The sequence below is a fragment of the Dromiciops gliroides genome, chromosome 3 (assembly GCF_019393635.1).
Source record: "Dromiciops gliroides isolate mDroGli1 chromosome 3, mDroGli1.pri, whole genome shotgun sequence".
In the NCBI taxonomy this organism is placed as follows: domain Eukaryota; kingdom Metazoa; phylum Chordata; class Mammalia; order Microbiotheria; family Microbiotheriidae; genus Dromiciops; species Dromiciops gliroides.
Window position 1 is genome coordinate 440,050,839 of NC_057863.1, and position 72,089 is coordinate 440,122,927.

The 72,089-nt window shown below is 37.2% G+C and overlaps 1 protein-coding gene and 1 non-coding gene across 2 annotated transcripts; both read left to right on the plus strand.

The window, feature by feature from the left end:
- The first annotated feature begins 3,780 nt into the window (after positions 1-3,780).
- SP3 (Sp3 transcription factor) lies at positions 3,781-52,521 on the plus strand. The gene is made up of 7 exons (XM_043994166.1): positions 3,781-4,039; positions 4,658-4,794; positions 5,266-5,379; positions 13,100-14,474; positions 47,009-47,201; positions 49,707-49,903; positions 50,752-52,521. The coding sequence occupies exons 1-7, from the start codon at positions 4,033-4,035 to the stop codon at positions 51,066-51,068; spliced, it is 2,340 nt and encodes a 779-aa protein (XP_043850101.1). The 5' UTR covers positions 3,781-4,032; the 3' UTR covers positions 51,069-52,521.
- LOC122752336 lies at positions 34,896-35,000 on the plus strand. The gene has a single exon (XR_006356094.1). It is a non-coding gene; the product is annotated as a U6 spliceosomal RNA (small nuclear RNA).
- Positions 52,522-72,089: the final 19,568 nt, after the last annotated feature.

Genomic DNA, 72,089 nt, shown 5'->3' on the forward strand with positions numbered 1-72,089 from the left:
CTCCACTGTGTTTTTTTCCCATTATCTTTTTTTGGGGGTGTGGGGGGGTTGAGGCAATTGAGGTTAAGTGACTTGCCCAGGGTCACACAGCTAGTGTTAAGTGTCTGAGGCCACATTTAAACTCAGGTCTTCCTGAATCCAGGGCTGGTGCTTTATCCACTGTGCCACCTAGCTGCCCCCCATTACCTTTTAATAGGCTGTCCCCCCATTTCTGGAATGCTCTTCTGCCTCACCTGGTCTCTTCTAAGACTTCATTTAAATATCATCTTATGCTAGATGCCTTTTCCTGTCTCTCTTCCCCCATCTACTGCTAATGAAAATTCTGAGATTACCTACCATTTACACTGCATGCATTTTGTATGTAGGTAGTTAATTGCATGCTGTCCCTCCATTTGAATATAAGCTCTTTGAGGGCAGGGAACCATGTTTTTGCCTTTATATCTTCTGACACATAGTAAGCAATTAATAATTGTTAACTCATTGAATGGGTGGCTGGTCACTGGGGGAGGCCCAAGGAGAGATGGAAAGAAGTTCAACTTTCTTCAGCATGGAAGTAGACTACTTGTGGGTGATAGCAATATTAATGGTAGTTAAGGTAGATTGGAGGTCATGGAAGTTGAGTAGACTAAAGCACCTGTAAGTTAAGATTTTTGAGGGAATATGTACATTGATATCCTCTGGAATAAGAGCTAGTTGGTTTGGAGAATACTGTGAGCCTGGCACTGAACTCCATAGGAAAGGAGGGAGAATAACTTCCTTTCTTAATAGACCCTTAGTGTACTGACTTGATGTTAGTAAGTGCCAGCTACCAGAGTTAAAAGAGTCTAGCCTATGCAAGCAAAGATGAAAGCTTGAATGATACTGGTTCTAGTGAGATCTAAGAGAAAGGTATAGATAGATATGTTATAGAAGAAGAATCAATACCTGACCATCAGTTAGATGTTTAGGATGGGGGTGGAGTTAAATGATGTCTTCTCCCTTGGTTAGGAGCTTGGTGACTGGGACGATGACATCATAATGAGAAATAATTAGGGGGAGGAAACTGATTTGGCAGGGACACAATTTCTGTTTTGGATAGGTTAAGTTTAAGGTATTAGCTAGCCAGTCAGGCAGAGATATGTGACTGAAGTTCTCAGGAGACTTGGTGGGTAAAGATATGGATTTAGGAGTCATGAATTGAGGTGATAATTGAGGCCATGAGAGTAGATGAGGTTAGTAAGCATCTAAAAAGACAACTAAGACTCAAGCCATTAGCATACATAGAAAAAGGATTGATCTTGGATAGTTTGATGAAAGAGTACCATCATTTTGTGACTATTTCTATTTGGGAAAAGGAAGATGAAGGTTATGCTAACATTCCAAGTCAGGAAGACTAAAGGGGAGCAAGCACGGGTGTTATCTCTGCAACTCTAATAGTAACTAGCACAGAGCTTCTCTTAATGTTAAATAACTCTCATGTCTTGTGCATTATAGCAATTTGTTATTGAGAAGTTGACACTAAGAAAACAAAGCAGTTTTGTTTTAAGCCATTTGCTAAGATTTGACCAGGGTTCTGGAATACTTAAGAAAAGGCTGTTTTCCCTCCCTAGATAATTCTCTTGATTTCCAAGGAAAATAAAGATATTCTATTTCAGCGATTTTCAAAGCATGGTATGAGGCCAGACCATGACATGAAAGTAGAGGGATCAGAGACTTAAGAGTTGGAAGAGACCATAGAGACACTCAAGTCCAACACCCTCATTTTACAGATGAGGAAACTGAGGCTGGGAGAGGTTAAGTAACTTGCCCCAACAATAAATGTTTGAGCCAGTAATTGAAGTCTGGTCTTCTTGAAATAGGCCCAGGCACCACCCATTGAGTTAGTCTATCAATACTAACATCCTGAACAATGAGCTCAGCCTGGAGGTCAGCTGTTGGGGCTGCATTAGAGAAACTGCATGGAAATGTCCAATTCGGGTGAACAAGCATTTATTGTCTATTATGTACCAAGCAAATGCCAGGCACCTGGGCTACAAAAACAACAAAAAAAGCCTCGTCTCCAAGTTTACATTATACTTGGTGGGAGGAGAAAAGGACAGCTTGTATTGAAATATGTAAATGCAGAATAATTTTGGGGAGGGCATCAAGTAACTGAAGGAATTGGTCTTTATGTATATATTGTTCATTTACTGTACCACCTGCATTTAGAGCACAACTATCTCTAGCTTCCACTGCATGAAAATAAAGCCAAAGGAGATAACCATTTGTACAATGACGAACTCCACCCAGGAACTCGTTTCAATTTATCATTTCTGTATGTTTATGGTTTTTCAGTATGCGAATCAACTTCCTGTCAGTTTCAGGTTTAATGTAACCAAATACCAAAAAGTTAAGACTCCCGTGGTGCTCTAGGCAGGTGCTTTAGCAGTGAGATGCAAATTCAGGAGGGTTCTTTCACCAGGCAAAGAACTACTCAGAGATTACTGAGTCCAGTGCTGGTGATTCTGGGGCTTCACCACCTGGGAAAGTTTTCTAGTGGCAGAATTTAGTTATGAGAGTTGGAGCAAGAAAGATTTAGTGCTTAAAAAAATACATAGCTGGTGTGTTATGGACATTTTCACCTCTTGCTCTGAACTGCTTTTTTGGCAACCAAATCTGGAAGTCAGTAGGCAGGGACATTTCTTCCAATTGGCAAACAAGTCCAGTACAAAGAACTCAAGTAATCTAAAACTAGCTCAATAAATGAAAAAAGAATCTACATTAAAGCATAAAATTAAAAATGCACCAAGAAAGAAAACTCTCTACTACTATACTTCACTATCTTAAAAATGTTGACTGTTGGAAGGTAAGCTTATTTTTAAAAAAGTATTTAGCTCAGCACCAAGAGGGCTTAAGAAACTTGGAAAAATGCAACTTCATGCAAAATAATAAAAACGTGCTTTGACTCTAGAATTCTCCCTCCCTTGTGCCATACAGTATATATGGATAGGCACGCATGGATAGCTCTCTGTGTGTGTGTATATATATATATATATATAGTCACATATATTTAAAGGGAGTAGCCCCCGGTGTTTTCGTTGTCTTAGGCACGCTCAAACTCTTCGCGCTTTGTTGTGTGTACAAATTGGGGATTCTTTGTGTTTCCCTCCGTGCCTCTGGTGAGAGGCGGCAAAGCCTGAAAAGGATGAGAAACCCAGCAGCTTTAATAGAAAAGGAGAGCAAGAGCGAGCTAGGGCGAGGAGAGCGAGGAAATCCTCCTCCAGCCTCGGAGGGGGTGTCTCCCCCAATACCAGCGCCCTCCCCCCGGGCTCGTGGGGCGGGTCTGGTTTGCTCAGCAGCAGCAGCGGCGGCGGCGGCGGCGACGACGGCGGCAGCAGCAGCCCCGGGGCTCAGCCACGGCCCCTTGGCAGCGGAGCAGCGGAGTCTCGGGCTGTACGAGGCCCAAGGGAGATCCAGCCGCCGCCAGGATGGAGGAATCGCCGAATGGGAGCCGAAGCCACAGGGGACGGATTTCCTCCTCAGCCCACCCCTCCTCCCTAACACTGGCGCCTGGCAGGGCCTGCACGGCTGGCTCCGAGCGCCAGCGAGGCGGGAGAGGCCTGGACGTCGGACTGGAGAGCAGCAGCCGGCAAGCGAGGCGGGCACAGTGGGGTAACGGGCGAGCAGAAGCCGCGCTCGGGAACCAACGCCGCCGCGGCCGCTCATTGTCTCTCCCCTTCCACCCGGGGGGCAAACAGGAAGCGAGGCGCCTGGGCGAGCGAGCGACAGGCTCCCCAACCAATTAGAACGTCCGGCGGGGAGCGTAGCGGCGAATGAACGGGGAGAAGAGGGGCGGGACTTCCGGGCGGGCTGTCACCCTCTTCCCCCCTTTCGGGCTAGAGGCTCCACCTTTTGTGTTTCCCGCACAGTCAATCAAAATAGGAAAAAAAATCCCCCGGACCGCTCCGGCCGTGTCCGCCGCCGCTTCCCGCATCCTCTCCCGCCGCCGCCGCCTCCGCTCCTCACCATGTGTAAGGCGGCGGGGAGTCCCGCCTGAGGTGCCCTAAACACACTATGACCGGTACGTAAAGCAGAGTGAGAGAGCACTCCCCGCAGCCAGTCCCAACCACCCCGGGGCCGCCGCCGCCGCCGCCGCCTCCGAGTGTGTGTGTGAGGCTGGGAAGTGTGAGTGTGTGCGGGGCGGGAGGGGGAGGCACAGCTTCCCTCCCTGCTTTCTCCTTCCCCCGGCCACCGTCCGCTCCTAAGAATCCCGTGGCCCCCCCCCTCCAACCCCCCCAAGCGCCGTCCCAAGCCTGGGCCCCGAGTCCCGCTGGGAGCGCATCCCCCCGGTGTGCGTGTGGGTGACCGACCGTGCGAGAGGAGAGAGCGCGAGTGAGAGCGGCGAGGAGGGAAAGGGGAGGAGAGGAGAGGAGAGGGGGCAGGGGCAGCGCGGGGAGGAGGAGGAGGAAAAGAGGAGGAGGAGGAGGGTTACAGGCAGCCGTGGCGGGCGGGGGGAAGAGGAGGAGGAGGGAGGGAGCGAGCGAGCCACCAGCCCGGGGGGTGGGGGGGAGGGAGAACAGGGAGGGGGAGGGGAGAGATTTTCAGTCTGGGCTTTCTATAGTAATTTCTTGCTCTCACCGCCCGGCCCCCTCCCCCCCTCCTTCCCCTCCCCCTCCCCCCTCCCCCGCGGCGCCTACAGCTCCCGAAAAGCCTGTGAAACAAGAGGAAATGGCTGCCTTAGACGTGGACAGCGGCGGCGGCGGCGGCAGCGGCGGCGGCCACGGCGAGTATCTGCAGCACGGAAACGGCGCGGCGGCGGCGGCGGCGGCGGCCCAGGTAAGGAAGGAGCTCCTCCGGCCCAAGCCCAAACTCCCCCTCGCACTCTTTTCTCCTCCCCTCGCCTCTTCCCTCCCCTCCTCCCTCCCTCCCTCCTTTCTTCTCCTCCCTCCTTCCCCTCCCCTCCCGTGCCCCCGCCCCCGCCCCCGAGGAGCTGGCCCGCCCGAGGCGCCGACGCGCCCAGGCCCCCTCCCGCGCCTTCCTCCCCCCTCCCCCAGCGCCTTCCCTCGCTCTCCCCTCCCCCTCCCCCTCCCCGCGGTGCCCTCCCCGGGGGGTTCCGGGCGGGCGGAAGGTAGAGGCCCGGGCGCGCAGCTCGCAGCTGGTGGGGTGTGTGTGCGCGCCGAGAGCGAGAGCGAGAGGGCGGGCGGCCGCTGGAGGGAAGGAGTCGCACTTCCTGTGTGAGCCGCGCTCGGCTGTAACCGCCACCCCCTCCCCTCCTTTCTCCTCTCTGAACCCGCCCATTGGGGGTAGGACACTCAGCCGTCACCGCTCGCTCTGCTGGCCGCTACCTGCAGCAAGATAGGGCCGCCATTGCCCGACGACGAGGAGGAGCCGGCCGCCGCCGGGAATCACCCCGCCGGGGCGGTAAGTCGGGCGCGCTCGGCCCTGCCCCTCCCCCTCCCCCAGCCCGCCCTCCCTCCCCGCCCCGGCCTGCCCGGGGACCCCCCCTCCCCCGCCCCGGCCCGCCCGCCGTCCCCGCGCCTTCGTCCGGAGAGAGGGAACCGGGGCAGGGAGGGCGGGCGGGGAGCCTCTCCCCGCGCCGAAATCCGGAGCCGGCCGCAGCTTCCCCTCCATTGTCACTGCGGCACCGCGTCGGGGAGGCCCCGCAAAATGAAGCCCGCCGAGGCGGGCGGGGAAGAGGACGCTCCAAAATGGATGTGGCTCCGGCGCGCCGCCGAGCCCGGCCTTTGTTGTGCGCCGGGGCTGGAGCGGGGAGCCTTGGCCGCCCGAGGCTCGATGGAGCCCACGTCTCCATTTGTAATGGTGGAAAAAGTTCAGGCTTCCTCTTTGTGAACGGGGAGACCTGGTCTGCTCTGCAGAAGCCGGGCAGCTCGCTGTTGGGCGATCGGAGCATTGTCCGGTCCCACCGTTTGCATACCTGCCCCATCGGTGACTATTCACGTGCGGACCGAGGGCCGCTAGCTTTGTTTTCAGAGATTCAGCGTAAATACCGACAACCACCAAGTAGTGTCTCTGAGAATTCTTACTTCTCTGCAAGTTAACGTATGCCTCCGATTTTGTCTGCCAAGCAAATCACATGTCCAGACCTGGCCTAGCGGTGGTCATTGTTTAGGATAATTAGGACTGCCACTTTGACAGACTGGGTTGGACTAGTGTAATGTTTTTATAGTATGGGGGTGTGCGTGTGTGTGTGTGTGTGTGAAAACTGGTGAGTTTAATATGCACATTACCTGGAAACAACTTTTGGAATATATAAGTTAATTGGATGCATTAATTGAACTTGAGGCATGTAGTATTTGAGTTATAGCCTTAGGATCAGGGTTGCTACTTTAGTAACTTTTCAGTATGTTCCACTTATTCAAATACTGGTGTCATCCAAAATCATTCTTTGGTTGTAGTGAGTGTGGCAGCCAACTTATTCCTATTTTTAAGATATTTTGATTACCCTTTTTGCCAATAAACACTTGTTATTTTCTTCCACATTTTTATTTAAGTGATCGCTGTAGATTTTCAAGTTGAGCTTAAGACTTCTGATTATTAAATAGTTTTTATTTTGTCAGTGTGCAAAGCTATACACTAGGGAGATTTGAGATACTTTGCCAAAGTGAAACAAAGGATTCCATTGTTCTTTAAAAAAACCACTTTATTTTAATGCACTAAAAATGAAGTTGAAGGATTTTTATTGGTGACAAGAGCAGTATTAGATAAGTTCTAGCTAAAAATGATGTGGAAGACATAGCTGTTGTTTGGTAAGTTAAATATTCAAAGTCTTTCTTGATTAATTTCTAAGTATCAATAAGTTTGTTCTGTTTTACCATTCCTCTCCAAATGGCACAAAAATGGGTCCAATGGCTAATAGGAGACTTGTAAAAGTAAAATTGTGAAGTAGATTCCTCTTTTACTCACTTAATTTTTATCTGTTTAAACTAGAACACAAATGTTTGGTTTTTTTTTGGCTGAAACTTAGCAAGCTTAGTATCAGTTCACAGATGGGAGGAATAGGAGGAAGTATGTGTAAACATAGATGTATGTCAGCCATACAAGTAAGAAGGGTGCCTGCCAGCCAGTTGTGACAGGGAAGTAGCTGAGTTACTACTTCTCTACTTTGTCTTTTAGCTCCTCCCTTGGGCTCCTTCATAAGTACTAAATCAAACTTCCCGCCAGGTGAACATAAGACAGAAAGAAAAAAGTAAGAGTTATTTTTGGGACATATGCATAACAGTTTTTATATTTTTCTAGTTCAGAAATGGATTTCAGGCCCTTTTGTCATAAAATAAGATGCTTTTGGTCCCATGGACAAATATGTTTTTCATTTACCACTTTCAGTGTCTAAGCACGTTAAAAATTAATGTCTGTTAGTATGAGAGATACCCCATATACCCATGTGCATAATTTAAGTTTATGTTAGATTTAGTATTTAACATTTTTTTGGGGGGGGGAAGGCAATCAAAAAAGCAGGTGGCTAAAGTGAAGCTTTGTTTCTGCAGTTTTATGGAAGTTCAGTATAACTGCGTCTCTTGGATCTTCTCCAAAGGGCTTTATTACTCATAAATTCTGTATAGGAGAATATTGATAGGATCATAGAGGTAGAACTAAAAAGGACCTTGGAAATCAATACTCTAGTCTATTCCCTCATTTTCTAGTTGATAAAATTGAGACCCACAGAGTAAGGCAAGTACTTGCCCAAGGCCACATAGTATGAGAACTTAGATTGTCTTACTCAGAATCCACTGCTCCATATAGAAGTGACCTAGAACATGACTGGATAAATCTCAAAGACACAGAAAAAATCTGGTGCACTTTTGTCTTTACTTTGGTAATTCATTTGAAGCCTTTATTAAAGGGTATAAATCAAAATGTTAAAAAGGTGCCCTATTCATAGCAGCATTAATTCACACAAATTGCATAAGTGTGAAATTTGGGGTTATTCATTTAGCATTACCTGTATTCCATATAGTACTATGGACAAGTAAATATTATGAAAGATTGCCTGATAAGTAAGTAAAGGTTTCTAATTTAATGTTTCATTAAATTAGCACAGAATTTAATTCTTAATGAGTGCTTCTTGGGGTGATAGCTGACTAAAGGTACATTGTTACATTCTAGATTCCTTATAAGAGAACTCAAGCACTATCCTTTTTAAGAGCGATGATTTTATTAAATAACTTATAATAAATGATATTAAACTAAGCATTTGCATGCTCCAATCATTAATAATCTAGTCACCCAGAATCCAACAAATAACAAACATTTATTAAGTTCTTAGGATTTGTGCCAGGCACTGTGCTAAGGGTTTTGGCTGCAAAGAAGCAAAAACACCAGAATAGTCACTGACCCCAAGGAGTTTACATTCTAATGGAGACATTTAAATTAATAGGATGTATGAGGTATATATGGAATAAGGAGGACGATCTTGAACAGAGAAGCTCAAAGCTTCTGGGGGTGCTGGGAATACTTCCTGTACAGTGTCATTTGTCTTGAAACAAGCCAGAAAATTTTTGAAAGAATTTTTAAGATTTGTAGTTCAATGGAATCTATGAAAAAATATCTCTCCTGTGTCATAGGCTGCTGAACTAACATAATATTTCATATCCAATTCAACTCCTTTCCCCCTGTTCTTAGCAACTTCTTTAAAGTAGTTTGAATGAACAGAGAAGTTAAAACAGTGGTCCCCTTAGTAAGTATTGTAGATAACCCAGGAGTACTGTGAATGCTCACTTACTTACAGGTAGTCTATGAGTTCTCTTTCTACAGGGAGAAAATCCATCCCCCATCCCATATTTTAATGCCTGGCTGCTCTAGAGAATGCAGCTGCAATGAATTGCCATAGCAACCAAGTTAACGTTGGTGCCACCTCTGGGCTATCCTAAGTAATGGGTGGCTGGTTGGCTGAGTATGTATTGTGGAAAGATGGATTCCTCAGGGTGTTATGAATTGATAGTGTTTCGGAGGTAGTAGTTTGAGAAATGGCATCTTCTAATAAGATTTCATTTAAAATTTCTTAAATCATTCATTAACCCAAAACTAGCCGAGGAGGAAGCAGTGTGACAACTTTTCCTTTCAGGCCTTAAAATTGGTGGTTAGGTTGACCAGCAAGTACCAGCACAAAATGCTTCCTTTAAAAGCTAACTGAACAACTACGATCCCTTCCTTTGCCTGCGCATTCTTGAACCTACCTCCATTTCTTTTTATTTTGCTTGTTTCTTATGATATTTATGTCAGTTTATAAGGCATTACACACCTAAAGATTTTGTAACTCACTTCCTTTGCTACTTAAATGAAATTGGGTTGTCTTCAGTATCCACCAGAGAAAGGAATTCTTCCAGCAGTAACACTCCTTTTACCTGGGGGTATGACTTAAGTGAATTCCTAGGGCTTGAGGTATGTAGAGGTTAAGTGATCTGTACATGGTTAAGGTGCTAGCAGTTTGTCATTACCTTTTAGAGGTATGCTTCTTCTAATAAAATTCTTTTTTAAAATGCTTTGAATTACAAAACTATACAGTTGCTTTGAAATGCCAAGAGAATTCAATGTGAAGTATCATGGAAGGAAACTAATAGTATTTCATTTTCACAACACTATGGGATGAGTACTGTTGGTTAACCCCATTTTATAGGCAAAGAAATTGAGTCTTGAGAGATGTGACTTGTTCAGGGTTGCATAGGCTAGTAAGTATTTGAGAAGATTTGAATGCAGGTATTGACTCCAAGTCTGTTCTATTTACTACACTAAATTGATTGAGGTTTTTTTCTTTTAGACTGAGTTGAAAACAGCTCAATTTAATAGGGATAAATGCAAAATAGTACATTTAGGTTCAGAAAAATCAACTTTACTAGATTGAGAAGGCATGGTTAGACAGGATTTCCTCTTTAAAAAATCTGAGATTTTTAGTGAAGTGTTAAATTTACTATGAGTAAATAACGAATGGAAGCTGAGAAAGCTTCACTTAGGAAATCCATAGTTTGAAGATGAGGGGGGTTATGGTCTGTCTTGATCAGACCACACCTGGAGAATTGTGCCACATTTTAGGAAGGGCATGAATTTCCTGATTAAAGTATTTTGTATATGGTTTGCATTCATTTACTATGTATGTGTGGGAGGTAAGCTCCTTGAAGGCTGGTACTGTTTCATTTGTCTTGTCCACACTAGGCACTTGATAAATGTTGAATTGATAAGCTGGGGAGCACTCAGAAAAAGGCAGCTAGAAAGAGTTAGTTATGAATATTTTTCTTTAAGGAACTGTGTATGAGATGGTTACTCATGAAGAGGTGGCCGAGGGTGGGTTGGGTAGAGTATAAAAGTGGATTAGATAGCCATTTTTAAGTATTTGAAAGACAACTGCTCAGAAGAGAAGTTAAGTGTTATAAGGGGCAAATATAAGCTCTGTTGTAAAGACAAACTGGATAACAATTAAAGCTGTCCAAAAGTGAAATAGAGCTCTTTAGTGGGTGATGGATTCCTTCTTAATGGAGATTGGCTAGATGTCCACTGGTTGGTTGTACCGAAGAGGGCAATTCTTGTTCAGATATCATTTGTACTAGATGGTATCTGAGGTCCCAGAATCTGAATTAAGGTTATTTTTATCATTTTAATCATCATAGTAGTTGTAATTTCCCAAAGTCAGTTTATCTCAGCATTCTTGGTGTAAAATATATTTACCTTTTTTTTTCTAAATATGACAATTTTGCTTTCAAGAAACCTCTTTGATCAGAAGGGTGTAGGTTGGCATGGGATAGAATTAGATTATCTGTTTATAAGAAGTGATAAATCTGTAAAAAGAATCAATTTCAAAAAGGATGTCCACATTTAAATATTTCCCTTTGAGAAGAAAAAAAGGGAAGATTTTATAATCAGTATCTTTTAATAAAGTTCTTTTAATAGTAAGATAGTGTAAACTTTGAACATATGATGGAAATTTAATGTTCTACAAGGATATTTCATTAATCTTTCAGTTTATTTAAAAGATAATGAAATGTAAACCTGGATTGCTACTGTAGCATTTGAAAAAAGGGACGGTTAAGTCAAATTTGCCATTTAGATACCAGATATAAGGTATAGTTCCTGAGACATATTTTAATTGTTCTCTAAAGGTTATATCTATATTTTGTTTAAATCTTGTTTAAATATTTTATAAGCTTATGTATTTTTTACATAATACTCATGTGTCATAACCTTCACTAGACTATTAGAACCATGCAAACAAGGATGTCATATCTTAATCTGAACTTGGTACTCCTCCCCTACTTAGCCTAATGTTTTGAGTAGAGTGTTTAATAAATGTTTGTTTGAATTTAATTTAAAAGATCATTGAAAAATGTGTATGCTGAAATAAAAAAAATTTCAACACTCTTATCCCAAATATAAAGATTCAGATTGATTTTAAGAAATGTGCTAAACATGGCTTCTGTGATCTTTTTGCTAAAAGCCATTAGGTAGTTTGTGTTGGGAAAACTGTGAATAGATTAAATTAAATTTCCTTAATTTTATGGGAAGCTGTAGGACACATGTGGCTGTTCCTGACAATTAGGATATGGGCAATGAGGGCATATAATTGTGGGTGGGGAGTGGTTTAGATAAGCATCAATCTTTAATGTATGTTCTCTTTAAGCAGTGATCTTCATCAAGGATTTGACTAGTTTTCAGAGCAAGGAGGTGTTTTCCTTTGTGGTATTTAGGCCTCGTTTGCTTTTTTTGTTACCACCCCAGCTTTCTAAACTCTGACATCATTTGGAAGAAATATGGGGGCAATAGCTCAAATTTTTGTAGTATTGTTACAGATCACTAATTTTATTATTTGTACTTGGTAATCTACTATAGCCTGTAGCCTTTTTATTTTGAAGAATTTGGTAATCTGATAAAGCTGTAGCCTTTTTATTTTGAAGAACAGGTTATTTATAAAGCAGTAGCCATGTTCCCCATATTCCCTTGGCTTCTGTGGAAACCCTTTGGGGGAGATGCGTGACTACTATGCAGTAACCTTCATCATTAATTAAATGGAGTAGCTGTAGGTCACTTATACTCCTTTAATTTGAAAGCCCAGTGGGAAAAGGGCATTTTTATGGATTACTGATAGAGAAGATGAATTTACTCTAGAACAGCATAACAAGTCTTCCAGAACGTCTTGAATCACACAGTTTGATTTAGGGACATGTGAGAGAATTTTGATGCCATTGATACTATTCCTTTTTATTCAGTATGAAACTTTACACTTTTGCATTGCAGGGGTGTGTGTGTGTACGCACGCACGCGTGCTCTTTATGGCATGAAAATAGGTTTAGTTTTCTTATTTTCCTCCAAAATTTCCCCAGTTTTTCTATTTCGGGTGTATTTTAGGTCTTCTTCCCCCCATAATTCATGAACTTGTTACAGTGTATTGTAAAACCTAAGGTGTCTGGCCAGTTAGTTTGGGAAATATTACTCTAGAAGTGTGGTAAATATAACTTTTATCTTTGAATTTGAAATTAATAGCATTAGCATATAGTTCTTATTTTTATAATTTAAGCAACTGATAGACTTGAAGGCAAAATTGCAATAGTACTTTTAATGTATTACATTTTCAAAGAAAAAGTCGGTCATTGAGTATTAAATGCCAACTGTGTTCAAGGCTCTGTGCTAAGTTTGGGCATACAAAGAAAGGTAAAAGACAGTTCCTGCCCTTCAGGAACTCAGTCTTATAGGGGAGACAAAATATAAACTATGTTCAGACAAATTATGTATAGGATAAATAGGAAATAATCAACAGAGGAAAGGTAACAATACTGATGTTATTAGTGAGATTTGTACTATGAATTATTTTTTAATAGTGGTGATAGTTTTGTGTTGAATTATCTTTACATCTCTCTTTTGATCAGTGGCATGTGATAACATAGATTGGGGGTGGGAGATCAGTTTGTACATGTTGTGCTATTTGTGAGAATTAAGTCCATGACCTTGACTTTATTAACATCTCTGGCAATGGCAATTAATATAGTTCCTGTATTACTACAATTGATTGTAGGTTCTATTGGAATAATGGCACAATTTTTTAATGTCAAGTAGTAGAATTGCTACAAATGTTTCATAGAGTATTTTATAGGTTATTTGATTATATATGTCATATAACTTTTTTTTTTTCTGGATCCAGACAGGTGACTTGACTTCTGTACAACTAGGAGAGAGTCCAAACAGATGGGAAGTTTTGCCTGCGACATCCACCAATATAAAGGATGAAGCTGGTAATATAGTACAAATTCCAGGTACTACCACAGTAACTTCAAGTGGACAATATGTCCTTCCCCTTCAGAGTTTGCAGAACCAGCAAATATTTTCAGTTGCATCAGGATCAGATTCATCTAATGGTACAGTGTCCAACGTTCAGTATCAAGTCATACCTCAGATTCAGACAACAGATGGTCAACAGGTCCAGATTGGTTTCACAGGTTCGTCAGATAATGGGAGTATAAATCAAGAAAGTGGTCAAATTCAGATCATTCCTGGCTCTAATCAAACATTACTTGCGTCTGGAACACCATCTTCTAATATTCAGAATATTTTATCACAGACTGGACAAGTCCAGGTTCAGGGAGTTACAATTGGTGGTTCATCTTTTCCTGGACAAGCCCAAGTAGTTGCTAATGTGCCTCTTGGTTTGCCAGGAAATATTACTTTTGTACCGATCAATAGTGTTGATCTAGATTCTTTGGGACTTTCCAGCAGTTCTCAGACAATGACTGCAGGCATTAATGCTGATGGACATTTGATAAACACCGGACAAGCTATGGATAGTTCAGATAATTCAGAAAGGACTGGAGATCGAGTTTCTCCTGAAATTAGTGAAACTAATACTGATACAGATTTATTTGTGCCAACATCCTCTTCATCACAGTTGCCTGTTACTATAGATAGTTCAGGTATGTTACCACAGAACACCAATAGCTTGACCACTTCTGGTAGTCAGGTGCACTCTTCTGATCTTCAGGGAAACTATATCCAGTCATCTGTCTCTGATGAGACACAGACTCAGAATATTCAGGTCTCTACAGCACAGCCTATTGTACAACATCTACAACTCCAAGAGTCTCAGCAGCCAACTAGTCAAGCCCAGATTGTGCAAGGCCTCACACCCCAGACAATCCACGGTGTGCAAGCGGGTGGCCAGAGTATATCCCAGCAGGCCTTGCAAAATCTTCAGTTGCAGCTGAATCCTGGAACCTTTTTAATTCAGGCACAGACAGTGACCCCTTCTGGACAGATAACTTGGCAGACATTTCAAGTGCAGGGGGTCCAGAACTTACAAAACTTACAAAACTTACAAATACAAAATACTTCTGCCCAACAAATAACTTTGACACCTGTTCAGACTCTCACCCTTGGTCAAGTTGCAGCAGGTGGAGCCTTGACTTCAACTCCGGTTAGTCTAAGCACTGGTCAGTTGCCAAATCTACAGACAGTTACAGTAAATTCTATAGATTCTACTGGCATACAGCTACACTCAGGAGAGAATGCTGATAGCCCTGCAGGTATGTATAATTTAACATTTTAGCACAATAATTTAAAAATGTAACTATAGTACTTGAATTAATAGACTTGCATGTCTGTGTTATGCCCTAGATGAGACAAGTGATTTGTATTTTATATAAAAATTATTTTTGATTCAATATTACTAGACTTAAAAAGGGATATATTTAACTTTTGTACATTTATAGGAAAGTTGATAATTTTCAGATTGCTTTCTGCTTTTTAAAGTTTTAAACTTTTTCTACTTGGGAACATTTCTAATTCTGTTAATTAGTGACATTTGCAGTTTTCAGCTTTATAACTATCTCCATACTTTAATCTGGACTGACAAACATTCACTGTTTTCCTTTGTACTTCTGTTGGATGCCTTGGAATTGGGTTAGGTATTTTTATGAATTACTCTGTTTTTCATAGAGATAACTGTGGAACCAGTGTGGTATTGGGGAAAGAACACAGGAATGATTGTCAAGAGACACCTGGGTTCTGACCCTATCCCAGTCACTACATAGCAAGCTGTTCACTTCCCATATGCGCCTCTTTCTTCTAAATTCGGCAAGGTAAAATTAATAGGGATAAATGTCATGCACTTAGGCTAAAAAGACAATTGTAGAAGTGTTATTTTGGGGGCACATAGCTATAGAGCAGTTTATGTGGTAAAAAGACAGGATTTTAGTAATGACCACAAGTTTGGTATAAGTCAATAATAAATACCTGACTGTTCAAAAGTTAATGCAATCTTATATTAATTGAAGTATAGTACCCTGAACCGGGAGGATTGAATATTCCCATTGTATTCTATGCTGGTCACATCATGTTTTTAAGATTATATTCATTTTTGGATCACATTTTAAGAAAAGTGATGTTGATAAATTGAAGTGTGTCTGAATCAGTTGGAATGGTGAACAGATATAAAATCCTGTCATGGGAGAAACTGCTGAAGAAATGGGATGTTTCTAGCCTGAAGAAGAGATTTAAGAGGGACATTCAATTCAATATACATTTATCAGTTGCCTACTATGTGTGCCAAACACTGTGCTAAATTCTGGGGATACAAAAAGAAGCAAAAGACAGTCCCTGCTGTATTGAGATTTTATTTATTTGGCTTCAGAAGACAGAACCTAAGATCATCGTGTGGGAGGTAATTTTCTCAATAACAATTAGAACTATCCAAAAGTAAAATAAACTTTACTTTTGGGTTTCAATTTCTCCATTCCTGGAGGGGTTCAAGAGGTTGATCATTTTCCCAGGGATGATATAGATGAGATTCATGTATTAGTAGGCAGGATGTTGGACTGGATTAGTCAGAAGGCCCCTTCTGATTTAAGATTACACACAGTTCTCAGTTAATGTAAGTGGACTATTCTGCAGACCTCTACTTAAAAGAAAATTTGTCCATGAAAGTGAGGAGAGGAGGAATGGAGAGGTGCAGGAAGGGAACTGCTCCTGTGAAGGGAGGAGACTGGCATGGTTCAAGGACATATGGGAGCTGGACATGAACACAGGACTAACAACAATTGGGGGCTGGGCATAGACATGCAGTACCTGAGCCAGAAGGAAGATAGACACCCATGGTCAGGTCCTTTCTTGGCCTACTGGAATCTTAAGCCAAGACTCTTATCCTTCTGTCCTGCTTTCATTTGGAGGTTCAGGTGGTTTTTTTTTGGGGGGGGGGCGGGAGGAGACATAAGTAGGGGTAAGGGTGGGAGGCCTTGGATCACTGAGCCAAGGGGCAGGAGTGGAAAGAGAGAGTGAATACAGTACTGTACAGTAAAAGGTGTTTTTGGGGAATGCAAATTTCTTTCAGATTTCTTAATTTGAAGTTGAATTTGCATGAAGTAAGAACTGTCAGTATTAAGTTCTGTGACTAGTAATAAGCTGAGCTTTAGTTTTCTCACTTGTAAAATGGAGCTAAACCCCCATTGCCCCACAAAAAAAAAAATGGAGCTATGGATTACATGATCTCTAAGGTCTGTCCCAGCTCTAACATTTTAATGATTTATAATTTCTTAAAACTTGATTGTGCATTATATTTGGTTAAATGTTAGACATATCTGTTGCTCATCATTTGTTGTAATACTAGAAGTGAAATTCTCTTTCAATAAGAAGTCTCCAAAGTTAGGTATTAGCAGTATTCTGTCTGTCATTTGGACAAACAGTTTTGCCACATGTTTACTCTCAAGTTCTGTGTTTATAACTAGCCTTCATTGCTTCCACTATTCCACTTTGTATTTAAACCTTTATAATAATTGTAATATGATACCCCACTTGTACAGATCAGTGATGATTTTCAGTCATTATTGGAATTAGGATGACATTAATTTGATTTAAGGGTGGTGCTATACCATCATTAGAGTGCTGGTTGACTTTTAAATTTTAAATTAATTTTGTTTTGGGAAATAGACTCCTTTGATAATCGGGCACCCTATGGTGACAGAAGAACTGGGCCAAGGATTCATTATTCTACACAGAACACCTTTACTTCATTTCAACTACACATGGTTAAAAGAGAGCTTTTAAAGAAATAAGATAACTTCAAATATGTAGTCCTTTAAGCCTGTCATATAAAGTGAGTTCTTTAAACCTGTCGTAGGAAGCTAATCAGTTGTGATCATCTCAGGAGAATTTACTTAAGACTTTATGGATTTATGTTGGTTCCATAATTAGATTGATACAAAGAACCAAAGGCCTTCAGTAAAGTCAGATAATACACTGGAAGTGCTTTCAGTAGAAATACTATATGAATTGAGTGAAAGGTGGAATTATTTTAGAGTGGTAATTCAATTGCGTGAAGAAAAACAGGAATAAAGGGTAAAGAACCCTGTTAGCATGCCATTAAAAGAATATGTGCTGGAGTTTGTTTCTGTTTCAAAGGAATATTGAAAGGATGAAGTGAAGAATAAATTGGTAAAACACAGATAAAAGAGAATAGGGACTGGACCTATGCTGTCACTGACTGAGGGAACTCACCTGAGTGATGTTATGGTTTGTCCTTTATTCTTGGTTTCTTTTTTTTGTGTGGGGCAATGAGGGTTAAGTGACTTGCCCAGGGTCACACAGCTAGTAAGTGTCATGTCTGAGGCCAGATTTGAACTCAGGTCCTCCTGAATCCCGAGCTGGTGCTTTATCCACTGCATCACCCAGCTACACTAATAATGAAACTCAAGCTAAATGACATAATGGGTAAAAACACTGTTCTTGGATTTAGAATGACCTGAGTTTGACACATAATCCTGTCTCTGACGCTTAGTACTGGGTTACCTTGGACAAGTTACTTCTTTGCTTTAGTTTCTTTATCTGTAAGATGAGAGGTTGAAATTGATGGCCTCTATTTTAACAGATCTAAGTCTCTGTGATCCTGTAATACCAGTGCAAATGGGAAATTTTTCAGAAACTTCATCATGTAGAAGAATACTAAGGGGTTAAGAGCCTAGAGTCACAGCTACCTGGACTCAGAATTGGAATTTGAAGGCTGGTCTTCCTAGTGCCAAAGCCAACTCTTGAATCATGCAGCGTTGCTTCTGAAATGAACAAAGACTAGACAAGATACAGAATTTTTAGTGATATAGGAAATGTGGGACCTTTTAATTTTGAGATTATTAGGTAAAATTGTAAAAGGACTTTAATTATGTGGACACTTTGAACCAGGTTGAAAGAATGTTGTGCACATTGGTATGCACATGCATGTATATGTACATATGTATAGACCTTCACATCAAAAAACTGGGAATAGATTTTTTTCAGCTGTGGTAATAGGACCCAATAAACTACTAAGCATGAGCTACTAAAAACAGTATTATACATCATTGGTTGGCATTTTAGTGTTTTATAAGTATAGAATTAATGTGTAAAAATTCTTTTTCCAACCCTTATTCCTAAATACATAAACTAGTACTCATTCTGTTGTGGCTTTGGGTTTCTTTGATTTGTAGTTTAACTGCCATCATTATCTTAGGGATTTATTTTACCCAAATGGTGTGTCATTCCTTAAGACTAGCCAGATCTGAGAATGAAGTAATATAGCCAACTGAGGCATGGGGGAAGTGTTTTAAGATTCCTCTTTCATTTTGAAGAATTGTATTTTTAAAAAATTAACACTTTAACCCCGCCAATTCTTTGCCTATGTAGAATAAAAGCTAAAACAAATAGATCTTTTAACCTACTTATTTGAACCTAACATATGAAGACCTGATAGTAGCTCTGCTAATTATCTTCTAATCAGTTTTTTCTCTGTGACACTTCCCTGTTCTTGCTAGCCTTTACTTTGATATCTTGCCACCATAATCAGAGGGAGTGTCTTTAAAGATGTTTTATTTATATTGAAAAATGGCAGCATTTATTGATTTTATAAGGAAGACATCCAGACCACAGGACTAAGATGATTGTGGAAATAAATGTTGTTTGAGACCCAGCCAAGTAAAAAAGCAAAGAAGCAAAACAAACTAACTGCACATTTGACAGAAAAACAGGGAGTTCGGCACAAGTAGATGGAATCCTTTGTAGTGTTGTGGAAGGAATGGGAAAATGCAAATGGCTTGTTGATCAATCAGTTTTAAATGACCTGTAAATCTTGGAGGAAACCCCCATGTCCAAAAGGGGACCATTCTGGCCTTTGCTTGCCATGTAGAATCTAGGTTTTCATTTTTCTGAATAATCATGTTTCCTCAGAAGCCTTGGTGCCTTCATCTAAACATTTTCTGGGGAATTTTATTTAGATATGATAAATTTTAATTAGCTATGATTTTATTATTTAGATCCTTTATTTCCCTGCATTATGAACTAATACATTTGCCATGCGTTCAGTGGTAGGTCAGTAAATTTTAAGTGATCACTATTAATTTTCATAAAAATGAAATAATATAAGATGACTACAAATTCATTTTCATTCATCCCAGCTTTTATAACAGCTTTTAGCCTGGCACATGGTGGGCAGCTAGGTGGCAAAGTATATGGAGCACCCAGCCTGTGTAGATCTGAGTTTAAATGTGGCTGTAGACACTTAAGAGCTGTGACCCTGGGCAAGTCATTTAACCCTGGTTGCCTCAATTTCCTCATGTAAAATGAGCTGAGAGGGAAATGGCAAGCCATTCCATTTTCTTTGCCAAGAAAACCCCATATGGGGTCACAAAGAGATGGACACAATGACTAAAAAACAACTGGCACAGAGTAGGTCTTAATAAATGTTGATTGATTGATTGGTTCTGTTCTGCTCAGAGTGCATTCTTGGGAATTTTCTGTTCCCTTGAAAAGTTTATTAACATCCTCTTTAAATTGCTTTAATTCCCCAGAGGTCATTCATTCTAAGTGATTTAAAGGGATTTGGGGTCAACCCAAATCAATTTTTCCATTGTCCTCAGTATAGGGCAATCAATACTAAAACATACTCATTTGAGGAATTATTTCTATAGTTCCCTCTGATATAGGTGGCATTTCCTCCTCTGTCCCCCTTTTCAAAGAGAAAGGAGAGGGGGGAGAAGGGAAATGAGGTTTTTGTGTTTAACTTTATTCTAAAACGACTTTATTTTTATTACAGTCCCCAAAGACTAATGATTCTTAGGGCTTTGAAAGTGCATAACTTATTACCAGAACTGAGTCTTATGGATTCATAGAGGGGTCTTTCCCCTGCCCTGGTTTTCTGCTATAGTCTTAAATTTAAATTGGCTGAGGAGAGATTGAGAATTAATTGGTACTTAATATTTTGTTTTAGTGCTCAAATGTTTATCTTGTGGGTAGATAAAAATCAACTCTTAAAAATGATTTCTTTTGAACAGATAAAACATTTTAAAAATAAACAGAAAACCTACAGGAAGATGTCAGTTTTAGAAAAGCCTTCAGAAATCAATAAATATGAATTATTCCTAATATTTTTGATAACTCCTTCATGTTCTTTTAAGGAAATCTTTATAAATAGTACATAGCAATTCATGAATTATTAGAAGTTTAGTCTAATTGGGAAGGATAAGGAAATTCAGAGAGCCTTCTGAATTGATTATTTAGAAAGATTTGAGAGAAATCTACCTAACCTATTGGCAACCGCTGAATCTAGTAGATTTAAGATAAGCATAATAGTATGATATGATGTGTGCTTATTGACCTAATATACGGAGATGGGTAAAAACAGACCTGATTAGCAAATTAAATTTTGTTTTAAAAGAAGTTCATAAGCTGATAGGACTGTATGTTGTGGAGGTGGGGTGGACAAATTAGAAAGGATTAACAAAAATGAAGGAAGTCTTTTGAGCATATCAAAAAAGTGATGGGAGGTTTATTTTTTGCCCCAATTCCATTGATTTGGAGTCTAGTGAAGGCAAATATGGCAACAGACTAAAAGAAACTGTTTTACTGAAGTTTCTCAGCTTGTTTGTGAAAAAATTATTTAAATGAAATAGTGGAAGTTTTTCAGGTGATAGTGGTTATTCTGCTACTGTGTTTTGGAAAAATGTATCTGAAATACCTTTAACTTGTTGAGAGAATTTATTCCCCAGTGACATAGCAAGTAAAATGGAAAAAACTGGTTCCAGAATCAGGATTTAGATTCAGATACCACCTCTTAAAACTTATTACATATGTGACCTTGGGCAAGTCATTTAATGCCCATGGACCTCATCTGTAAAATGAAGGTGTTAGACTGGATGGCCTCTAGCTCTAGGTCCTGTGTGCTATGAAATTTGGTACATAAAATGACTAAATCACCATTAGTTATATTGCAGTCATACAAGTAATCAGAAGTCATAACAAAACACTCATACTAAATGTATGATGTATAATTTCTGGAAATGAAATCTATAGCTGGGTTGTGAAGGCATATAATTTTACCAAAGCAATAATAATGCTACCCCCCAAATTGAATCATTTGGATTATTAGCTTAAAACACTTGACTAAAATAAAACCCATTTGATGTAGCAAGATAATAATGGTGATGATGATGCAATTATAAAATGGTAGAAAAAATGGTTAGGAAGTTATCACAGCTTCATTTTCTTTCATGTCATCTCTATCATCTCTACCTATTTTTGTTAGTGAAGTATGCTCTAGTAGAAAGAGCACTGACTTTAGCATTACAAAGGCCTTGTTCCATAGGTCAGCTCTGTCATTTTGTAGCAGCTGTATGATGTAGGCAAGTTATACTACCATTTGGGGCCTCCTTTTACTTCTGTAAAATGAAAGAGTGGTACCATTCTGTGAATCTATGATTCCATGAGTCTTGTCAATCCTGGCCCAAATTAGAAACTTAGTTTAGCTTCATTTCTCTAAGTTATTTAGTAGCCTACTTGATTTTTCCATTCTTGTTCCTTGAATTTATCAATTCATGCAGCAAAAATAAATTCATTGCTCTCTCTTGATGCAGGACACTGTATCACTCTAGAAAAGATAGGAAATTTAGATAAAAACTTGTTCCCTTTTCCCTCATAATTATGTCATATCTAAATTTTATATCTTCTCAGCATATAACATTGTACTTTGTATTCAGTAAGTACTTACTAAATGTTTGGATTTTTTTTGAATGTTGGTTACCGTTGTACCTCTTAAACTGTCTTATTGCTTCTCATTCTTGTTCCTGTACCCTTCCATTATTTTTTCTTTTTTTTCTTTTTTTGGTGAGGCAGTTGGGGTTGTGACTTGCTCAGGGTCACACAGGTAGTAAGTGTTAAGTGTCTGAGGCCGGATTTGAACTCAGATACTCCTGACTCCAGGGCCGGTGCTCTATCCAGTGTGCCACCTAGCTGCCCTGCTTCCATCATTGTTTTATATTGATTTTTTTTATAATGTCTTCCCTCATGACTTCTTGTGTTTGATTTTTGGTAACATCCCTTAACATACACATATCATACATCTTTACAATGCCCTTTGGTATTAATGTGATTTGGAACATAGCACTGGAGAAGTATTGATGAATCTTTGTGAAAACAGAAAGGTTGGAATCATCAGGGTGCTTTAAAAAATTGCTTCTAGACCTTTTTATCTAATCTAGTGGGCTGATCTACTTTTCTATTTTTATCTATTACCAGAATTTTCTAAATACTGCTTTAAAATTGAGATCTGGTAATGTCAAACCTTTTCATTGTGTCTTTTAGTGTATGCTTAGCCTTTTCCTTTTCCAAGTTTTATTTCTATGTACTTACTGTATATTCCTAGTACCCTGTTAATTAGTAATGGTGAGCATCTTTGCTTCACCTCTGTCTTTAATGAGAAAACTTTAAGTGTTTTTCCATTAGAAATAATGCTAGCTAGCTTTTTTAAGACTATGTTGCTTTCATACATTTAAAGTTTTTTTTTAAAACATAAATGACTGCTGTATTTTGTTGAAGGCCTTTTATGTATCTATGAGTATAATGATGAGTTTTTTATTGTTCTTTTTATTGATATAAATTGTGCTAATCTTCCTAATGTTGTATTCCTATATTACAGTCCAGATTTCTGATATAAATATAGCTTGGCCATAATGAATAATTTTTGGTTTTATTACTTTATCTTTTTTTTTTTGAGGCAATTGGGGTTAAGTGACTTGCCTAGGGCCACACAGCTAGTAAGTGTTAAGTGTCTGAGGCCGGATTTGAACTCAGGTCCTCCTGACTCCAGGGCCGGTGCTCTATCCACTGTGCCACCTAGCTGCCCCACTTTATCAATTTTGCCAAGTTTTCATTTAACATTTTTGCATCTGTATTCATTAGTAATATTAGCATATAATTCCTCTTCTTGTTTTAGCTCTCCCAAGTTTGGGTATCAGGATCTGTCGTATAGCGGGAGCAGTAAAGTCTTTGTTTTTGAGAACAGTTTATGTACTGTGGTTATTTTTTGCATGTTTGATATGATTCACATATCTTTTTTTGGATTAGATTTTTGTGGGAGAATTAATTTATAGTTCTTTCATTTCCTTTTCTGAGGGTAAGTGGTTTAGTTTATTTTTCTTAATTTTGTTAGAGTATTTTATATTTTTGTAGATATTCACTTAAGACTTGTCAATTCCATTTCCTTAATATCTCTTGTGTCTACTCATACCACAACTATCCTAGTTTAAGTCCTCATCTCTAGCCTCAGTTAAATGTAAACAGCTTCATAATAGATCTCCCTTACCACCTTGCTCTAGACTGCATTTCCAGATTGATAACATAAAGTTGTACACTTCAAACTACCCTCCTTGCTCTCTTTCATACATAATATTCCATCTCCTACTTAGGTACATATCAAAGACTGTCTCTTACTCTTAGGAATGCTCCCCTCACTTTTGCCTCTTAGAACTCCAGCTTCTTCCTTAAAGGCTCAACTTAAGTACCATTTCCTTCCAACAGTCATCCTGATTCCTCCATTTACTAACCTACCTCCCTCCTCCAAATCACTTTTTTTGGGCCACATTGACTTAGCTTCAAACATGTCATATTGTCCAGTAGAATGTAAACTTCTTGAGGGCAGGGACTGTCTCACTTTTGTTTTTGACTCTCCAGTACCTAGCATGTAGTAGGAACTTAAAAAATACTTATTTGATATTCATTTTATTGCCATATAACTGAGAATAGTTTTTTATGGTTTTCTTAATTTTTCTATTTTCTGTTTCCCCCCCTTTTCATTTTTGATGAAGACAACTTTAGTTTCTTTTTAAAAATCAGTTTAGTTAATGATTTGTTTTGTCAATTTTTTAAAAGACCAGATCTTTATAGGTCCACCTATTTGTCATTTTCTTTCAGTTTTGCTTTTCAAAATTGTATTTACTTCAGTGTGTTTCATCAAGGAAACACCCTGTGTTCCTCAAAGAAATAAAGGGAGGAAAGTGGTAAGATTATTGGAATTTGGCTGACTCATTGGGAGGGGCCACACCTGGCCTGCCCTGAGTAACGTGTGCTGCTGATGTCAGAAGGAGAAAGCACTCTCCACAGGCAGTTTTGAAGGACCTCCCCTTTTGGGGGAGGAAGATTAAACACTTCCTGAGGGGAGTCTCAGTCTCTTCCAGAGTCTCCTTCTTTCTGGTGGTGCAAGTAGCAGGAGCAGATGCCCCAGGTGGTGAGTTAACATAAAAGCCCTGCTTTCTTTTGAATTAGCTAAACTGGAAGGGAGTTGGGGATTATCTAGAATTAGGTTAGATCTAGGAGGATTACCTGTATTTCTTTTTTCCCTATTCCCTTATCTTTGATTTTTATTAATTTCACCTTTGCTGTTTATTTATTCTCATTAATAAAATCTAATTCTTTTGTGGAAAAGAGGCTGTTAGGCTCCTTTCTTATTGGCCTGGAAGAAATATCTAAAAAGGCAGTTTTGGAGGGGAGGAAGCTTTGGACCTAGAGGTCCCTCATTATTTCTGGGACCCAAATATTACGATGAGCCACTCAATTAACTCTCTATATATTAAATTTGGCCCTCACAAGTGCTTGTTTTGGAATTACCAATTTTTTAAAATTGTAAGCATGTGTGTCTTCTTTTTCCTTTGGTTAATATGATTATTGAGAATTTTCTACTCCCAACTACTTTTAGATGCATCTCATAAATTTATGTATGCTGTCTTAATTGTTATCATTCTTTAATATAATTATCCTATCACTGTTTAGGCATTTATTAGTCTGCATCTTTTGTTTACATCTTTCATTGATTACAACTCAGATTTTAAAAAGATATTTAATATTCCTTCCCTTTTTGCTTCGATAAAGGAATTTTTTATATCTTAGCTTATCAGCTGTTTTGTAAATTTGACTGAAAAATAGGTACTCCCAGGTTCCAACTAAATAATTGCCAAAGATCTATGAAATGTGCTTATTCCAACGTTCTATTTAGCTTAAGACTTTTCTTTTTGTTTCATTCAGTTAGAGATCTGAAAGAGGTACTTGGAGGTTACATTTTGCTTAGGTCTTTTTATAATTGAATTAGCTTTTCCTTTTAAATATTTAGATGCTAAGCTATATTTTTGTTATCTGCGAATTTTTTGGTTTCTCTCTCTTGATAGTATCACTTTATTCAAGAGCATGAGTATCATTCCTGCTCTTTTGGAGTCAGGTGAAGCATAATTTATTTCACCTATCATTTTTTGTTTGTTTGGTTTGGGGGGGGGTGTTGGTGAGGCAATTGGGGTTAAGTGACTTGCCCAGGGCCACACAGCTAGTAAGTGTCAAGGGTCTGAAGCCGTACTTGAACTCAGGTCCTCCTGAATCCAGGGCCAGTGCTCTATCCATTGTGCCACCTAGCTGCTCCATACCTATCATTTTAACTTTTTATTTTCTAAGTATTTTTTCCTTAGTCCTGCTAAATAGTGGGTTATATTTTCAAATCTATTTTGTACTTATATTTTTTTTGAGCAATTTTAGCCCATTTACATTCAGGGCTATGTAAAGTTTCTTTTCCCTTTATCAAGTCCTAGTAAGTTCTTTAACTTATTTTGCTCGAAATAATCAGTTTTCAGTCTCTTCCCTCAGAAACAGATCCCTTCCTCAGTCTTTATCATTGTGCTCAGACCTCTTGATTCTAACATCTACTGATAGAATCTTTCTTAAAACTTGCTTTGCTCAGTCCAGGCAGGAGTGTGATTTACTCCCTAAGCACCACTCCTGCTCTTCAGTCCTCACCCCCAATTTACCACTTTGAGTGATTTGGATTTCAAATCTGGGTATTGGATTTCAAGAAAAAGTCCCTGTAGTACTTTCTTTGTTTTTATTCTTGGGCATATTTCTATTTGTTAGTTTACCATTCCTGGGATTAGCCCGTAGCTGTCTCTTTCCCCCTTCCCTCCCCCCAAAAAAACCCCCAAACTACCACAAAAAAAAACACTAGACAAGGCGAGGATATGACAGTATCTTTTTTTAAAAAAAATGTAAAATTTAATCATTATCCAGATTTTGTATGATACATGAATTTGAGAACTTTTAGAGGTTCTTTCCTGCTAAATTTGTATTTGAGACCATGTTCATCTTTGATTTTCTTGAATGATTGAAAGCTAGCAAACTTGTTGAAGAGCCATCATTTCTAATAAATATATGACTAGACTCAGAGGCCTTTCAGAATGTTATCCTTGGATGTTAGTTAAAATACTTTAAAAAATATCATATAACAGCCTTGTTAAGCATTGCTTTTTTAAAAAATTTATTTATTCATTTATTTATTTTGGGTGAGGCAATTGGGGTTAAGTGACTTGCCCAGGGTCACACAGCTAGTAAGTGTTAAGTGTCTGAGGTCGGATTTGAACTCAGGTCCTCCTGAATCCAGGGCCGGTGCACCACCTAGCTGCCCCAAGCTTTGCTTTTTAATTAATTAATCCACCTATTTAGAAGCAGTACTCCATTGGGGTGGTAATGGTAGTAATAATAATAGTTGACGCTTATATTTTGCTTTAAGTTTTTTGCAAAGCTCTTTGCATATTCTGTCTCATTTGAATCTCACAACAACCCTGTCAGGTAAGTACTAAATATATTATTATCCACTTTTTACTGATAAAGGAAATTGAATTGTCCATAACACTACAGCCACTACGTATTGAAGTTAGGATTTTAATCCAGGTCTTTCCTGATTCCAAATCTGACATTCTGCCACTACCTCTATAGTAATAATAACAACAAAAGCTAGCATTTATATAGATAGCTCCTATGTGTTAGGTGCTGTGCTTATCTCTTGATAATAATTATTTCACCTAGGTGAACTGTTTCTTTCTGACATTTTATATGGTACTTTCTTTGACAGAGGTCTGAAACCTCATTACTATGTTTTTGGGTATGTTAAACTTGGGGTTCTTTTCTGACAGTATTTCCTGAAACTTCTTTTAATCTGCATTTTGCTCTCTAATTGTAAAGCTTTTAAGCAGCTTTTTGATGGGAGGGGCATGATTTTCTTCTGAAAGAATGCTGTTCAGACTTGTTTTATCATCTTGTTCTGGGACACCAATAATTATCAGATTTTATTGTTCTGTCCTCAGGGTCTGTTACTTTGCTTAGAAAATATTCTTTGAGTTTTGCTGTTTAAAATTTTTTCCCAGGGGGCAGCTAGATAGCGCAGTGGTAAAGCACCAGCCCTGGATTCAGGAGTACCTGAGTTCAAATCCGGCCTCAGACACTTGACACTTACTAGCTGTGTGACCCTGGGCAAGTCACTTAACCCTCATTGCCCTGCAAAAAAAACCAAAAACAAATAAAAGTTTTTCCCAAATATTTTTGCATCTTTGCATTTTTGAGTTTTATGTCTGCCAATCTTTTTCAATGTCCAGGGATTTGTTGCTATTTTTTATCTTACATTTAAAAACTATTCTCATGTCCTTTTTTGATTTTTAAGAATTTAAAAATTGTTCATTGACTTAGTTCCTTTTAAAAAATTTATTTGAAATTTAAAACCACCAAATAAAATGAACATTTCTCTATATAAAATATAATAGAAGAAAGAGGGTTGTACTTGAAGTTACAAATTTCTGTTATATTTAGTTTACTTTTCAAATATATAATTAATTCAACATGTACCTGTATGATTTTTTTCAACATGTAATTTTAAAAGATGGCTTGTTTGTGTTTCTGACCCTTCGCAGCTAAAAAAAATTCTTCATTGCCCCCTTTTTCTTTTCCAGGGTTGGGGTGAATATAGTTGCTAGTACCCCTTTCCCTCCTGCCTTCTCCCCATTGAGGGGAAGTGACATAGATAGTTAAGTTGTTTTTTTTTTTAAAGCACCTTGTTTTAATTAAGTAGAAATTGACTATACTTGATTGTAGTCAATTGTAGTCTAGTTGATTGTAACTAAAAATGTTTATCTCATTCCCCACCTTGAGTTTGTTCCTCTTCTGTCAGGAGAAGGGAAGCATGCTTTATTATCAGCTCTCTGGAATTATGGGTGGTCATTGTGTTCAGAGATTTTAAAGTCTTTCAAAGTTGTTTCAGTATAATGGTGATGTCATCAGTTTACAGGCCTTCCTTGGTCTCTTTGAAACTTTGTAATTTCTTACTGTGTAATAACAATCCATTACTTTTATATACCATAATTCAGCTATTTTTCAATCAGTAGACACGCCGTGGTTTCTAGTTCTTTGGTACTACAAAAAAAAAAAAACTACTATAAATATTTTTTGCTTAGGGTTCCTTTCTTCATCTCTTTGGACTAAAGGCATTGGCCTAACAGTAGTATCACTGGGTAAAAGGTTATATACAGTTTTGTGACTTTTAAGGCATAGTTCCAAATGTATTTTTTAGTATAGTGATGGGTTGGGCCAATTTACAGTTCCCTAGACTGTACATTAGTTTTCCTTTCCGAGTGTTTATTGAGTGCTTATTATAAGCCAAGTACTGTGTTAGACACTGAGTATATAAAGTCAAACAAACAAGATGGTATTGCTCTCACGGACTTATATTCTAATTGGGGAAAGCAAAATATAAAGGAGAAAAGGAATAGGGGTAGCTAGGTGGACAGTGAATGAAGTGGAAGACTATATTCTGGAATAAGGGGAAAACTCACCTCTCAGAGATGAGGTGAAAGTTTAGATATCAGACCTAAGAGACTCTGGGGTGGAGTCCAGGTTTGTAGTATAGTAGAGATGAGGATAATGACCACAATTGTCTTTTTCCCTTTTTGTCATCTTCGTCAGTTTTATAAGATAGAAGCTTTAATTTATATTTCTGTGATTATTAGTTATTTGGAGCATTTTAAAACAATTGTTGCTAAAATGAATTTTTTATGAGAACTGTTTATAAGTTTGAAACAGTTCCTTATATATTTTGGTTATTAGACCTTTATTAGAGAAACTTTCTGTAAAGAATTGTTTATTTTTGCCAGATACCTGTTTTTCTCCTGATTTTTAACTGCATCTGGTTTTAAAAAAAATTTCAAAAACGTTGTGAAGTTACTTCCTTCATTGCTCCTCCATTTTGTTTATGATATGATCTTTTATGGGAAAAATCATGAATCCATTAGGCACTTATTGCGGTATATAGTGCCATGTGGTTGTCTACACCTAATTTCTGCCCACTAACTTTCTTGTTTTCCCAGCATACTTCATTCTTAACCTAGTAGTAGGGGTCTTTGGATTTATTAAACATTGGGTATTATGTACCCAATCTGTTCTAATAATCAACCTCTGTTTTTTAAGTAGTACCAAATGCTTTTGATTATTACTGTTCTATTCAGTCTCTTTAGGTTTCCAATAGGCTTCTTATGCAGTTGCAGTTCTCAACTGGATTGAAGAGCTTATAGTAATTTCTCTTTGATTAGAACTTATTTTTTGTTTACTTATTTCTGAGTTCTTTTTGCTATCTTTTTGTTATGATTTTGTGGTTTTTTTCTTTCCCTTTTTTCCCCCTTGTTACTTAATTTGGTGTATTTCTTATTCTTGAAATGATGAAAGGCAGCTGGATTTAGATATAGCCATTAGCCTTCCTTGCTACAAGTTCTCTCTGCAATCAAGTGAATTACCATAAAGTTTTGGTCTTCTAGAAAACTATCTGCAAAAGCTTTCCAGTTTTCCTTATATTTTATAACCTCAGTTCATGCAGAGAAGAATATTCTTATAAAAATTTTAAAGAGAAAAGAAACAGGCAATATGGCTAATAATTGCTAATACCATTTGCTTCTATTTTTTGGTAAAAGTACCGTCTCTGTGACCTTTATTATTTTTCAACTGTCTTGAAAATTGGTCGTTATGTGCTTGCAGCAGTGATTCCTTCATATCCAGCCATTATACCTCTGGTTCTCATTTTGTTTTATCAGTGGCCTAAGTATTCTGTGTCACAAATTCTTGAATGGTTCCTTAAGTAGTAAATAATTGTCTAATTATGTTACAAATATATTTTTCCGTTGTGACAACAAGCATCATATACTTGTTTTAGATGTTAAAAAATTTTTTTTTGCAGTGATCCAAAACTCATCACGCACATGATTATTTTGATGTTTGAGCAGCAGTTACATCCAACATTGACTGCTTCTAAGTATAGAATGTTCTTGCACTTTCTCAACCTATCAACTTATTTTCAAACCACTACATATGTTTGACATCTGAGAGCAAACTGATTGCCAGTGGGTTATTAGATAAATATGCACACCCTCTCTGTATTCTGTACATTGATTGCATTAGAGTAGCTCCCTAGTATTCCTTTGTTACTCTGTATCTCATATGCTATGAATCACATGATCAAGGTATGAGGAAACTTTACATTCCTGTAAGCACCAAAGTCAGGCTATTTGAAAACCATGATTGTTGAGCATATGTATTATAAGCCATCTTAAACGTCTTAGTCCATCACAAATGTTCTTCAGAAATAACTCTTATATTGCTTCTTATTGTAGTATTAAGACTTTTCTCATTTTAAACCTATCTTTTGCTTATGTTACTATTCTAATATCTGTTGGATTTTCTAATGAACTGGTTGGCAACACTGATCATTCATTCAGTACAGTTTCATTGAAAGGGTAGCCAAAGTGCTTGTGGTGGAAGAGAAGAAAGCCACATTTGAAGAAATTCTTTACTTACAATGGTGAATTTATAAATAAACATTGATCTTAAAAAAGAATGTATACAGTTGAATTTTTAGTATCTGTATTTGTTAAAACAGGGCAGCAAGCTACGTGGTGCAGTGGATAGAGTGCTGGGCTTGAGTCAGGAAGACTTCTATTCCTCCTGAGTTCAAATCCAGGCCCAGACACTTGTTAGCTGTGACTCTAGGCCAGTTAACCTTGTTTGCCTCAGTCCCTCATCTGTAAAATGAGCTGGAGAAGTAAATGGCAAACCACTCCAGTATTTTTGCCAAGACAACCCCCATTGGGGTCATGAAGAGTCAGACAAGACTGAAAAACAACAATCTCAATGTAGCATTTGTTACTAGCCAGTAGAAAAGTAAATATTTTATGTCATAACTAGCTAGCTAGGTAGTTCAAAATAAAGAGTTTCCATCTCTCAGGGAGCTTGTAAAATTCCCCTACCATTTTCCATCACATATTTGTATGAATGAGCATATTCACTTGTTTCTTGTTTTAAATCAAAATATAGAGGTTAACAATGTGGAACCAGGTTTAAGACTATATTTGTCTGGTATTGAGTCAAATATTGTAAAGCTTTGTTGAAATAAAAACTCTAATATCAAAATTAGGTTTAGATATGATTATTATGTTAATACATTTTCCAAGTTGTGACTTATTTAATTTAAAATGTTATATTCGTTCAAATTTGTAAAAAATAATAATAATAATACGAAGTTTTTCAGGTAGTAGTATGCTTACAAGATCTTCCTGGATCACTTCTTTAAATTCTTATAGAATGTTACATGTAAAATAGTTTATAATTTTATATTAGAGTTTCATACTTATAGGTAGAATAACACTTTATATTTTATAATTATAGAACACAAATTTTAATTAATTTTAATAGCTGCCCCTGTAGCTTTTAATGAATAAATTAAAAAGACTATTAAAAGTATATTTAGGGGGCAGCTAGGTGGCGCAGTGGATAAAGCACCGGCCCTGTATTCAGGAGGACCTGAGTTCAAATCCGACCTCAGACACTTGACACTTACTAGCTGTGTGACCCTGGGCAAGTCACTTAACCCCCACTGCCTTGCAAAAAAACAAAACAAAACAAAAAAGAAGTATATTCAGTTACCCTGGGTATTCACAACACATTTTTGTTGCAATTGTTAAAAAGGATTCACAGAAGACATTGGGACCCACTGTGCTTATGCCATTCTGTCCTATGTTACTTGGTTAGTCAATTCCATTTAACATTTATTACTCCATGCAGGGAACTGTTAGATTCTGTGGAGTACAAAGAAAGAATTTCTGCTTTCAAGAATGCCTAATTCTATTGGCATGAGGAAGTGGGGTAAATATGAAATACAATTTATATACAAAAAATAAATACAAAGTAACTTAATGAATAAGAAATCACTAATAACTTGGGGTTGAGAAGATGGTTAGGGTAGTAACTGAGTTGAACCTTGAATGACCATCAAGATTCTGAGAGGCAGAGTTGAAGAATTATGTGCCAGGCCAATGAAGGCACAGAGACAAAGAAATGCAATACTGAGTTTGGGTATTAGCAGTTAGGAAGTTTGGTTGGACTATAGAATGTGTAAAGGAGAGTAATGTGAAATAATCCTGGAAATGCATGATCGAGCCACATTGTAAAGTCTTTATGTGAAAGGAGGGGATGGAGAAATGATCAAGACCTGTGCCCTAGAAAAATAATTCTGGTAGCCTCTTCAGGGCAGGGACTGTCTTTTGCCTCTTTTCCTATCAGCAACACTTATCACAGTTTGGCACAAAGTAGATGTTTAGTAAATACTTATTGACTGACTGGCAATTGTGTCTGATACATTGGAAAGAAGAGGACTAGAAGCCATGATAGCAGTTGAGGCCCTTGTAATAATGTAGTTGAAAAATGATGAGGCCCCGAGCTAGGATAGTGCTTGTATGAATGGGGAGAAGGGAACACATGCAAAAGATTGATCCAATCCAGCAAACATTTATTGAGTGCACACTATGTAACAGATAAGGTGCAAGGAACTATTGATACAAAGACCAAAAAATCCAAAACCCAAAATCCAAACAGCCTCCTCCCTTTAGGATGCATTTACATTACAGATGGGGAGGGGCAGGACAGGGAAAAGACTTACAAACAAGTATGCATATCTAAAATACAGACAAAGTAAACACAAAGTAATTTCAAGTCAGGTGTGGAAGAGCACCAGGAAAGCCCTCCCTTAAGAGGTGGTCCCTGAGCTGTGCTTTAAAGGAAGCTAGAGCATTCTGCGAACCTGAGATGAGTCAGACTTAGGATATTTTTATCCAAAGGCAGTAGGGAGTGACTGAAGCTGCTTGAGCAGGGTAGTGACATAGCAAACTTGTGCTTTAGGAGTATCAGTTTGACAGCTATGTAAGCCTTCTTGTTGTTGTTGTTTGTCCTTCATTTTCTAGGAGGATCATAACATCAGGGTGATGGATGTCATGACTTACAGTGAATTGGATTTAAGTGGGGCAGGACTGTGCAGAGTCATCAGCCTCACTCTCCGCTGGAGTCATCTCTGTCCAGTGGCAAACTACATATCAGAATGACTGGAGATGGCTCTGGATGTTTTAAGGTTTTAAGGTTCCCAGGGTCACACAGCTAGTAAGTGTCTGAGGTCATATTTGAACTCAGGTCCTCCCAATTTCAGGACCAGTCCTCTATTCACTGAGCCACCAACTGCCCCTTATTGTGAGCCTTAGATAATGGGAGAAGAGCAATATTATAGGCTGAGGAACTCATTAGGAGGCCATTACAGCACCCTATAATAGAGGTGATCAAGGCCTGAACAATGATAGGTATGAGATAACCACAGAGCAGAATGTAGGAGGAAGATATGGTCAACTCAAAAGTTGCTGAGTTAGGAAGTCTGGATAAGAAAAAAGACCATTTGGTTTAATGGTTGGGAGATCATTGGTAACATTAGTAAACCCAGTTTCAGTTGAGTTGCAAAAAATTTATAAGTAAACATTTATTAAGTGTCTGGGTGCTAGCTTCTTCCCTCAAGGATTTTACAGTCTAAGGGGGGAAAGACAGCACACAAAAGGAAGCTGAAAGAGGTGGGAGGGAAAGTACCCAGTGCCAGGGTGGGGAGGGGATGTTAGAAAGTTCCAGAGAAATCCAGAGGCAGCATAGTTGGTGGGAAATGGTGAGAAAAACTGTGCTGCTCCCCTTCTTTAAGGCCCACGGCCCTATCCCATTACAGTCGGGGAGAGGCTGCTGAAGAGATGTGAGGACCAGGCAGATTCAATCTCGTAACATGATCAATTTCCTGGGGAAGGAAGGCAAGATGAAGCAATCCAAAGAAGTCCAAAAACAGTGTAGCTGGTGGTAACTTGGGGAAATAATAGCACCTATTTCTCAGAGTTGTTGTGAAAATAAAATGAGAACCTTAAAGTACATAAATGTTATCAGCTATCATCATCATTGTTAAATTAATAATAGTTATGATTATTGTTGTTATTGTTTCCTTAAATAGTGTTTTATAGTAGTAATTATATAACTTGTGTGTGTGTATATGTAGATATACTCTTGAGTATACATTTAAATGGAATTTCTGCATCTTCTGCCATTTTGTTGATAATGTGATTGATGATTTATGTGGATTTGTTTTATATCTTGCTGCTTTGTTGAAGTTTCAGTTAACTTTTAGTTGATTCTTTAGGGTTTTCTAAATACTTCATTATACAGTTTGCATTAAGTGAAAATTTTGTTTCTTTGCCTATTTCCTGAATTTATTTTTCTTGTCTTATTGCAATAGCTAGCATTTAGAGCATGATATTTAGTTGGGGTGACAATTGACATCTTCCATTTTACCTTGATCTTATTGGAGTGGCCACTAGTTTCTCTTCATTTCATATAATGCTGGTTCTTGCTTTATATACAAACTGTTTACTTTTATAAGGAAGTACTGTTAACTATTTCTTCCTATGTTTTTCTAGTGTGTTTTTTTTTCCTTAGCAGAAATGAATACTGTATTTGACCAAGTCTTTTCAACAGCATTTACACTGAAATTGGAATGATTCTGAGAAGATTAACATGGGCCCCTGTGCAGAGAAGTCAAAAATTTGTGTGAAGTGTTTCACAGCTTTATATTATTTGTTCTGTGGAATAGTTCTTTGGAATAGGGATGGCTAGGAATACTGGGGAAATATCAATTATGTAAAAATAAAAAGATACTAATAAAAACATTTTAAAAAGTAACTTTCAGTAACTGATGATAGAATTATATGATTTTTTTGTTTTTGTTTTTTGCAAGGCAGTTGGGGTTAAGTGACTTGCTCAGGGTCACACAGTTAATAAGTGTCAAGTGTCTGAGGCCAGATTTGAATTCGGGTCCTCCTGAATCCAGGGCCAGTGCTTTATAAAACCACTATGCCACTTAGCTGCTGCGCCCCCCCCCCCTTTTCACTGACTCATCTAGCTGCACCAGTTTTGTTCTTGTTCTTATTATGGTCTTTTATATTTACTGGTTTCCTAATATTGAACAACCCCTGCTTTCCTGGTAAAGCTAATACCTAGTCATAAAATAGGATCCCTTTTTTGTAAATAGTTTGTGTAATGATTGTCCTTTGAATATTCAGTTGAATTTTCTTGTAAATTCATATGGTTTTGTTTATTTTTTTGTGGAGGAAGATTTATTTATGGCTTGTTCTGACAAAAATAAGGAAGTTTGTAGGAGGAGCAAGGTTAAACAGGAAAATGAGTTCTTTAATGTTCTGAGCTAGAGTGGTTAAGGGGATATCCACGTGGTGGTGTTCAGCAGACAATTGGCAAAGAAAATCCAACTGGGAGAAGTAAGTGTTAGGTGTGGATTTAGGAGTCACCCATCTAGAAAGAGGAGGATCCAAGACCATCTTGGGTGATACCCAGCATTAGGATGCACACATGAGTGATGATTCATGAAAGGAGACTGAGGCTAGAACTTGTTATGTACGTATGAGAGAACCTACCTATAGAAACCAAAGGAATGTTTTTATCAGCAGTTGAGGATCTCTAGCCAAGGAAAGATTGAAGTTGAAGGAAAGGAGAACAATATTCCACAGAGAAGTCAAGAAGGGATGGACTCGGCAGAATTAGATGGACTTCCCCTGAGGCTGGAGCAGAAGTGAAGAGAAGGGGGAGTGAAGTAGAGGGTTTTTGAGACATAGTGTAGGGGAGAGGAGTGAGCTCAAGGTGGATGGCTAGGGTTTTCTCAGTTCTAGGAGTAAGTAAAGGGAGGAAGGGAGTGTCACCAATGCTTTTTCAGACTTTATCATCTTAGTTGTCATTGCCACTTTCTCACAAAGTACATTGAGTACTTAGTTAATGGTCTTCTAATGTGGTGGTGGTGGTAGTAGTAGTAGTAATAATAGGTAACACTTATATAGTACCTACTATGTACTAGACACTGTGCTAATTGTTTTACAAATATTTCAATTGATCCTGACAACCTTAGGAGTTACATGCTATGAATATCCCCATTTTATAAATTAATTAACCAAGGCAAACTGGTTGAGTGACTTGCCCAAGGTCACACAGCTAGTGTGTATCTGAGGCAGGTTTTGAACTTAGGTCTTCCTTACTCCAGGCACAGTTGGATCCTTTGCATCACCTAAGTGGTATTGTCACTGATGTCTGATATCTACTCTGTATGTATTTTCTGGTTACCTTGTCTGGTCCTATTTATCTATTAGAATAAGTTCACTGCCCTGAGAGCAGGACTGTTTTTGCTTTTCTTTCTATCTCCGCTGTCTAGCACTGCACCTGGCACACAGTACTCTCGCTATATAAATGCCAGAAGATGAGTACCATTTTATAGCTGGTTTTTTTTTTTGTTTGTTTGTTTTTTTAGTGAGGCAATTGGGGTTAAGTGACTTGCCCAGGGTCACACAGCTAGTAAGTGTTAAGTGTCTGAGGCCAGCTTTGAACTCGGGTCCTCCTGACTCCAGGGCTGGTGCTCTATCCACTGCGCCACCTAGCTGCCCCTATAGCTGTTTTTTCCTCCCAGTTCCGATCTAGAATTTTTCTTGGGATGATCTGGCTTGTGGAGGTAACACATGAAATGATTGAGGATATCATTGTGGTTAGAGAGCTGGGCCTCAAGAATACTTGAGTTCAAATTCAGACTTTATATGCTTCCTTGCCATGTGAGCCAGGGCAAGTCACTTAGCCTTTGCCTGCCTCCTTTAGCTCATCTGCAAAATAGGTGAGGATAAAATGGGATATTTGTCTAGCAGTTTGCAAACCTTAAAGCACTACACAAATACTAGCTGCTATCATAAATGTCAGGTCTTTTTTATAAGCTTGTCTTTTCTTCCATGCTTTGCATTGTTTTATTAGTAAGGTTATACTGTGTCTAGTATTTTCATTTTCTACCTCTAAAAATGTTTTCATATTAGTGTGTTCCTTTGTGATACAAATGCTGTTTTTCTCTGCTTGGAAAGATTACTTTTACTGGTGAAGCTATTTTGGGACTTTCCATTATGGCAATTGTTTTTAATTCATTCAACTTTCCTGAGGTAATGGTGATGTAATTACCATCTTTACATTTTGCTCCAGCTAGTCAATAACTAAATATTTCCTGATACCAAACCTAGTTTTTTTTTAGGTCCTCTCCTTATCAATTATCTTAAAAAAAACCAACAACACAAAACTTCTTAAACAAGGTATATTATAAGCTAGTGACTTAACTTCTTGATCTGTTGTGTTTTCACTAGGTTTGTGTCCTGTGCCCATTCTCAGAGTTACTCATGGTATATTTTTTTATTATGGAGAATTTTCTCATCTCTTTCTTTTTTGTTTTGGTGAGGCGGTTGGGGTTAAGTGACTTGCCCAGGGTCACACAGCTAGTAAGTGTCAAGTGTCTGAGGCCAAATTTGAACTCAGGTCCTCCTGAGTCCAGGGTTGGTGCTCTATCCACTGCGCCACCTAGCTGTCCCGATTTTATCAGAATTTTAATAGAATTTCTTTACTTTACCCCCTTCAACATGTGTTAGTATATAAACAGCAATGACTGTTTTGTTCTGTAAGTATCTTATGTTCATTTTGAGTACTGTGAAGTAACATAATCAAGTCTACATGAGGTTTCTTGTTGCGATTAGGCATTATGTGGACCCAATTCCACTAGCTCCTTTAATTGCTTCTCAGAATAGAAACTGAGTCATCTACCCATTCAGCTATAAATTCTTATCTTTTCTAGTTTTATTCATATTGAGAATGTAAAATTGGATGAGGTTTGGTCCTTCTATTAGAGTCAATTTAATTGGGGAAAATATCTGCATATTAAAGGTACCAGCAGTTACTATGAATGTTTGCTGATAGTCTTAAAAATTGTCCTCTGACCCCATTTCCACTACTCATACATGGAAGAAATTGAAGGAGACCACATAGTATTGTTGGCTATTTTTTTCTGTTTTCTGGGATTCTGGTCAAAAAAATTCATCGACTTGTGGCCAACCTTGTCATGATAAGTCTTTCATTATTTAGCAGCCTGACGGGCCCTTGGAGAGATATCAGTCACCAGGATGTACTCTGTAAAGTATTGCATGTTAGTTTATTCTTTTTGAGAAGATTGTGAAGATTACAAATACATTCGTGAATTGGGATTTAAAAAAAAATTGTTGCCTTTGCTGCATCCTTTTTGGGGGTAATGATGGAGAATAAAAACCATTTAAGTAGTTGCTATTTAAATGAGTGTTAATATGACCTTCATTATTTTCTGGATTCCCTGAATTATTGTCTGTTAAACCTTACTTTGGACTACATAATCTCTAAGGTTTCTTTCAGCTCCAGATCTTACAATGAGATATAGCTCTTGAACACTATGTTTTTTTTGTTTTGCTTTTTAATGTTGTTCAGAGTTTTACAGACATGAAAACAACATTTTCATACACAGAGTAGAACAGAAAAAAATCATATGAAACCATGAATTTCTACAGCTTCTTTTTTAAAAAAAGTGTATAATGCCTTCATGTTAGCTTCAAACCTGTTCATGTCTGTTGTCTTCTCTTTGAATTTTAAATGGTTCAGTAGTCCCCCTTTTTTCCCCTTATTTTCAGAGGGAAATACTTGTTTAATATCTTTTATCCTTAAAATTCTCTCTCCCAATAAAAAAAAAGACAGTTCTTGTAAGAAATAATCATTATCTAGCAAAAAGTAATTCATAAATTTTTCAAAAATGTAACTGCCCCATACATTCATTCTCTGTCAGGATGTAGATAGTAGCATGCTACCTGGTTTTTTAAGTTCTGATTGGTCACTGCATTATTCAGAGTTAAAAAATTTTTTTCCTTACAATATTGATAATTTTTTCCCCCTGGCTTTGCTCATATCACTCTGTATCAGTTCATAAAAAATTTTCTAGGTTTTTCTGAAACTTTCTCTTTTTAAATGGCTTGTGGTTTAATATCAGTCAGTATTTTTATATATTTTTATGCCATGGAAAATTGTTTTGTAGTTTAATAGCTTTTCATATATTCCAAATAGATTGACTTTGGGTGGCCTATAATTTATAAGCATGATGAATGGAAAGGACTTAGAAATTTCATCTAAAATGATTGGGTCAAGGCAGCTAGGTGGCGCAGTAGATAGAGCACCAGCCCTGGATTCAGGAGGACCTGAGTTCATCAGACACATGACACTTCCCAGCTGTGTGACCCTGGGCAAGTCACTTAACCCTCATTGCCCCCCAAAAATAAAATGATTAGGTCAATTTAGCTAAAGGTAAAAAAGCAAGACTCTTAATCACACCATTATGGAGATATCTTAAAAAGATTAGAGTTGAAATACATGAAGAAGTGTTTGGGTTAGACTTTTGAAGGGGAAGAACATTCTGAAAGAACTTGAAAATATTATGACTGATCACACTGTCAGTGATCTTTGTGGAAATAGTGGTAAACAGAAGTGTGGTACAGCAGGAAATAGGTAAATGCAGTCCCAATTTTCACAAAAATGGAAGATTAATACTTTAGACTATAGATGAGCAAGCTTGATTTTTGTTTTTGGTAAAATTCTAGAATGAGTTATTTAGAGGGATGGTTTTTGAAAATTTAGGAAGAAATTATTTTTAAGATGGGATTTATGATGTGAGATGGGATTGGACTAGATAATTTTGGGGGTTATGATTTTTTTGTTTTTGTTTTTTTGAGGGGCAATGAGGGTTAAGTTACTTGCCCAGGGTCACATAGCTAATAAGTGTCAAGTGTCTGAGGCTGGATTTGAACTCAGGTCCGCCTGAATCCAGGACCAGTGCTTTATCCACTTCACCACCTCGCTGCCCCGGGGTTATCTTTTTTTAATGACCATACATAACCGGGCTAAGGCTAGGGATACAACCAGAGGAGCAAGATAGTTCTGCTCTTAGTAGATCACATTTCTTTTTTATTTTGAATTTAGTAGACTGAATACACTTGAACTTAAACACAATAAAATACCAGAAAAAAATGATCATACACCAGACTAAATATTATATATTACTTCTTTTCAAATATGTAACAAATCCAACATACAGCTTTCAAAAATGTTTAACTTGTTTCTGATACTTTCTGGTCTTATTTCTGTTCTGAATATTTTCTCATACTAGATACTGTGAATCTACTAAGAGAAAATGGTCTGCACTACCATCACCCTCTCCCCTGAGATTTTTAATGAGAGGAAAAAATGGAAAAATAGTGGTTCCTTTGATTTGTTTAGTAAGTTGTAATTTTGCATAGAGACAAAAAGAATGGCCTAAATAACTCTTTGGTATTCCTGCCAATTGTATACGATTTACACAGTTCAAGACTTAAAACTAGCCAATACGATTCAGAGAAAATCAAATGATTAAGCAGTAATGAATTGTTTCTGTGTGAGCATGTGCATAAATATGGAGAGAATATTTAATTTGTGACTTTGACAAGTCTTGCTTGAAGCTCTTGTACTATGGTTCAAAACTGAGTAAAAGAACATTAGGTTTTTTTCATATATATATATTATTATTATTTCCAAGTTACATTTAGAGATAGTTTTCAACATTTGGTTTTGTGTGTGTGTGTGTTTTTTTTTTTAGTGAGGCAATTGGGGTTAAGTGACTTGCCCAGGGTCACACAGCTAGTAAGTGTTAAGTGTCTGAGGCTGGATTTGAACTCAGGTACTCCTGACTCCAAGGCCAGTGCTCTATCCACTGCACCATCTAGCTGCCCCTCAACATTTGTTTTTATAAGAGTTCTAGTTTCAAATTTTTCTCCCTCCCTTCCCTCCCCCCTCCCCAAGACAGCAAGTAATCTGATAGAGGTTACATATGTACAATCACATTAAACATATTTCTGCATTAGTCATGTTATGAGAAAAGAATCAGAGCAAAAAGGAAAAACCTCAACAACGAAAAACAATAACAAAAACAATAGAAATGGTATGGTTCGATCTGCATCTAGATTCCACAGTTTTTTTTTCTGGATTTGGAGAGCATTTTCCATCATGGGTCCTTTGGAACCATTGTATTGCTGAGAAGAATCAAGTCTATCACAGTTGATCAACACATAGTGTTGTTGATACTGTGTACAATGAAAAGAACATTAGTTCTAACTGGCCTTTACACAATAGATGAAATCCCCTAACTTCACCAGGTGTAGTGGAAGTCAAGTTAGCATTCTGTATGAATGGGTATTTCTGTATTTACCACTTCAATTATGTTATAGCTTACACTTAAGTTTTACAGAGCTCTTTCCTCAAACATATCTTGTGAAGTAGATAGTATCATTGGCCCCATTTCACAAATGATGATGATAGATGTACAAATGTAGTGTGTGGCAGGAAGAACAAAACTTGAAAATAAGACAGTGTATGAGGTATGTAGTAATGAGATGAGACTTTTTTTTTCCAACAAATGAATCAGAACATATCCATATAGCTTTTGCCTTTCAAAGTTTTTAATCTTGCCTTCATGTGGGAGGGTTAAAAATAATATGAAGATTTGGGGGGAAACATAGTATGGGAAGATTTGAGTGGACAAGAGATCCTTGGTTGTGAAAGAATTCTGTTTTGCCAGAATTCTTCAAGCCTTGTTCTCTAGCAGGTCCTAACAGCAACAAGGAACTCCCATTTTAATTGTGTGTTGTTTTACTTTGGGGGTGGGGGTGGGAATCTACTTTTAATTCTTTTTTACTTGCTTGAGATAGTCTGTTTACTTTTATCTAGTGCCGTAAAACCTTTGTGTGAAAGGTACAGGCTTCTGAAGATGGTGTTGTTACATCAAGAAGAGAAGTAATGTTATACCAAATAAGTTTATAGACCAACCACTGGTTTTGGCAAAGTTAAGTAGTTCTCAACCCTTTCCATTTCCCCTTTGAATTGGTTCATTTTCCAATTAGAGGATTGAAACTAGGAACCTATGTGAGTTATGTGGGAGGTTAAATAGGGAAGGCTTGGTTAGGTTAATGAAGATGGCTAGAAACTGTAGGTAGATAAGCCCATTATACCCAGCCTGAAACTAGAATATAACTTTTTAAGCCTTGGGCAACTGGAACTTTGGGAAACATTATTTGACCTTTAATTTGGACTTGTAGAACTTAATTTTCATATAGATACTGGTTTACTTTGTCTCCTTTAAAAGGCAGAATAACAAGATCAAATGAAGCCAACTAGACAGGAGGAAAGTGTGTGTGTGTGGGGGGGTGGTCTTTGTAATAAATTATGGAAAATAGTCGCTCCTCACCATGTCCCCTCCTCAGCAAATAGGGGCAAATAGACTGAAAGTCCATAGCTCAGAAACAGAACTTTTAAAAAAATGAAGGAAGTTATAGAATAGAAATGTCCCAAATGCAGATGAATTTTGAAGGGAAAGGAGAATTTCTTAAGTTGATTTCATCATAGATTTCCAAGATAGAAAATTTGTCAGTAAAGAACTGAAGTTGAAGTAAAACCTTTGCTGAAGAATTTAATTTCTTTCCAGGCAAATGAAGACAAACTATTAGGAAATTAGCCATATTAATAAAAAAATTTAGAGCTAACATCTTAAGTTAGAAAAGACAAAATTTTCCTAATTTTAAAATATTCATAGGAAGCTTAGGTGTTATAAACTAATTAGGAAGTCCTAATTAGAACAAAAATCATTTGCTTACAAAATGAGAATATTAGAGATTTTTACAATATTGTGTCTAATTCTGTTTGTTTCATGGCAGGTGAAACCTGTTAAATGGAAAATAAAAATAAAATAAACTTTGACTCGAATGAAGCAAATTCATCAGCATTCTAAAAAAATTTGAAAGCAGAGAAAATTAGACTTTGACAAGAACAACAAAATCCTAGTGATATGCTATTGATGACAGAGAATGTCTCATTTTATCCAAAGTACCTTAATTCATATTTATCTAGTATTATCCAAATTAAATATGAATGCCCGATTTAGTTAATAAATAAGTTAATTATAGTATACTCTTAGCTTTCTTGATATATTAGTAATAGGAAGATATAGAACTTTTTTAAGGTGATATACTATTCTTAATAGTAAAGGCATAGTTTGAGTTACAGACTACTGACTTGTGAACTTCTTTTGCCTATAAATATGATTGCTTAGAACCCCTCCTGAGCAATCAGGCTATCTTGGGATAAGAGCTTTGGTAGCTAATGTCTTTTTCCTATCCACTTCCTTTCTTCACTCTTGGGATCATACATTGAATATGCCCTCCCTTTTCAAACATTTTTTTGTGGGTCATTGATATTAGGTAGTTTGTGAATGTTAAATATTACATGCATACATCCCTCTTTAATTCTTTTCCTCCTTTCCCCTCTGTTTTTCAATTCTTGCATTTCAGAAAGGTTTCATTTTCTGTCCTCATCTCCCGTTTCCCCCCTTTCAATATTCCACTTGTGAACTCCTGACTCTAATCATGGCTTCAAAAGTAATACACTTGTATCAAAGAAAAGGAAAGTCTTAAATTCTGAGATGAAAATTAGATATAAACATCTAGAAGGTTTTTGAAAGTGCCCAGAAATGAGGATAATCTACAGAAGCTTCCATCCACCTACCCTAACATTAATATAATCCTGATTGTTTTCTATTTTTTTTAAATTAGTGTTAGCAATGGTATCTTTGACCATGTGATTGCAGAATATTTCAGCTACATTGGCTTTTATGTGGTAGGTGGGAAATACAAGAATCATTCCCTAGTTTGTTTCTGTCTGGAAAATTCATTTTAAGGCCCAAAAAACTGATAATAATCTGTTTCTAATTTGGAAATACATAGGGAAAAGCCGAGTGTATGGGAATTAAAGAGATGTAGCCCTAGTTACAAAAATAAGTAGGCTGTTTTCAGTCAGGTAGCCACATTTTGAGAGAGATTCTTTATGAATAGTAATACATTTTGTGAAAGTCATATTGTTAAAAGAAATAGAAAATTGAAGCTGTGATTGAACTTCATGTTACCTGGTCTATACTTAATTGCTTCCTTTTCTCATTTTTCCCATATCCCTTATTCATTTACCATAAATGATGTCAAAATAATCATAAAAGCAATAAAAACTATACAAAACAGAAAACTGAATACTTGAGAAAAAATTATTTTCCTTACATACCTACGTCCTCTTTCAATATTTTGATGGAAGTAAATTACGTTTTTGTTTAAATTTAGTATAGTGCCACATGCACAGGTACATAGAGATTTTGTTGTTGCTTTTGGGTAATGCGAAATAAAGGGTGTACACTGTAAGGTAAAAGTAAATAAAGATTGAACACACATCTTCTTTCATGCTAAATCTGTCAAAGTTTCTTCCATATTTGACCATCACACAAGGTAATTTTTCAAACTTCATATCCAGCATGTAGGCAATGTAACTGCATTAGTTTATCTTTTAAAGCCTGAGGTTTAAAAAGCTTATTTTAACCATGGTATTTCTTCTTGGGAAGGCAAGAGGGAGAGAAACAAATGCTTCCCTTATTTTGTATCTAAGGATAAGAACGAAGAGAGACTGATACGAATTCTTTGGATATTGAATATGTAGATTAATTTTAGTTACCTTGCTTGTACCAATCTTGTCCTGTAAAGCATTTCTAAGTGACAAAATATTCTGATTTAGACCTGCAGTTCTTTCTTTTCCTTTGTAAGTCGTATTAATGCTTTTTGGTTTTTATATCACTTTTTTTTTTTTTTAGTATTAATTGAGCTGGTGGATGCCTACCTGTCCTCTCCATGTAACTAAGAAAAACAGTTAAGCAGAGCCTACCACTGATCCAGTGGGTCTAAAAGGCAACATTTCCTCTAGTTCTCTGAGGGAAGGGGAGAATTTGTTTCATCATTTTGTCATTTAGGGTCTCTTAGATTGGTCATTAAATTAAATCTGAGTTGAGTTGTTTTAGCATTGTCTTCATTTGCATGTTATATCATTGTGTATGATATTTTTATGGTTTTGCTTTTTTCACTACATCAGTTTACACAAACCATTCCATGTTTATCTGAGTTCTTTATATTCCTTATTTCTTAAAGGAAAATAATACTACATTACATTCATATACTATAATCTCTTCCCATTTCCAAATCCAAGGGTACTTTGTTTCTGATTATTGCTACCATAAAAAGTGTTGTAATGTATATATCTGTACATATGTGGTCTTTGTTTCTCTCTTCATTCTCTTTGGAGTTCTGACAGTGGGATCACTTGGTAAAAGTATGAAGAATTTAGCAACTTATATTATTTTAAATTGTTTTCTAAAACCAATTCATAGTTTTCATGAATAGTATATTTATTACTGGGCCTGACTTCCCACAGCTGACATCAACTAACATTAATTTTAAAAAATGACATTTCCCAATTTGATAAGACATTAGGGTGCAAGACCTCAGGAATTGTTTTAATTTCAATTTATTTTTTGTAATTTGGGGCATTTAAAAAAATGTGGTTGTTGATAGTTTGCATTTCTTCTTTAGACAATTCTCAGTTCGTATATTTTAACCGTTCATCTGTGCTGTAAGTTATTCTTTTGTGGTAATGCGGTGTTCAATAAATAAATATGTAAATTATACAGGTTAATCTCTGAAGCCAAACGAGTTTTTTTATATACATACATACACACACACACACACACAAAATATTTTTGTTTTTACATCATCTACTTTCCCTCTTCTTCCCTCCTCCCCCAAGTTATCCCTTAAAAAAGGAAGAAAAATGTTATGCAAAACTAATTGTATTTATATGTAGGGGAACCTGCAAAGAAGCAGGGTGGAGGGTTTTTCCTCATATTTCTTGTTTGGGGCTAAACATAAAATAAAATGAATAGAATTATAAAGGAAATCAATTATAGAAAATACATTTATCAAGATATTTCAAAAATAAATGACTAGACCTCAGATTAAGAACCCCTACTATATGGCCTCATTTAAAAAAAAAAACCACAGTGTTTTTTCTTACTGCTTCTTGCTCCATTACCCACCACAGTGATTCTCTTCATTTCCTGAACCTACTACTTGGAATATGTACCACGCACACAGTTTGGCACTCACTCTGTTTTCTCACCCCACTTAAATCGTGAGGTCTTTGAGGGTAGGGACAATGTCTTAAACTTTTGTTACTTTTTCCTCTGTGAAAATGCTATTTATATCATAAGTGATAGATTCTTCTTTTTTTTTTAAGTGAGGCAACTGGGGTTAAGTGACTTGCCCAGGGTCACACAGCTAGTAAGTGTTAAATGTCTGAGGCTGGATTTGAACTCAGGTACTCCTGACTCCAGGGCCGGTGCTCTATCCACTGTGCCATCTAGCTGCCCCATAAGTGATAGATTCTTAAACTTATATTTATAACTAGCAGCCTTTAAAATTTGAAACCTTTCCTTTTTATTTCCATGTGGCACTTACAGTTGGGAGGTTTTAGCAGAGAAGTTAGTGCATTAGAATTTGACCTAGACTTATCTATATTAACTGTTTAAATCAGCCATTTGAAAGTTACAATATGGTAATATTTGAAAGTTATAATATGGTAGATTTTTATAGCTAGATAAGGACTCTGGGCCAATCTGGGCTGTATATCTTAAAAATTTATTTTGGACTATATTACACATAGTGTTCTTGCTAATAGAGATAAAACAATTGGCATACTATCCTACTTTCTGTCCAGTGAACTACTTCTGATTTCCATCTATTCTTTCCTTTAGATATTAGGATCAAGGAAGAAGAGCCTGATCCAGAAGAATGGCAGCTCAGCGGTGATTCTACATTGAATACCAGTGATTTAACACATTTGAGAGTACAGGTGGTAGATGAAGAAGGGGACCAACCACATCAAGAAGGAAAAAGACTTCGACGAGTAGCCTGTACCTGTCCTAACTGTAAAGAAGGTGGTGGGAGGTATGCAGATGTGAACATTCCCATATTAATATACTGAAAATGTTTTTTAAGAAATGAGAAATTATTATAAATGTCTCATCTACATTTTCAAAGCTCATATTAATCTATATGCTATTTGTTTAAAAAAGGCAAATGTAGATAATTTTTAACGACTAATCATTAAGACACTTGTCCAGTGAACTACTGTTCACTATATATATATATATATATATATGGTGCTTTGTTATTAAGAACTAGTAGTAGTCATGGACACTGGGGCAAGCATAACAACAATTTGGGAGCACTACATTTCACAACTTCTGTTTAGTGATTAACAGACATTGTATAGATCTGTATGAAATGAACATCAATTTATAATTTTCAAAGTAAGTGAAATAATTTCTCTTTAATAAAGTTCCCTTTTTCTTCTGTTTGTTCCTCATATTACTATCATCTCATCTGTCTCAATCTCCAGTATTGTCCTATCTTCTTACACATCTACTCTGAAGAAAAACTGATATAAAAGGGGTTTCTTTCTATATTTTCTATACTCCCTAACTTTGTACTATTAAATATCTCATTATATTCCCCTAAGATACTTAATAGCCCTCATTTGCTCCTTGGTACACTGGATACCTCAGCATTGTTAAACCAGTTAGGGCAGAGGAGGCACACAAGGACACAAAGCAGGAACCTAAATATATCATCTGGTAGCAAAATTGGGGGCTAGAAATTGTCAGGGATGTTACAATTATGGGGAACATTTATGTGGAATCAGTTACATTGCTAAGAATTGACATATCAGTTCTGGTGTTTAATTCTCTTCTTGCCTTCACAACACTTATTCCACATTAGTTCTCTGGTGTTCATGTGCAATAAAGTCTTCCCACAGTTGAAGTTTTCCTTAATTAGAAAAATGGTAAATTAGGAACTAGATTCTTCATCCTGTGTACTTTTTGCTACTTTTTGCCCTATGTACATGCCATTTAGCCCTAAGCTTTTAAATGTTTTTTTCCCTTATCTAACTGAATATGCTTTCCCCAGGAAAATATACCTTGGAAAACCCAGATTGGTTCCTGTAATCAGAATGTAGTCTTATCCTGGTGTGCTCCTAATTTACCTTTTGTTGCAAAAAAGCACATTTAGCATTTTAGTATTTAAGGACCCACAAACTTAGAATTAGAGATATACAGAGTCATGAGAGCAATAGTAAGAAACTAGGTTTTCTGTTTGTTACTGGAGTGAATTGAATACAACTTTGAATGAGAAAGTGAGAATCCATGAAGATTTCTATAGGCTAGAATAATAGGATGAATCTAATAAAATTAAATTTTACAGGAAAAAACATAAAATTGTATACTTGGGTTTAAAAAAAACATCACCACAAATACAGGATGACTTGCCAACAATTTGTGTGAAAAGCATGAAAATTTTCATGAACTACAAAAGCAGTATCAGTCAACAGTATGACCACAACAAAAAAACCGCTGATGTGCTTATCTTAGGCTGCATTAAGAGAGGCTTTGGTCCAACATGAGAGCTGAGAGTTCTTCTGTACTCTTCTGTCTTCAGACCACCTCTGCAGTGTAGTGTGTCAGTGCTGGACACCATATTTTAGAAATGATTTAGACAACTTGGAGCATACCAGAAGATAATTAGGATGGTGAAAGGACTGAAGAACATGCCATATGTGAGGATTGGTTGAAAGAACTGGGTAGGATGTTTAGCTTGAAAAGAGAAAGGTGCTTGTGTTGAACATGATTATAGTCTTTTGAAGTATCTGAAGGACTGTTATGTGGAAGAGGGTTTAGATTAGATTTATTTTGCCTGACTCTAGAAAGGCAAAACTAGCAGCTTGGATGGAAATTGCTGACATAGATTTAGCAAAAACTTAGTAGCATATTAGAGCAGTCCACATTTCTTGCTCTTTCCAAGCATTCTTTCATTTCAAAGTTTGTTCAGAATATGGGCATGTAATTCAATAATTACATTTTCAGGTAACTAATTATATTACTCAGCCACCTCTTCAATACATGGTTTCACTCATTAAGCAATCTTATGGTCTGTAAAAGTTAAACAAAAGCTTTGTAGACTGAAAATGACCTGTATAAAATACTGTTAAAAGTTAGAATTACTCTAATAGGTATTAAAACTATAAACAAAAGACCTGTATTTAAAAATATTCAAATTAATTTGAAATTAAACATATGTTGAGAAAGTCATATTTTATAATCTTTTTAAAAATTCTAAATAACCTTTAAAAACAAACCACTGGAGGATATCTTGAGTTTTTTGGACAGTCAAATTTATTACTGAGTATGATTTTTATTCATATATTTTATATGATAAAATTGGATTTTTAAAAAATATAGAATTGATGAAATGCTAATTTCTGATTTCCTTCATAGTTTTGAGTTTTGCATGAAATTGAACATGATAAATTGTGAGTAAACCTCAGTAAAGTGCTTCATTTTGAATTTTTTTTCCCTATAACTTTGTACGGGTGTGTATCTTTCTTTTTTTTAGAGGCGCCAATCTTGGGAAAAAGAAACAACATATTTGTCACATCCCAGGATGTGGTAAAGTTTATGGGAAGACATCACATTTAAGAGCTCACCTTCGTTGGCATTCTGGGGAACGTCCTTTTGTGTGCAACTGGATGTTCTGTGGGAAAAGATTTACTCGAAGTGATGAGTTACAGCGGCACAGAAGAACACATACAGGTTACTAACAATTGTTTTTTGGGGGGCATTGAGGGTTAAATGACTTGCCCAAGGTCACACAGCTAGTGCCAAGTGTCTGAGGTCGGATTTGAACTTTATCCACTGTGCCACTTAGCTGCCCCCACTAACATTTGTTTTTAATGAATTACAGTGGATCATATAAGCCTCCTTATGACTTATCTTATCCTTAAGAATTGAAGTGTTTTTAAAGGCAATAAATATTTTTTAAAATCAGGTGGCTTTTTTTGTTTGTTTTTTGGTTTTTTTTGTTGTTGTCATTGTTCTTGGGGGAACTTAAGTGTAAGCTAGCGATATTAAAAATACTAATTTTTATTTTAACTGGCATCAATTTAAAAGATATCCATTGAATTGATCATTGAACACTAAATCCAAAGATTTTTACTAGCTTTATTCATACTTTAAAATACAGTTCATGGTTAGGATTTGTTAAAAATCATTAAAGATTCAGTCCCATTCTTTTGCTATTATGAGTGTTCCTTCTGTTAGCTGTCACAGTTAGTTTTCTTCTTTTATTTATGACACTTTTTACTGAATGGGTACTGTTCATCTTTCTTGTTTACCTTCCATATCTTCATCATGATAGAAAAGTCATGAACAACATATCTATTTTATTGATGGGAGATAGCATTCTATTGGGACAGTGTATTTGCTTATTGTGTGCGAAGTTTCTAGTAATAGCCTATTTGTTTATTTGGATGAAGGATATTTACCCTAGTGTTAACTTCTTTCACAGCCCAATTAACAGAAAATCATATTGATGTCATTCATCTTAGTTTGGAATAAGACAATGTTTTTAAAGAAATAACTCTTTTTTCCCCCCTTGACAGGTGAAAAGAAGTTTGTTTGTCCAGAATGTTCAAAGCGCTTTATGAGAAGTGACCACCTTGCCAAACACATTAAAACACATCAGAATAAAAAAGGTATTCACTCTAGTAGTACAGTGCTGGCATCAGTAGAAGCTTCACGAGATGATACTTTGATTACTGCAGGAGGAACAACACTTATCCTTGCAAATATTCAACAAGGTTCTGTTTCAGGGATAGGAACTGTTAATACTTCCGCCACCAGCAATCAAGATATCCTTACCAACACTGAAATACCTTTACAGCTTGTCACAGTTTCTGGAAATGAGACAATGGAGTAAATATTACACAAATACTTATTCATTGTGGTTATTTTTATACAGTAGTGAGAAGAATATTGTTCCTAAGTTCTTAGATATCTTTTTATTGATGTGCAAAAATTTTTGGATTGACAGTAACTTGGTTATACATGACACTGAAATGCCTTACTTTGTATGATATTCCATAGTATATTAAAATGGTAAAATTGCATGGGTTTTGTAGGTACTTTTGGAATCTAGAAGAGATGAAATTTTACCAAGTTATATAAAGAGAAAAATGAATTTAACAATGGGAATGGTAGTCTAACCAAATGCATCAATCCTGTGTGGTTTAGTGTAAAAATGAGAACATGTTGGTATTTATCTATTGTAAGATAAAGAAGTTGGTGGATGAAAGAAATCATGTTATGATAAAAGAAATTTTGTAATTTTCTTGATGACTGGAATTTTTATTATGCATAACTGACAAATCAAGTTTCCAAGCAAATGTTACCTAGTGTAGGCTTTACTTAGCTCATCAATTTGTCATTTTGAAGCTAATTATTTTAATTAGGTTAACTATGTACAATATTTTAAGCATTACTCTTGTAAGATTTTGAAAACTACATTTTAACATGGAACTCTAGGGATAGTCACCTTTTAAATCCTGTTGAAAAGCCATGTTTAAGATTTAATTTGCCAAAATGATGTCTTGTTAATATTATTCTTTCAATAACGAAGTTGGGCAATATAACCAATGTTTAAAAAAAGCTTAAAATGTATAGGTTGAGGCATTTGGGTGGTAAGAACAATGTTGTGAATTATCCCTTTTCTTGAACATTGGAGGACCAAAAATAAGGTGTATTGCGTCTTAGCAGTGATTTATTATTATTTTTTTAAAATCAAATCTTGTTTCCAAAAACCATCTGTCTGCCAGGGCCTTAAAAGCCATCATGTAAGTTACCAGTAAAGTATAACATATATGCAAACATAACAGAAAATCACTTCCAGAGTGACAATACTCCAACCACATGGATATTAGTCATAGAAATCTAGAGGTTTTATGAGTTTTTTTTTTTAAAGAAGTTTTTTTGGCTAGGTAGTCAGTCTGCACTTAAAATATCAACCATTTTCCTTTTTTTTTTTTTTTTTTTTTGCTTTTTCCCTTAAAATTTATATGTATCCAATACACTTAACTGAAAAACATATATGTTTTTTTTATTATGCTGTATTTTCTTTTTATAATTATTGTTTATATTTTCAATTATAGAAAAAAAATGTACAAAATAAAGTTACATTGCTGGTCTGTAAGTGCTATACCATTTTCCTAAAATGTACACCAATAACTGCAGCAGTTCACCTATTTACAAAAATTTGAAATTCTGTTCATTTGTTATTCTTAAGACCACCTCAGATTTAAAGGCTACCTTATTGTACGTTTAAAGTGTATTATAACAGTGTGGTAGTTAATAAAACACTATTTTTTTTCTTTTGAGTTGCTGTATTCCTATGCCTTTAAAGTACTGCAGTGGTAAGATTTGTGAAAATTTTGTGGCTTTGGTTTTCTTTCAACATAGCTTATAATGAACTCATTTATTTTTGGATTCCAGATAGAGACTGTAATAGATGCAGAAATTAATCTGTTGGAAGTGTATTTATTTGGGAAATCTGTAGAGACATTTTCTAGACGTTTGACAATTTTTTTTGCTTGCCAGTAATTTTTTCACCATGGGCCGATGAATTGGGTTTGTGTTAAAGAGGTGGGAGGAAGTTTGCTGCCCACCCACCAGCCCTATACCAGGTTGATCAATGCCAATTTGTAACCTTTACTGCTGTGACCTCTGTTACTAGGTTAAGGGAGCACAAGCACCTTGAGAATTCACTGACAATCATGAATTTGTGTGAAGGTCCAATAAAAAGGTAATAATGCCTTTAACACCTACCTCACAGGGTTGTTGTGAGGGTCCAATGAGCTGATGTATTGTAAAACATTTTGAAAACCGTAAAGCACTATATAAAAGACAACTATTTCTATAAAAAGGATATGTTTCAAAGAGATATACTTCAGCAGTTTTGAAAGAGAGGTAAGATAGGAAAGGAATGCAAAAAGTTAGATTTAATCTGATTTTAAGTTCTTGTGGGAAATCACGTTACTTCCTTGAATAGCCAATATAGAAGGAACTCCTGGTTTTACATTAGGTGCATACAAATAAATAAACATTATTCATATAGGACAATACTCCCTGCAGAGGAAACTCCCCCTCCAACCTCCACTTCACAGACAAAATATTACCATGTATATAAAGCTTGAGTTCATAAAAAGTAAAAAAGCTATTTGAACCTGGGTTTATGGGGTTTAACCACTAGTCAAGTCATGTAGAAATGTATATTTCAGAGAACTATTGTGGTCACAAATAATTATTGACCTTGTGAGAACAGTCACTGGAGCAGAATTTTAAAAAATCAGTTAGATGTGACTTTAATGCTGTGTGAATTATTTCCTAAGTAGAATGGAAACTTTGTTGTCATCATGCCTCTTTTTACCCATGCATCTATACTGTCACCATAGCATGGGTACTTGAAGGAAGGTAAGTAGGAATCTTGATGCTGTCTGCATCAGGTGTCTGATGTTTGAGGGCCCTTTGGGATGTATAGACCTGATGAACTATAGACCCTTCAGCTAACTAAGCTATCAAAGCAAGTATTTAAAAACTAGAAATTGTTCAACCACAAACCAGATGCTTATACATTCCCTAGCTCTTGATCATTAACAAGGTAGTTTCTCCCCCACCCCACCCACCCACCCCAAATCACAGTGGTCGGAATTTTTAGGCATCACCAAACATAGGCCATGCCCCTAAAACAAGACTCCTTTTGAAAAGAAATACGGGGATCCAGGGGAAAGATTGATTAAAGTTTTATTTGTTTGTCTTGGGCCTAATTTCATTGATGTAAGGACTCTGCTGGGGGAAGCTCCTACCAATGCAACTAAACTCATACCATTTGCAACTGTTAAACAACTAATGATTTGAGAGTTGCCTAGGTTACTAGAAGTGGTGATGTGCCCACTGTCCCCTCTGCTAGTGGGTGTCAGAGGCAAGGTTTGAATCAAATCTTGATTTCAAGGCTGGTCCTTCATCTACTAGGTCACCCAGTCTTTAAGATGTGTCACATTTGTGAAGAAAAAAAAATACAACCTGTATTTGCACAAATATGGTAAATTATTTCCTTAAAAAAACTAGACATCCTTGAATCTTGTTCTGAGAGCAAGCTGTAGTTCAAATGTTTATAGTACAAAATTTTTTGTTTAGAGTTGTCCATGTATATTTTTTCAAGTTTTAAAAATGAAATAACTTTATTCTGAACGCTTTTGCTTTGTTTTTAATTGCTGGATTCATTGTCTTCCCTTCATTTTGTTTATTTGCTTTTTATTAATTTAATCAGAAATAACTTTATTAATTGACCAGGTGGCTTTCCTTTCCTAACCATAGGAAAATTACAAGTGTGCCTCCATTTAAGTAAACACTAAGAAAATCTATTTTTACCTAAAAAGGAAATCAAAGGAAGATTATTTACTTCTAATGAAATTTCTTTACAAAAAATTTTGAGCAACTCCCCTTTTTAAAAAGATCCCGTTTATAAAATATTTAAATAAAACTTTCTAGGTATACAGCTATTGGATAAAGTGAGGTAAGTAGCTTTAGTCCATGTGAATTATAGTCTAGCATTTGAGATTGTTGAAAAAGTACCTATGACCCTAAGTGAAGTCCATAAATATATTACAAAGTGTACAGAGTCATTGTATTAAGGAATAAGTGATCAACTCGGATCTAAGAGATCCAGGATTTTAGTTTGTGATCTCTTGTTGCTTTGGTTTGTGACCAAATCAAAAATTTTTTTTCATCTATAAAATGGAGTGTTGTACTAGGTAATCTCTATAGTCCCCTCCAGCTCTGATAATCTGTCAGTCTTTCTACATTAGTCTGGAAACATAGCTGTAGACCAAATCTCAGAACTCAAGACAAGTGTGATGGCATTGCTTTCATAAATATCCTGTCAAACAATGGAATCATGGGGTGAAAGCTTTGCAGATGTCTTAAAACTAATAACCACTCTAAATGATGTCCACATGGGACTAAAGTTCAAACACTATTGGACTAATTTTTTCTATATTGTATATTACTTGAAATAAATAGGTCACTGGCCAGGCCTTAGAGCTCTTTTTCCTACAGAAATAATTTTCAGCATTTGACCCATAGTATTTGTTATTGTGCAAATATATTTAGAAGGGATAATCTATAGAAGATGCTTTGATTTTCAGTTTTTGGCTGCATGAAGTGGGAAAGTTTTATTTTTAGTGTGCAATTTGTTTTCCTAAATAATACATTTAGGGCTTATGAATGACTAATAGCACCTATTGTCAGTCAATGGAAAAAACAAATAGAAAAATTATTTTGGGACTGATTTTACTAAAATGTCCATTTATCTTGTATAAAAAGCAAACATTTCTGATATTGGTTATTAGATATCATGAATCTGATTTATGTTAATACCATGTGTTGATACAATGTGTTTTGATCTTATCTACGAAGTCTTTTAAAATATAATTGTTTAATGGGTAGTTTTGAACTAATGGCTCTGAGGAGAGAGACTTAGGGCAATTCCATATTAGGTTAAAAAGCTAAGTAGATTCTGGCCTTGCTTCACTTAAGACACTTAATTGGTTGTTCTGAGTCTCTTAAAATGGTTTATTATAAAATCGAACATCAATACAATCAAACTTATTTTGCAACTGTTTACATTTAAATAAATGAGATTTATCCCCATAATATGTCAACTTTTCATTCACTCAAACTTTCATCAGGATTCTTTTCATTTCCATTCATTTTTTTTAATGTGGGCTTAGCTAGTATGCTCTTCTGATTCTGCTTTTTTTGCTCTGCATGATTTCATTAAGGTTCCTCCCCCCATTTCTTTATATCCCTCCTAATCGCTAACATCAATCTAATTTTCATTATTTAGAAAATTAGTCTCTATCCTTAACACTCCTAATTCTGTATAATTCCTCCTCCCACCCTGCATCATTTATTTTCCCTGGCTAAACAGGAAATTAAAGATTTAACATGTTAAGTACCTACTCTATACAATATACTTATTTTAGGTTCTGGGGTTACCAAGAAGAAATAGGACTAATGTCCTCTCTCTCTGATGTTAAAAGAAACCTAAAATCTAATGGGGAGGGTGGTGTAAGACAAATAGAGGCAGCCTCAGTTATGAAGGTCTGGGACCAACTTTTATCTCTGACATTCTGTGACTATATGAGTCTCTTAAATCTCCCCTCCCCCCTGCAACCCATGCAGTTCTCTTAAGACTGTAAGTTGTAAAACAGCTGTAGGTTTGTTTTAGTAAAGGATTTCTATCCCAAATGCATACCAATGAAGTTGTGACACTGACAAGGAAGAGTGGTGGGGAAGGAGATCTAAGAGAAAGAAAGCTTGGAGTTTGACATCTGAGCTGGGCCTTATAACAGGGACAAAGTTGGGACAGTTTGTTTAATTTTGGCATGCTGAGTTCAAGATGATGGCATGACAACCTGATAAAGGGATCCAGCAAGCATTTGGAAAAATAAGGTTTGTGGCTGAAGATTGATTTAGAAGTCATCCTTATGTGATAACTGCAGCAATGGTGGTAGTTAAGGCTGCCAAGCGAGAGGGTTAGAGAAAAGCAAAGGATAGCAGGAGGAAGCTGGTTCTCGGGGAAGAACCATAAAAGGAGAGTACTTGGCCATGATGTTAGGCTGACTATGTGAATATTGAAGGATGAGTCCACAAAATTAATTGATGAAGTTGGGAACATGTTCTTTAAGTCAGCATATGACAAGGACAAGGATGAAGAGGGTGGTATAATGGCAAAGCTATTTTTTAGTGAATTTATCAGAAAAAGTCTGAAAGGGGCAGAAAAAAGGATAATGTTACCTACCTTTCAGGGCTATTGTGAGAACTTGTTTAATGTATGTAAAGTATTTTGCAAACTAAAAGTGATACATAAATGTCGGTTATAATGCCAACCACTCCTCCTGGCCCTGTCATGCAGGCACCAGAAGTAATTGCCCAGTGGAGAATTTTAATGGATTATATAGAATGTAGGCTCCTAGATTGAAGACAGGGATCCTAGGAAATCTAGGTCAGGACTTATTAAACTTTTTTCCACTGGTGACCCCTTTTTACTGGAGAAATGTTTATGTGACTCTGAGTATATATGTATATAAAATAGGTATACATAACCGTTTACAGTTGACAAATTATTCATAACCCCCACATTTGGCTTTGATCTAGGTCAATGCCCCCCTCATTTTACATATGAAAAAATTGAAGGCCAGACACTTTCCTATGTTCGTGTAGGCAGTTGCAGAGCTGAGATCTAAACCCACACTTTGTAGTTCCAAAAACATCCCTCTTTTGACTTAACGGTATCTTGTCTAGATTACTTGGCTAAGGAGTATGAATTTTCCGTGATGGGCAATAAGAAACACAGTCCTCAAAGGAGTGATGTAATCAGATGTAAGCATAATGGACACTTTTTTTTTTTTTTTTTGGCGAGGCAATTGGGGTTAAGTGACTTGCCCAGGGTCACACAGCTAATAAGTGTTAAGTGTCTGAGGCCAGATTTGAACTCAGGTCCTCCTGACTCCAGGGCCAGTGCTCTATTTACTGCGCCACCTAGCTGCCCCAATAAAATTAAATCTTAAGGTGTCATGAAGGATGACTTGAAAGGAGGAGAGAAATACTAGGAAGACATTTCATCCAGGGCTGTGATAATGATGGCCTGTACTATGGTGGGAATTAAAATAGAGGAATGATAAGAGAGGTAGGATCAATAGTTTGGTAATTGACTAGATTTGAGAGAAAAGTGAAGAGTATGAGAGAAAGGTTTTGAAATGGGAGACTGAAGACTGGTGCCACAGACAGTGAAGTCAGAAAGAGGAATGGTTTAGGGGTAAGGATGGCGCATCTTTCATTTATGCCCACATCTTCAACTACCAACTCTCACAAAAATAATTTCCAAATCTAGATCTCCAGTCCTAAAACTTTTCAAGCTCTTGAACAGCATCTCCAATTACCTAGTTATTTTGATAAAATACAAATATTCCCCCATCTAAAGTCCATTCAATATAGGGGAAAGGGAATAAGCATTTACGTAGTGCTTGCTTATGTGCCAGGCACTGTGCTTTATAAATTTTCTCTCTTGATATAACTTTGCAAGGTAGATGCTGCTGTTATCATTTTACAGTTAAGGAAATGGGCAAATAGAGGTTAAGTGACTTGCCATGGGTCACACAGATTGTGTCTTGGAAACTTCCTCATCCCCTTTCCTTCCTCCATCCTCACCCCTAAACCATTTCTCCTGGCCCTTAGTGAAGTCCCTAAACATTACAAAGTGTAGAGTCATATAAAGGAATAAGTAGATCTAAGAGATCCTCTATCCTTTTTTAAAAATTCTGTCCCCTCCTCAAAAGTCTGTTGTACTTCTGACTACTGCCTTCCTTAATATAACACCCCTCTTATCACTTTCCTCTCCCCCTATCTTTCTCTTTCTCTTAGCTCCTTCCCCTCCTACTTCCTTATTGGGTAAGATGAATTTCTCCATATATAGAAATGTATGTGTATATGTGTGTGTGTGTACACATACATACACTCTTTCCTTCTTGAATAATTCAGATGAAAGTGAGCTTCAAGGATTGCCTATCTCTCCCCCCACCATTTCCCTCCTCCATTGTAAAAGCCCTTCCTTATGTGCCTTGCTTATGTGATAATTCCCTCCTTCTATTCCCTTTCCTATTCTCCCAGTACATCCCTCTTTCTGAAACTTCAATTTCTTTTTTTTTTTTTTGAGATCATTCCAACATAATAAACTCACACTCATGCTCTCTAAGTTGACATAACTGCCTTAATAATAATAAAGTCCTTAAGGGTTATGTGAATTATCTTCTAATATAGGAATGTAAATAGTTTGACTCCTTTTGATTTCTCTTTTTTACCTTTTTATACTTCTTTGAGTCTTGTGTTTGAATGTCAATTTTTTAATTCAGCTTTGGTCTTTTCATCAGGCATGCTTGGTATTCCTCTATTTCCATTCCTCTCCCCCCCTCCCCCGGGTATCTTTTTTTTTTTTTTAACTTGTAGGATACTCGGTTTTTCTGGGTAGTTTATTTTTGGTTATAATACTAACTCCTTTGCCTTTTGCAATATTGTATTCCAAGCTCCCCTTTTCTTTTTAATGGTAGCTGCTAAATCTTGTGTGATCCTTACTGTGGCTCCACTTTTTTCTGGCTGCTTTCAATATTTTCTCTTTGATCTTGGAGCTCTGGAATTTGACTATAATATTCCTGGGAGTTTTCATTTGAGGGTTTCTTTCAGGAGATGATCAGTGGATTCTCTTAATTTCTACCCTTTCCTCTGGTTCTAGGCAATCTAGGCAGTTTTCCTTTATAATTTCTTAAAATATAATATCTAGACTCCTTTTTTTCTGATAATGGCTTTCAGGTAGTCCAGTAATTCTTTTTTTTTTTTTTTTTTTTTTTAGTGAGGCAATTGGGGTTAAGTGACTTGCCCAGGGTCACACAGCTAGTAAGTGTTAAGTGTCTGAGGCCAGACTTGAACTCAGGTACTCCTGACTCCAGGGCCGGTGCTCTATCCACTGCGCCACCTAGCTGCAGCCCAGTCCAGTAATTCTTAAATTATCTCTGCTCAATCTATTGTCCAGGTTAGTTGTTTTTCCTATGAGATATTTCACTCCCCCCCCCCCGCCCCTTTTTTTTTCAGGCTTCTGATTTTGTTTGTTTCTTGATGTCTCATGGAGTCCTTAGCTCCCACTTCCCCAATTCTAATTTTTTAGGAGTTTTCTGTGAAATTTTGTACTTCTTTTACCATTTGGCCAATTCTGATTTTTGAGGAGTTATTTTCTTCAATTTAAGGAGTTAGTTCTTTTTGTGCCTTTTTTTTAAAGCTGCTAATTCTTTTTTCATAATTTTCTTGCATTACTCTCATTTCTTTTTCAAATTTTTTCTCTGCCATTCTTTGAGTTTTAAAATCTTTTTTCCTTTTAAAAAATGCTTTCTTTTGCTCTTCTAAGAATATTTGTTGGGCTTGTGTCCAGTTTGCATTTTTTCTTTGAGGTTTTGCTTGTAGATTTTTTTTTTTTGAACTCTTAAGTCTTCTGAGTTTTGAGCTTCCCTGTCACCACCATAGATTTTTATGGTCAGGTTCCTTTTTTGTTTGTTCCTTTTTTTCCATCCTATTTCTTGACTTTGGATTTTATGTTTGTTCTGCTCTCTGCTATTTTCACAGCCCAGTGAATGCCTGTAGTTTTTAGGAGTTTCCAATAGTGTGATTTGAAGAGAAGTCTGATCATTGTCTTTCTGGTAGTATTCTCTGGTCCTTATACAAGTAGGGCCATTTCCCCCTCATGACTGTGACCTCTCTGCCCTGGAATTGTGACCTAGAACTGGGCACTAGGGAACAGCAGCCAAATGGCGCCTGAAGCTACACACAGTGCTAGTGTAGGAGTCTCTTGGGATCTCTTTCTAATTAAATGTTTAGTCACCTTACAATCCTTGGGCACTGCCTTTCCTCCACAGCCCACAGGTAGTTCCACTTTCACCATGTCACACTCCCAGCCAGTCTTCACCCTAATTTCTGTAGACTTCTCTTTCCATCTTTCTAAGATGTCCCAAGCTGGAAAAAATGACTCACTAAGACTCTGTTGGTTTTCCTGCTCAGAATTTGATTTGAGGTATGTGTGTTTTTCAAAGTTGTTCATAGAGGGGGTTTGTTGGGAGAGCTTAGCAAATCTGTTGGCTTTATTCCACCATCTTGTATCTACCTCACCCAAATGATTTTTTGGGGAGGACAAAAATAGGATAAGGACATATGGCCCCAATTAACTAAGGTGGTTAGATTGACTGGAATTGGGGATCCAGTATTAATAGAACTTCCTTTGAGTGTGGTATATTGGCAATGTAGAAAGGGACACGTCTTGATTGGCAGAAATTAGACAATGGAAAAAAATGACCCTGAAATCCTCATGAAATGTGGAATGATGGTATTTGGGAGAATGCCTTCAAAGGATCTCATGATTAAGTGTGTTTTCTTTGACATTAATGATGGTGACAGGGCTTCATAGGGCATATTTTCAAGACTCTTCACTATTCAGGCCACCGCCATCTGGATGATCCCCAGTTTTTCAGTGTTTTCCTTAAAATACAGTACTTGAATATATGTCCATATTTACAGAGTGGGGCTTTTATTTCCCTGTTCTGGACACTATTTCTATTATTGTGATTGAATACTGCATTAGGATTTTTGTTTCTTATTATATCATGGTTTTGATTCCTTTTGAATTTTCATTTAGCTGTAAAATGTCTAAATTGTTTCCCTTTCTCTACTCCTATATTTCATTTTTCTTAACCCAGGGCTGATTTGTAATTGTACTGCCAGTGTTTTTGTTTTTGTTTTGGAGAGTTTCTTATTTCAGTTGAATAATCTTTATTGTATAGACCCTGACCATTACATTAAAACTATTTTTTTTTCTAAATTCTCTGAAATGTGCTTTCTTAAAGTCTAAATACACATTTGATTATGCTTACCATTACCCGTCTTGATTCCTACAAATTCTAAAATCATAGGGCCTTTGCCTCCCAAAGTTCCAGTCTGTTTCACTTTATCAACCAGTTCTTCCTTGCTGGTCAAAATCAATTGTAGAGTAACAGTTCACCTCATTGCTTTTTCTACATTCTGAGAGATCAAATTATTCAATAGTCAAACATTTATCATTTTTCTGCATTTAGCACAATGAAAGTTTTATGAGATTCTGTCTAAAAAGGTATAAGAGAATCTCTACCTTCAATAACCTTACAATCTATCTGGAGAAAAGTCATACTCAAATAAGAGGAAAACTAAAGATAGAAGGCATAATACATTAAGTGTCATGAGTTTGGAGGAAAAAAGTCAGCCCAGTCTCTGGTAACTGGGGAAAGATTTATGAGAACTGAAGTGATTCTTGAAAGACCAGTAATAATTTAGGTAGGTGAAGAGGAATGTCGTAATGGAAGGCAACCCAGGCAAAGTGGGAAATTGTCAGGTTTGTCTGATCAACAGAGTAAACCAGCTTGGCTTCCATGGGGTAAGTCCACTAGGGAGTAGCCGGAATTTTGTTTGGATTAATGTACTGTTTTCATAGTAACAACATGAATATAAGGAAAACTTGAAAAACTCCCTTTTAGGCCCCCGGCCCCCAAACTTCTTCCAGAAATGAAGGACCAGCTTTTTAATTCCAATATTCTGCCAGTATTGAAGTATGATTTGAGTCATTGAGTATCATAGTGTCCAAAGACTTAAAATTGAATGACTTGCTCTGAGGACAATGAAGAAACTCATGGTGTGAGCAGGCTACAATACATAACTAACCATTAGGAAAAACTGGAGTAAAGTATGTCATAAAAAGAAAGGTGGACAAAAAAGAAGGTATGAGTTGCCACCTACTGAGTTGGCCTCTGTTCAAGAATAACATTTATTGTTATTTTGTGTCAGAAGTAGCCAATCAGTCACTAAATATGAGCTTATAGTGTTTCTATCTAATTAAAGTGGAACTTCAGCTTTCAGTGTGGACATGTTCCTAAACTGCCAATGAAGATACCCTTAGAGCAACATTTTCACTTGAAATGCCAATGTCCTCTTTTAATCTCAGTTTGATTGGGCTTGACTTAAGTTTTAGAAGTTTGTGTAGGTCATTATCACCAAACATGTTAAATGCAGTGACATAAATAGCATCTTGAGATTACTTTTAAAGTCTAAATACAGGATGATTCCATCTTCTGACTGGTTATCTCTTGTAATACCCCACCTCTAAGCTAGACTGGCAAGATTTTGAGCAAACAAGATCTGAGGACCTAAAGTGTATGGATCAACCATCAGGTTCTCTCTTTAATCTAAAATTCAAGAGAACAAAGTTTAGATAGGCCCAGATGTCATGTCATAATCTGTGGTTACTCTTTTATTTGAGTACTATGTTAATAATCAGTGCCTCTAAGTTTTGTTTATTGATTTTGGCATCCTCATATCATTGAGCAGAGGCACTAAATAGTCTTTTTAGAACTTTGTGTGTAAAGCTGGATAAAGTAGTAAACTACTTTAAACTCTGTTAGGAAAACCCGAGTTCAAATCCTGCCTCAGACATTTAGTAGCTGTGTTGAGTCATTTTTTCAGTTGTGTCTGACTCTTCTTGACCCCATTTGGGGTTTTCTTGGCATATACTGAAGGGGTTTGCCATTTCCTCTTCCAGTTCATTTTGCAGATGAGGTAACTGAGACAAACAGGGTTATATAGCTACTAAGTGTCTGAGTCCATATGTGAACTCAGGAAGGTGAGTCTTTCTGATTCCAGACCTGATGTATGTTACCTAGCTTCCCTTAGCTAGCTTAACCTTTGGTTTAACCTTTCTTGGTCTCAGTTTACTTACCTGTAAAATGAGAGGGTTGGAATCAATGACTTCTAAAGTACCTTCTAACTAAATCTGTGAGCCTATGATGGGCAAATCACTTAATCTCTCTGAGCCCCAGCTTCCTCATTTGTAAAACGAAGATAACACACTACTTGGCAGGGCTGTTTGGAGGAAAGTGTTTTGTAAACCTAAAAGGCTATAGAAATGTGACTTCTTATAATTTTGGGTTGATTCTTGACAAAAATCTAGAATTAAACTGCTTATGTCAAATAGCTATTACTAGTCAAACTGTCTTCCATACTTTTAATATTATTTTTTGGTGCCTGGCTGATCATTGTAGCCTTCTCATTTTATTTTTCATAACTTTCTGTTTTGAATTAGTTCATTTTATCAAGGGCTGCCTTTTCAATTGCCCTTTCTGAAAAATCTTTATATGTATGAAATGATTATTTATAAATTAGTAAAATAATTACTTATAAATTACCTTAATATCTATGAACAAAGAGACCCTACCCAAATATCTATCAAGTCATCAAGGGTTTATTTAGAAGCCATGTGATTTGTGGTATTCAACTAAATCCTTTTGTCTTTCCTCTTTGGGGTTTTCTGATTATCTGCTCTCACCAACTTTAGCCATTTAATAGGTCCCAGTGACTCACAAGCATGAGAATTCTAACATGAATGCTTTGTTTGGCAGTGGACCAGTGCCTTATTTCCCTATTCACTATGTTGGTCCACAGAAAGGATAGTCACTGTTTATTAAATTATTCTTTCTTGGAGATGATGATGCCTTAGCATAAGAAAGCATGATTTAGTAGACATGCTCAAGGAATGAAATGTTTTTAGTGAAGCAAAATTTCTGTTTACTATAGGATTAAGTAGAAAATCCATTTTGTTTTATCCACTTGTTGAAACTTTCTAAATCTATTGGTCTGCTTCTTGCCTTTAGTAAGTGGAGTATACTAATGATATTTTCATAGGATCTTACTTTTGTCCTTTCAAGAAAAATTTCTTTATTCTTTTTTTTTTTTTTGTGGGGTAATGGGGTTTAAGTGACTTGCCCAGGGTCACACAGCTAGTAAGTGTCAAGTGTCTGAGGCCTGATTTGAACCCGGGTACTCCTGAATCCAAGGCTGGTGCTTTATCCACTGCGCCACCTAGGTGCCCCCCAAGAAAAATTTCTTAAACACCTATGATGTATAATGCTTCAGTCATTTAAAATGTCAATTATCATAACAGCACATATCAAAATAGTTTTATAGCTTATGAAGTTTTTAGTTCACAGTATCACTGGGAGCTAGGTAATACAACTATTATTTCTCCCATTCCATAGATGATAAGATAATAGATTTAGACTTGGATGGGAACCTTGGGGGTCATTTAGACCAACCTCCTTCTTTTACAAATAAGGAAAGTGAGGCCTACATTAATGAGATCATGGATCCATTTGAATATTTTATAAAATGAGGAAGCTGAGACTCAGAAAAGTTAAGTGATGCATCTAAGGTCTCACAGATGCATTTGAATTCAAGTAGTTTCACTCAAAATCTAATACTCTTTTCTTTGTACATTACTTGCAAGTTCCCAGATTGAGACTGTGCTACCATTACATGATGCTATTGTTCATAGTGTGGGAACCATAGATGTAGAGGGTGCAGATAATTGGGTTGAATATTTCTTTTCATAACACATCCCTTCTGTTACCCAAATTTCCTAGTTACTCAACTTGCTCATTTCCCACGGCCTACTCCTTTACCCAACCATAGCAATACACAGAGATGATTATACCCTGGGTCTTGCCATTTCACACAAATACTCCACTTCCATGTTCATGAATTCTGAAATTTTTTTATCTGATCACAAAATTGTCATTCCACCTCTCCCTCTGCCTTGCAACCCCAAACCCTATTCTTCATCCTCACTGTGACCTCCAACCTATAGAGCCGCTCAGTTTTTTTTTCCCCAGGCTATTATCCTTGCACTCACCGTATTTTTTTCTCTTTCCTATCTTCACTCTTTGGAGCCCCAGTCCAACTCTGCACTGTCTTCTCTTGAGTTCTTTCTCCCTGCCCTGCCAAGGCTCAGTCCTAGATGATTTCCACCACGTTTGGCTTATCTCCTACTCATTTGCTACCAAATGAAACTGGAGAGACTCATGAGACCATGTTGACTATGTCCATTAGAAATTTATGTTACATAATCTGATGGGCCCTTACTCTCCAACAAGGTAATTCTTTTATATCTCACTAATTGACTCACTATCCCACTCACCACAGTGGCTTTTCTAAATCTCTTCATCCTTGTTCAAACTTTTCAGAGACTAGGCTCTCAACTGAGAACCTTGTCTTGTATCTCACTGAAAAAAATTGAATCCATTCACCAATAACTCTCTCTTCTATCCTCATTTCAAATGTCTCAGATGTCTACTGACATTATGTCCTTCTCCATCTCAGTCTTATATAAAGAGGTGATCCTTCTTGCCAGGGCAAAATTCTTTACCTGCGTAAGTGATCACATTGTATTTCATCTTCTCCAGTAGACTGTCCACTCTATCATCCTCTCACGTAATCTTCAATCTCTCGTTGTCTATTGGCTACTTTCCTGCTGCCTAAAAATATTCCTTTGTCTTCCTATCTTCAAAAAACCTGCATTTGATCCATTCAACGCTACTAGCCATTGTCCTATCCCTCCCCTTTTGTGGCTAAACTCCTTGAGAAGGCCTACATATGATGCCCCTACTTCCTTTTTCTGATTCTCTTCTTAATTTTCTACAGTCTGGTTTCTCATCTTATCATTCACCTGAAGCTACTCTTTCCAAAGTTACCAATGATCTTTTAATTGCCAAATCCAATGTCATTTTCTCAATTTTCATCTTTCTTGACCTTTCTGAAGTTTTTGATACTCTTGAGTGATCACCCTCTTGTTGCTGATACTCTCTTCTCTCTAAGCGTCTGTGACATTACTCTATCATCATACCTATGTGAATGTTCCTTCTCAGTTTTCTCTGCTGGATCTTCATCCAGGTCATGACTACTATGGTAGGTTATTTCCAGGGCTCTATCTTGGGCCCTTCACTCTCTCAATACTATTTCACTTAGTGGTCTCAGCAGCTCATATTATCTCCATGCTGATAATTCTTATATTGACTTATCCAGCCCTAACCTCTCTCTCAACTTATAGACTTGCATATCTGACTGGCTATTGAATATCTTGATGTCCTGTAGATATTTACTCAACTTACTCCAACTCGAGCTTATTATCTCCCCCCCCACCCAGCCCCAACCCTCCCTTGCTTCTAAACTTCCCTATTACTGTTTAGGGCCCTATCATCCTCTGTCACTCAGCCTCAAAACTGAGGCATCCTCTCTCACTCCCCACGCTCACCCCACATGTCCAATCTGCTGCCAAGTCCTATCAATTTTACCTTTCTAACATCTCTTATGTATTCTTCCTTCAGGCCCTCTTTATTGCATGCCTGGGTTATCACAATAGCAAGCTGGTTGGTCTTTCTGCTTCTCTTCCCACTCCCATCTATCCTCTTCTACTCAGCTGTCAAACTGATCTTTCTAAAGCACAGTACTTACCACGTTGCCCGCATATTTGCTACATGCCAGTGGCTCTCAATCGCCTCCAGGATCAAATAGAAAATCCTCTATTTGGCTTTTAATGCCTTTCATAACCTGATCCCTTTTTAGTTTTCTAGTCCTCTTACACCTTCCCTCCTCCTACTTCCCTACCCTTACTGGTCTCTTTGCTGTGTCTTGAGTAAGACACTCCATCTCCCGACTCCGTGACTTTTCCCTGGCTGTCTCCCTCCTCGTCTCTGCCTCCTGGCTTCTCTGGCTTCCTTCAAGTCCCAGCTAAAATCCCACTTTCCACAAGAAGCCTTTTTAGGTCCTCCTTTAATGTTTATGCTTTCCTTCTGTTGATTCTCTGCAAATTATCCTGTATATATCTTGCTTGGACACAATTAGTTGCATATTGTCCCCATTAGATTGTGAGCTCCTTGAGAGCAGGGACTGTCTTGTATCCTCAGAGCTTATCCCATAGAAGTGTCTGGCACATAGAAGGTGCTTAATCAATCCTTGCTCAATAAATCCAGGCTACCAACTATAGCTGCATTTTACCTTTTCCCCTTAAAGGTGCAGTGTGGAGACAATCCTGGCTCACTGATGGATCTAGTGAATTTAGTCTTTGCTCTATTGGTTGCACTGTGTCGTTTGTGCCAAAGATTTGACTTTGGCTATCACTTTGCCTAAATTCTTTGGTTTCTTGTACTCAGAGAACAATTTATTCCTTTCATTTAAAAGTTATGGGAGGCCTGAAATAGGATTCTTCCCTCCTCCCCACAATAAAACATGCTTTTCTCAAAGCTACAGTTCAGTGTTGCTAAATGTCAACAGATGTAACATCTGGAACCATCATTCAAGTCAACATGCAAGATTCTAGAGTGCAGGACTTCTTGGCTCAGTATTTTCTACATGAGGGCAAATAATAAACATTTGATGATACTCAGAAAAGAAACACATGGGCTTTCTTGTTTATTTTCTAGTGTTCAGCTCACTGCCAATTGGATGCACCAAATCCAGGGAAGGGAAAAAACAAGGAATTTTTTTAAAACATTGCTAAAGAGAATACCCTGGTTAGAAACTGGCCTTTGGTAGTTGCTTTAAAAAACTCACCAGCATGCTGGAGTGTAAATAGTTTGATATGGATCTGAGAGTATACAAAGCTACTGTAGGGGTAGGAGAATCTACCTATAATCACTGGAAGAGGTGAGAATGAACCACAGTAGAATGTAGGCCTTTAACAGAGAGGGAAAACACTGCCTAATGCTTTCAGGGACTCTATCATTCAGCTAATGTGATAGCCCAAGAGTCACTGTGGCATGTTGGATGAAGTACCAGCAAGATTAGAGCTGACCAGCCACCTGTATATACGGATTCTGAATGGAGGCAAGGTCCTTAACCTCTCTGAGTCAGTTTCTTCATTTTTAAAATGGGCATAAAATACTTGTGGTAAGTACTTCAGAGGATTGTTGTAAGGATCAAATGAGATGATGGTTGTACAGCTCTTTGAAGAGCTGAGAGCAGCAACAAAATGTCAGCTGCTATAACTATAAGGGAGTGTGGCTTATTGGATAGGAAGGCTAGCTTTGTCAAAAGCTTTTTCTGCATCCATTGAGATAATCTTATGATTTTGGTTAGTTTTGTTGTTGATGTGGTCAATTATGTTGATAGTTTTCCTGATGTTGAATCAGCCCTGCATTCCTGGTATAAATCTCACCTGGTTATAGTGTATTATCCTGGTGATAAAGCACTGTAATTTCTTTACTAACATTTTATTGAAAATTTTGCGTCAATATTCATTAGGGAAATTGGTCTATAATTTTCTTTCTCTGTTTTTTCCCATTTATATCCTTGAACTTGGGGTGGCTAGGTGGCACAGTGGATAAAGCACTGGCCCTGGATTCAGGAGTACCTGAGTTCAAATCCGGCCTCAGACACTTGACACTTACTAGCTGTGTGACCCTGGGCAAGTCACTTAACCCCCATTGCCCCGCGCAAAAAAAAAAAAAAAAAGTATTTATATCCTTGAGCTTTTGTTTCTATCTGTTGCTGCTGGACTTTGTTAATAATATAGAAAAATGCTGATGATTTTGTGGGTCTATTTTGCATCTTGCCACTTTGCTAAGGTTGTTAATAATTTCAAGTAGTTTTTTAGTTGATTCTCTAGGATTTTCTAAGTATGACATCATATCATCTTCAAAGAGTGGTAGTTTTGTTCCCTCATTGCTTACTCTAATTCCTTTAATTTCCTTATCTTCTCTTATTGCTATAGCTAACATTTCTAGTACAATATTATATAATAGAGGTGATCATGGGCATCCTTGCTTCACCCCTTATTGTATTGGGAGGGCTTCTAGCTTATCCCCATTACAGATAATGGTTTCAGATGACAGAATTGCCAAGTGAGACAGTATAGACCAAAAAAAATTTTTTTTAAAAATGGCCCAGGACAAAGCCTTGAGGGAACACCCATGGTTAGTAAATGTAATAAGGATGTAGGATATATACTGAGGAATAGTTGAACCATGGGAGAACAGCATCACAAAAACCTAGGGAAGAGAAAATATCTAGGAGGAGATCAATTGTTTTCAATGCTGGCGAGAGGTCGAGAAGGATGAGGATTGAGAGCAAGCCATTAGAATTGACAGTTAAGGGATTATTAGCAATTTTGGAAAGGGCAGTTTCAGTTGTTTGAAAGCCAGATTGACCAGTATTAAGAAGAGAATGAGAAGAGGGGAATGGAGACACTGAGTGGAGATGGCTTTCTCAAGGAATTTAGTCATAAAGAAAAAAGAAATATAGGATGGTACCTAAGAGGGGTGGTAGAATCAAGTGAGGATTTTTAAGAATGGAGGTGATAGGGCAAGAAGTCATGGAGTAGGGGGCAGCTAGGTGGCACAGTAGATAAAGCACCGGCCTTGGATTCAGGAGTACCTGAGTTCAAATCTGGTCTCAGACACTTGACACATACTAGCTGTGTGACCCTGGGCAAGTCACTTAACCCCCATTGCCTGCCCCCCCCAAAAAAAAAGAATGGTGGTGATATGGACATGTTTGTAGGCAGCAAGGAAGGCAGTGGGTCAGGAGAGATTGAAAATAAAAGAGTGGGGAGGAAAGACTTGGGGTAATTTGCTGGAGAAGTACAGGGCTGATGGGACTTGGACTTGGTGAGGAGAAGAGCCACTTATTTATCTGATCCTACAGTAAAGGAGGAGATAGTGGTTGAAAATACCTCAGTGGTATGGGATGAGGAGGAGGGGAAGATTATTCTTATGAAATAGTCTCAGATCATTTGGTAAAGTATGTAGATCTCTGGCTGAGAGGGTATGGAGATGTAGTGTTTTGGGAGATGAGGAAAGATGAGAATCTTTGGAATAGCCACTTTGGATAATGAGATAGTGAGTTGATTGAGGAAAGAAATGATTAGATAAATTTGTAGTGGACACAGGAGAGTTTTGTGGTTTCTTCAAGCTCTTCAGTAGCAACAAATGGGAGAAAAGGAGGCAATGTTGTGAGGAAGGCATGGTTAGGTTTTACAAAACATGATTGAGGATAGGACAAGAGAGCAAGGGATTCCAGAGTATACTATAGAGTTGAGTTGGTTCACCAAGCGGTCAAGATAGGGTTTAACATGGTAGTAGTTGGAGAAAGAACAGAAAGATAGAATAGAGGATGAAGAAAAGGGTTAAATGTCCTAAGGCATAGGGAAAGATAGAAGAACAAAAGATTATTATTTGATAAAAAATTCCAGAACTCATGAACAAGGAAGAGAAACATTTATGAGTGATGGAAAGATCTGTGGGCATGATCATCTCTGCGTGTAGTTGTGGTAGAACAGAAGAGTAGGTTATGTGAATTAAGTAGATTGAAGAACTGAGAAGTTAGGGTATTTGAAGGTTATATGTATGTTGTAGTATTAATATGTATGTTTAAGTTCCTCATTATGGTGGCAGGAAATGGGGAGGAGAGAAAGATCTCTGAACCAGGTATCAAACTTGATGGAAGGAGAATGTCCTGGAGGTTGATGATGGCCACCAGGATGTCAACAGTGTGATAAATTTAGGTGGCAGGAATGACCATGTTGGTAGAGGGAGAGTAATCTGTAAGTGGCATAGGGAAAGATGGAAGAATGAGAGATTATGATTAGATGAAGAAGGCAGTGGGGAGCAAGGAGTATTTCAACTCCTCTAATGCTACCCAGGAACGAAGAGCTATTTCACTTAATTAAATGAATTAAACAAAGAAGTTTCCACATTTAGTTCGGTTACCATAAACAAGATTAAGTATCTTAGTTTCAGGTAACCAAGATCTTTCTTTTGAATTGATTAGGTCTTTGATTTATGTGATACCAAGAACTTCAGAGCAGGAGACTATCATAATATTTCTTTGTACCTGTAACACAATTGAGGCCTTAGTATTGTGTTCCACACCACTTTTTGACCTGTCTCTGAGACTCCGCTGGCAGAGTATGGACCTGGTCATATTATCCCATATATTCATCTTGTTTATATAATTATTACACCCCCATACATTGGCATGGATAACAAAGAGTAGAGTGTTGAGAAAAGTTCCCATCCAGTTTGATTCTCCAAATCCACATTTTCCAATCTCTCTTTCAATTATATTTGCTCTGTGGTTTGGGTAAGCAGACCACATTATTGTCTAAATTATTCTCTAACTACCAAATTGCTAAGTCTCTGAAAACCAACTCATCTCTTGCATGTTTTCAGACAATCTGTCTCTTGGTGTGTGCATTTATGTTCTTTATTATGATACATATATAATTATAACATTAATGTTTATAATACATCTTGTTTCAAATACTTGTGACTTTTTTTTCTATTCCAAGGTTATCAGAGTGATCCTTAGGCATAAATATGTACTATCAACAGAGTATTTAGTAGAAGCTTTGTATGGAGGGGAAGAGAAAACTTTAACTTGACATAATGGTTCTTAATATTTTTACTTCAGTACTTCAAGATCCATTGGATGGATC

Bases quoted from the DNA above. Each gene is read 5' to 3' on its own strand.
- SP3 (XM_043994166.1), top strand. The intron at 4,795-5,265 runs GTAAGGAAGGAG...CATTGGGGGTAG, and splicing joins CGGCGGCGGCGGCGGCCCAG to GACACTCAGCCGTCACCGCT. The intron at 14,475-47,008 runs GTATGTATAATT...TCTTTCCTTTAG, and splicing joins GAATGCTGATAGCCCTGCAG to ATATTAGGATCAAGGAAGAA.